Source organism: Ostrea edulis, chromosome 1, assembly GCF_947568905.1.
Source record: "Ostrea edulis chromosome 1, xbOstEdul1.1, whole genome shotgun sequence".
NCBI lineage: Eukaryota > Metazoa > Mollusca > Bivalvia > Ostreida > Ostreidae > Ostrea > Ostrea edulis.
Window position 1 is genome coordinate 8,762,459 of NC_079164.1, and position 72,089 is coordinate 8,834,547.

General features: G+C 33.9%; 3 protein-coding genes across 7 annotated transcripts; 2 read left to right on the forward strand and 1 right to left on the reverse strand.

Annotated features, from left to right (window-relative positions):
* Positions 1-2,426: 2,426 nt before the first annotated feature.
* Positions 2,427-44,695, forward strand: LOC125664223 (CKLF-like MARVEL transmembrane domain-containing protein 7). Of its 5 annotated transcripts, none has more exons than XM_048896909.2 (5): positions 2,427-2,540; positions 38,472-38,606; positions 39,006-39,200; positions 39,703-39,801; positions 43,513-44,695. In XM_048896909.2, the coding sequence occupies exons 1-5, from the start codon at positions 2,448-2,450 to the stop codon at positions 43,699-43,701; spliced, it is 711 nt and encodes a 236-aa protein (XP_048752866.2). In that variant the 5' UTR covers positions 2,427-2,447; the 3' UTR covers positions 43,702-44,695. The 5 variants fall into 5 exon arrangements, with proteins under 5 accessions (XP_048752866.2, XP_056008570.1, XP_048752865.2 ...); XM_056152595.1 differs by lacking the exon at positions 2,427-2,540 and adding an exon at positions 20,997-21,046; XM_048896908.2 differs by lacking the exon at positions 2,427-2,540 and adding an exon at positions 37,615-37,876.
* On the reverse strand, positions 11,966-17,441 carry LOC125664221 (uncharacterized). Its single transcript, XM_056152593.1, has 4 exons — positions 17,331-17,441; positions 16,762-17,161; positions 15,874-16,617; positions 11,966-14,539 (listed from the first exon to the last, which is right to left on the reverse strand). The coding sequence occupies exons 2-4, from the start codon at positions 17,156-17,158 to the stop codon at positions 14,484-14,486; spliced, it is 1,197 nt and encodes a 398-aa protein (XP_056008568.1). The 5' UTR covers positions 17,159-17,161; positions 17,331-17,441; the 3' UTR covers positions 11,966-14,483.
* Positions 44,696-47,019: 2,324 nt separating the features above from the next.
* On the forward strand, positions 47,020-51,724 carry LOC125664218 (T-box transcription factor TBX20-like). Its single transcript, XM_048896897.2, has 7 exons — positions 47,020-47,633; positions 47,848-48,073; positions 49,850-50,123; positions 50,223-50,384; positions 50,479-50,555; positions 51,039-51,142; positions 51,285-51,724. Exons 1-7 carry the CDS (start codon positions 47,435-47,437, stop codon positions 51,509-51,511), a joined length of 1,269 nt encoding a protein of 422 aa, XP_048752854.2. The 5' UTR covers positions 47,020-47,434; the 3' UTR covers positions 51,512-51,724.
* Positions 51,725-72,089: the final 20,365 nt, after the last annotated feature.

Here is a 72,089-nt window from a genome sequence, read left to right on the forward strand (position 1 = left end):
AACAGTGCTAAAAGCCGGTCCCGGTCTCGACATTTTTCCTCAATAGCCGCTTTAATCTACCTTTTCATAAAAAATATAAGGACGTGATACTCAATGGCATCCCTTTGTATACATATATTTCTGATTTATTGTGTGTATAGGTTTTTTATTCCAATATTCTTTATACATGTATTTATGTCAGAATCGAACTCAACTACATGTACATGTACGTGACATTTTGTCCCAAATGATCGCGTTACACTACCTTTTCATTAGAAGATAAGGATGTAGAAGGAAAATAATATATATGTACTTATCCTGGTGTATTTGTTTGTAATTTACAGTTAGTTTATTTGTTCATTTATTTTATTTCTTCTATTCCTGTCAAAATCAGTTTTCAAAGATTCATGTTTGGTATTCCGAACCCGATCTCTTTATATGGGTATAGTTGTATATAACCAATAAATAATAACTATAAAATATTTCTTCCTTTCTTATTTCATACTTAGTTTTCTTTTCTTTTTTTTTCAGTTGTGGTTCTTTTAGATACAATGCTTTAAAAAAGGTCCACCTAATATATTTATAGTATCTATAAAAGTGTGTCATACATAGAGCACATGCTCACCAAAAATTATCAGATTCTGTATACTTATACAGAAGATACCCTCTGACTTTAGATGATCTTCAAATAATCTATGGTATGTTTTATTGTAATATTATGTGGTAACTTTATTTATTGTGACTAGCTATATACGTATATGCACAAATATATATGTATTTTTAAAATTATGCTGCACAAAAACTGTTGGTTTCCTATTTTCAAAATATCTGATAAATTTACAAACAATGAAATCTACATTTATAAATATGCAAGACATACATGTAAATTTATTTTAAGAAATAAATTTCAGTTTTGAAAATACAAATAGGCCTACGGTACTGTTAGCGCTTCATGAAAAGTATGCCTGCGTGAAGCATTTTATACCCTCGTGTATTTTTACTAACCATTCAAGAGTTATGGCTAAAGTTAAAGATTTTCAAAAGTAGGTCAAATTTGAAAGGTGAAGAATTGCATGTAAAGAAAGGTCTTGTCACAAGGAGTACACATGTGAAATATGAAAACCCTATCAACATGCATTCAAAAGTTATGCCGAAGGTTCAAGTTTTTGCTGACAAACAGACGGATGGACCAAAAACTGTATAAATGCGCCCCGAATATCCGATTACAGGGGTATAACATTTGCTTTTCAAAAGCATCATTCTTGTATTCAGAATCTTTCTGGAAAGGGGCGGGGGAGGGGTTGTTGACTAGAGTGCGCATTAATTTTGTTTCGCTATCAACAACAATTATTCATCATGTTTCAATAATCATAATAAAATTTAAGGACAATATTTTGTTTTGTTTTTTCCATTTCACTAATGAACATAATTTTTTTAAGTACTTCATACATCGTACATTCTGGACTCATATCTTGCACGTATTATTCTAATATTTACATAGAGGCTTTTCTTCCCTGATTAAAACAACTAATATAACATCATAATTTAACAAATTAATGCGATTCTCACGATACACTCGTAAATGAGAGAGAGAGAGAGAGAGAGAGAGAGAGAGAGAGAGTGAGAGTGAGAGAGAGTGAGAGAGAGAGAGAGAGAGAGAGAGAGAGAACAGTAACCCGCGTATACATGTACATATACAGACACCCGGTTCGGAATACACCAACATTGAATTTGAAAATTTTATCAATCGTGTGGTCAGGTGTTTGACCTAAATGAAATATAAAAAAGACTTAATTTTGTAAATACTACATCCAACAGTAAATTACAAACAAATACACCAGGATAAGTACATATAGATCATTTCGCTTCTACATCCTTATCTTTTTATGAAAATGTATTGTAACGTGTTCATTTGGGAGAAAAAAAATCACGTAGTTGAGTTCGATTTTGACATTAAAAAGGAAAATTGGAATAAAACACAAACATACAATAAATCAGAAACATACATGTGCATACAAAGGAATGTCATTGAATATAACACTCTTATCTTTTTCTCATAAAAAAAGTAGATTAAAGCGGCTATTGAGGAAAAATGTCGAGACCGGGACCGGCTTTTAGCACTGTTTTTATTTCTCGGTCCCACCGGTCCCGGAGTTTTCACATATTATTTTACAAAAGAAGAAAATAATATGATCAATTTACTATCAGAATGCAGGCATGAGATATCATACCTAAGTTATTGATAAATGGGGCTCAAATATCCTGATATATTCTATTTTTATTGAATAAAAGTGTATGGGACCGGGACCGAAGACCGGGTTTTAGTCACGGGACCGAGACCGAAGACCGGGACCGAGACCGGGTTTTAGTCAGTACCGTCTACATGTATAAAGCGCTTGCGTACCAATGGATGGTGATATGATTTACAGTTTCTTAGATAAAATGATTTTTTTATTTCCGTGATCCGGATGACGAGATTCTCACATTTTGCATGTGTAGCTGGAGATTGTCACGAATTTCCGATTCAACTGAAAACAACACACCGACGCCTCTTACCTCACGTAAGACAAAACTTTATTAATTGCATGTTCTTGGTGACAAATTTAACGTTTTATGAAAGATTGACTCGGACACGGATACAGAGAGAGAGAGAGAGAGAGGGGGGGGGGGGGGGGGGGGGGGTACTGCACGCCCTGAGATTGGTTCAAAATGCATACATGTACAGTGTAGGCCAACTTTTTAGGCATTTTTGTGTAGTTTTAGAATACTTGAGTGTTACTTCCTAGCAATGACAATGGCAATATCTTTATTCTCTTAAACTGATTTACAGTGTAGCAAAAGTTGGACCTCCTGGAATAAATTACCATGGGAAAACTTTCTGGTTCCGCGTATGTAGGTAATATGTAATTTATCATATAGATACGACAAAGATCGATATAGGTACGACAAAGATCGATATAGGTATGACAAAGATCGATATAGGTATGACAAAGATCGATTGATTTTGTACTTTCTGTCGTTTTGTAACAGCATTATATTGCAAACACTTTTTTCATACTTTGAGTCTACAGTAATTTTATAGCAGAACCAGAGGAACAGAGGGTATCTCAATGGTACCATCAAATTTTCAAAAAGGCTTGTGAAATATTCCAAATTTAACCCATTTCCTCACCCAGTTCATCGTCGTCAGGAATAACGTACATGGCGTTTCAATTCACCCCAAACAATGGTTAAAAGCTTATAAGGACAAGAATTATTTTTCCATCTCCTCGATATGAAAAAAACAGCAGACCAAGGCATGTCGTTGCATACGGAAGTAAATAAAAAATCCACACCAAAAAAAAAAAACAAAACAAAAAAAAAACAAACAAACAAACAAAAAAACAAAAAAAAAACAAGCAGGCCAAGGCATTACATCCATGTTGTTGCATACGAAAGTAAAAAAATAAATAAATAAAAATAATGAAATAAGGAGTCTTACTATGTCCTATTGCAATGCATGTTGTTCGTTGTCCGCGATTTTAGATGAAGGACAAGTCATGTTGTTAACTGATATCGTCCCTGTACCGAGTTTGTAAAATATTTCCTCCAACAAGCACCTGTTGCCTCCCAATATCAAGTCGTACATTATACAACACAACTATGAAGCGTTCTCCGAATCTGCGGTACCCCTGCTCGCTCGTTTCTGTTGTGTAGATGTGTTTATGAAACGAAATTCATAAAATTTGCTACTAATCTTGTATTCTAAAGCGCAATTGTCTCAGGCGTGTCATTTTCAGCCTGGCCACACGATGTTCTGCAGTAGTACGGAGTGGATCCCTGCGTGTCGCGGGTGGATGCAATGTACCCACAACTGTTACAAAAGATTTTTTTTATTATCGTTTAGATCTAGATTCGGTTTAGTATTATAACTCGCAAACTGAAATCGATTGAATGAACAGGGGGAAAAAACGTTTGTAATACCGGTATGACGTGACACACGGGCGTCCAGAACACGTGACACACGGGCGTCCAGAACACGTGCCACACGGGCGTCCAGAACATGGACAATCTTGCGTGTTTCTGGATTGACGGTAGAGCCCCCAGTGTGATCTAATGCTGTTCTGATACACTAATTCTGTCATCCTGATCTGGATCATTCCAGCTTCCAGCATGCTGATAGCCTGAGGCCGAGCAGGTACAGCAGAGTTCCGAAACGCTACCGGTAAATAAAGATTTTGTTTCAATGGTTTATATAGCAATTAAGCTTAATAGGATGCTCTAAGTCACTTAAGATTGTGGCAAAAAACACAATGTGTTTACTGAAGTGTCAAAGTTTTCATTATAAACCCCAATATAGTAACTATTTCCAAATAGCAAGGCTTCATTTGCAAGGGTGCCCATTTTATCTAAAATACTGTAGTTCACAGTTACTTTTCTGAAGAGTAAAAAAAAAAGTCACGATTGCTTCAGAATCTTGTCTGTGTGTTCAACAGTTGTGGTTTGGTTTTGAAAATAATTTACTGATAAACGATTAAAAGAACCAGAACAATGTTCTGCCAACTTGTTACTATCTCCCCTTTGAAAAACAGACTGCCATAGAAATTATAGCAGGGTGTAAAATTACATACGTATTGTTCAAATGTTCTACAAAATTCATCTATAAGGTGTACGGCAGCAAAAATATGTTCCTATCTAAAAGACAAAAATTTTATATTTACATTTCCCAATGTTTTTACCTTCAGTATTTTCACCTATTGAAAAGAATGTCATTTCTTTCTAAGTGTGAAGAAACGTGCATATGAATCTTGATAAATATAGAATAGCATTAACAGCTGGGAATTATTGGTTAAATAGTTAGAAATACAATGGTACGGTTACCCAACCATGAAGCTTGGACTTGGGCTGTACCAAGTTACATGTATTTGGTACACTCAAAAATTATTTGTTCGAGGTGTGAAACGTGTACTAAACGAGCTATAACTGTGTTGGGATGCCAACACAAATGTCTCCGAAAACCTCCCCATATCAGAAATGCTTTTTGATGCCAGATATGCACTCAGGATTCTCATAAAAACCTAAAAACTGAATTTGGTTGAAATCCGACGGACTTAATTTTTTGGCCGCCATTTTCTTCAATGGCGGCCATTTTGAAACATTTGAAAATTGATTGGAAGGAAATACTGATGCTAGAAATGAATTGTGGACCCTCAATTTACCTCAGAACCCAAATGTTGTACAGATTTTAACACTTTGAAATATTTCGGTATATGGCGGCCATTTTGAAAATGACGGCTCAAAAAAAAATTTTGATGGTGGAAATGGACTTGGGGTCACTAAATTACCCTAGAAATAGAATTTGGTTGAAATCCGACAACCTTGAGTTTTTGACATTTTTTGGCCGCCATCTTGAAACGGCGGCCATTTTGAAAATTTGAAAAGTTGAATGCACCCCTCCTAGTGACCCCCTATCAGCTCACAAAGTTTGAAGTGGATCTGTCAAAGCACTTTCACAAAATCGGTCGGACAAATTTCTCACTAAAGAAGAGGAATAATAAGAATAAGAAGAAGAAAATAATAATAATAACGAGCTATAACTGTGTTGGGATGCCAACACAAATGTCTCCGAACACCTCCCCATGTCAGAAATGGTTTTTGATACCGGATATGCATTTAGGATCCTCTAAAAACCCTAGAAACTAAATTTGGTTAAAATCCGACGCACTTGTAATTTGGCTGCCATTTTCTTCAATGGCGGCCATTTTGAAACATTTGAAAATAGATTGGAAGGAAATACAGATGCTAGTAATGAATTGTGGACCCTCAATTTAACCCAGAACCCAAATGTTGTAAAGATTTCAACTTTTTGAAATATTTCGGTATATGGCGGCCATTTTGAAAATGGCGGCTCAAAAAAAAATTTTGATGGTGGAAATGGACTTGGGGTCACTAAAGTACCCTAGAAATAGAATTTGGTTGAAATCCGACAACCTTGAGTTTTTGACGTTTTTTGGCCGCCATCTTGAAACGGCGGCCATTTTGAAAGGTTGAATGCACCCCTCCTAGTGACCCCCTATCAGCTCACAAAGTTTAAAGTGGATCTGTCAAAGCACTTTCACAAAATCGGTCGGACAAATTTCTCACTAAAGAAGAGGAATAATAAGAATAAGAAGAAGAAAATAATAACGAGCTATAACTGTGTTGGGATGCCAACACAAATGTCTCCGAACACCTCCCCATGTTAGAAATGGTTTTTGATACCGGATATGCACTTAGGATCCTCCAAAAACCCTAGAAACTAAATTTGGTTGAAATCCGACGCACTTGTAATTTGGTCGCCATTTTCTTCAATGGCGGCCATTTTGAAACATTTGAAAATAGATTGGAAGGAAATACTGATGCTAGAAATAAATTGTGGACCCTCAATTTACCCCAGAACCCAAATGTTGTAAAGATTTCAACACTTTGAAATATTTCGGTATATGGCGGCCATTTTGAAAATGGCGGCTCAAAAAAAAAATTTGATGGTGGAAATGGACTCGGGGTCACTAAATTACCCTAGAAATTGAATTTGGTTGAAATCCGACAACCTTGAGTTTTTGACGTTTTTTGGCCGCCATCTTGAAACGGCGGCCATTTTGAAAATTTGAAAAGTTGAATGCACCCCTCCTAGTGACCCCCTATCAGCTCACAAAGTTTGAAGTGGATCTGTCGAAGCACTTTCACAAAATCGGTCGGACAAATTTCTCACTAAAGAAGAGGAATAATAAGAATAAGAAGAAAATAATAATAATAAGAAACGGAGCAAAAACAATATGTCTCCGACACTTTGTGTTCGGAGACATAAATAATAATAAGAAACGGAGCAAAAACAATATGTCTCCGACACTTTGTGTTCGGAGACATAATAATAATATAACAAAAGTTGTTACATAATTAATACATGCCGGGTAGTAATCTATTTGAGAGAGTGAACGAATGATTATTGCTTTTTCGGGTAAACATTCTCGGACACCTGAGAAGAATTCTGATGAGAATTTCACAACTTTTAATTTGTCGTATCGGGAGAGATGCAACTTGTGTTTGATCCCAAATGTTCAATCCTCAATGTGTTCCTATCAACACGTGCAACGGATGTCATAATGAACAACATATAATTCAGATACTTATATACAGTTCGGGCACCTGTCACATTTTTCCTGATGTTAATGACATGGTCATACCATACTCCTTCACTCCAGTACAGTTTGCCCGAGCTACGATGTATAAATATAGACTTTACTGATATTGTAATAGTTTACATCAAAAACAATTATTCAGAATTTGAAACATGTAATCAGTTGGGGTATCCTCCAATCTAATTATAATTACATCCTTTCATCTGCTCACCTATACGTGAGCGGATCAAGGGATCTAATTTTAATTAGATTGGATATCATCCGAGAGTATTTAAGACATGTGATGCCTTAGAAGATTTGATGTTTTAGCTGTTATTGAAGTCCCCGAGTATAAGGCAATTCTTATTATAACTGTTTCTTTTGCCTAATATATGATACATATTATAATTATGTTACCGATACGTTTGTGTTGGTGGTATATTCGAATAGTTTTTTGTTGTGTGAGATAATAGCCAATGATGAAAATAGGAACTAAAGTACATAATTTAAAACATTAGACCTTAAATCTTACAGTAGATGTACAATGTATGAGTTAAAAACTTACAAAACCATTCTCTGAAGAATTTCCTACCAGCTGATGCGACGAATACTTAACATCTTCCGACGTGCATACAATTTGTTGTAGGAAGATAAAAAAAATTAATTTTAGTTGAAATGGTACCAATAACATAATTACTCATCAGTAAAGTTAGATGATTCCAATTGTAGTTTTTTTCTTTTTGTAAAAATTTAGTTGTCGAATCTATACATGTTATAAGAACTTCTGATTTTGGACTCTTACTTAGTGAGAATGACCTCAGTATATATGGGAAAGCGAAGATAACGAAAAGTGATGAATCTCATAACTCCTATAAAGAATACAAAATTAAAAGCACGGCAAATACGGACTCCTGGACATATCAGAGGTCGGATCAGGTGCCTAGGAGGAATAAACATCCCCCTGTCGACCGATCACACCCGCCGCGATCCCTATATCTCAATAAAGATATTCGTGGTTTCTAAGAAGTTTTTGAAATCACAGGCACTCGACGTTTTAAATATCTATAATAAAAAAAATTGTCTTCCTCTAAACATAATATTGACAAGGTATACCACGCCGCCATCTTGGTTTTCGTTTTTACCAGCTGCATCGCTTGAAAATTTCGGCGAAAAGTTCGATATAATACAATAATTAGAACCCTACCGTTTAGAAGCAACTCTGTCAAGGTCTTACCTCTCGCATCGTCATGGTAAACTGGAAATAAAGTCCATTTATCGGCTATAATCAACCGTCAAACATCGTCTACTGCTTCTCAAATGCGAGAAATCGCTGAAAGGTGGACGTACGTTGACATAATTTTGGGATAGCCCTTTTTTCATTGGTCGATAAAATTAAAAATAGTAAATATTATAATTAGCAGTAAATATGTTCTAGTGAGCGAGGTAATACTCCTTTCTCGAAGAATATTCATAAGCCGCGCGCTGAAATCGAAAACGAGGCTAAGGTCGGTAAACAAAATGTCAGCGTCAGCACGGGGAGGACAGGGCCACGACAAACACTGTTGTGTACCATTATGCACTGGAAATGGGAGATTAAATCCAGAGTTATCATTTCACAAAATACCAAAAGCATCAGAAATGAGGCGAGCATGGATCCAAGCCATCAGAAGAGATCCCGGTCCTCTTTTTACCGTGAGTGATATTGAAGAGGTCTAGACTAAAGTCTAGTCTACTGTCTAGACTGTCTGATCTGCGTTATGCGTATGATATTATCGTTGTGAATGTGTATTACATGATTACTATTTATTCTTGAATTTCAATCATCCATTAAAATGACTTTCACCATACCAAGTGAGTGTTTATGACCGATGAAAAACTGTAGGTAAAACAATGGACTAGGTCGATCAGCTGACAGCTTGTCCTAGTTACAGTGTACTTCAAAACAAGACGAATTATCAACGATACATATTATTATATGGTCATATGCTAAGAAAAAAATAATAATCATTATTGTCATGATCGAAGATATAAAATTATAAATTAGATGATATGATTTATTTATTTTTTTTAATTAAATTGCAAACTTTGAAATGAGCAAAAATGATCTAGGGCCTATAATGCAAAAGTTAAACACATGATCAAAAATATTCTTTTGGTCAAGTAATCATACAATCATTTCATAATATTTATAGATAAGTGAACAAACCGTAGTTTGCTCTCGCCACTTCAAACCTAGTGATATTAAATGGACACCAGTAAGAACCACATTGAAACCGGGATCTGTACCTTCGATTTTCCATTGGAAGGCAGATTCCAACACTCGACGTCCAATTGTAAAACATCCCATTCCAGAAAAAAGACCAAAGCAGGAGTTTGATGATGAAAGAGAGAGACCCGATGAAACAGATTCTATATCAATGTCAAATGAGGATGGGTAATTTTGATTCATGTGAATTGTCCAACAAAACACTTCTCTGAAAATAATTTACTAATTCAGTCAATCAAATAATATTATTATAATATGTACACAAGTAAATATTGTAATATGTTTGATATATTTATCAATAATGGAGTGTGTTATATCTGGCAGGTAGAATCAGTTTTGACATTTATTTCCCCGAATTTTCATAAGCAAATAAATTTATATTGTGTGTCTACCCCCCCCCCCCCCCTTTTTTGTGGTATCAGTATCAGAATGTTGGCTTGAATTTATTTATAATGGATTACAATTTTGAGATAGTGATACCTGCCTGTATAGTACAAAGTGCAATAGGCTATCATATCACAAACAAGTAATTTTCACTTTCATATTTACCTCGATATCATGAGGCGATTCATTCTTGCGCTGGGATCTATGGCATTTCCCCTTCACTACACATCCATTCACAGCATTGTGAGCTAAATTGTTTGAAAATACAAATTTGATGAGTTATTTGATTGATGGTGATTATTCATTAAACATCAGATTTAATGTAAGAATCTGTTTCTTTACGTTCGTCGTGTATTTTTAAAACCAGCTGATTATCAATTCATAGGAAAAGGCAAACGAAGGGTTTCCACTTACTTGTAATGTTAGTCACATATCTCTCGCAGAAATATTTATATCCTTTGGATATGTCCTTTTCTCCAAGGCTTTGGCTATCTCTTTTGACAAATTTCTCAACGAAACCGAACGTGAGGTCTGGAACGATACTTAAATCGCGCGTAGCAGACGCTTTTTTCGCCTCCATTTTCTATTTTTGTTTTCACTCGATACGACCTTAGCCTCGTTTTGAGTTTGATATACATATTCATTAGATTTCATTAAGAAAGGAGTATAGATCTTGAACATTATTCTATTAATATATACTTTATTTATTTTTTTAAACGTTAAACATGATAACTTCACTTATTCATGCATTCGTTTCTGTTGAAAGTAAATTTCATAACGTAATAAGAAAAATTCACACACACATGCACGCGCGCCTACACGTGGGTATACTCTCAAACGTACACAGTAACATTTATACATCCATGCAAATGTCCAGTCCTGTTTATCTGTAAATTTTCAGTGTTGTCACAATGGGTGACAAAACGTGGGTTTCAGTCGAAGCGGGGGGGGGGGGGGGTCATGAACATTTCCAATGTTATTTGGTAATGTGATAGATTTACTAAATTTCCCGTGCCAGCCTGTCCCGAAACCACAAAATTGTGCCGAGTTTTATTGTTTGCAGGACTGCAACTACCCTGCATTCAGTGCCCCCCCCCCCCCCCCGGCACAAGCGTCAGTGGGTACATTGGCAAGGGAATTCTCATTTGCATAATGATGTCAACTTCCGTCCCTAGATCAGGATTTATCGCATTTTGAGGAGCAGTAGACGATAGTTGATGCTTGATTATATCTGATCAATGGACATTATTTCGAGTTTTCCATAACGATGCGACAGATAAGATATTGAGAGAGTTGTTGCTAGACGGTAGGGTTCTAATTATTGTATTATATCGAAATTTTCAAGCGATGCAGCTGGTAAAAACGAAAACCAAGATGGCGGCGTGGTATACCTTGTCAATATTATGTTTAGAGGAAGACAATTTTTTTTTTATAGATATTTAAAACGTCGAGTGCCTGTGTTTGAAATGTCGGTAGAGAAAGGGGATGTAAAGAAACGGACGCGACAGTTCCTGTATGAAGTAAAAAATCTCAGTAACAAAGAAACGGACGCAACAGTTCCTGTGTAAAGTAAAAAATCTCATGAACAAAGAAACTGACTCGACAGTTCTTGTGTAATGTAAAAAATCTCAGTAACAAAGAAACGGATACAACAGTTCCTGTGTAAAGTAAAAAAAAAAATCTCAGTAATAAAGAAACGGATGCAACAGTTCCTGTATATAGTAAAAAATCTCAGTAACAAAGAAACGAATGCAACAGTTCCTGTGTAAAGTAAAAAATCTCAGTAACAAAGAAACGGACGCGACAGTTCCTGTGTAAAGTAAAACAAAATCTCAGTAACAAAGAAACGGACGCGACAGTTCCTGTATAAAGTAAAAAATCTCAGTAACAAAGAAACGAATGCAACAGTTCCTGTGTAAAGTAAAAAATCTCAGTAACAAAGAAACGGACGCGACAGTTCCTGTGTAAAGTAAAACAAAATCTCAGTAACAAAGAAACGGACGCGACAGTTCCTGTATAAAACGGACGCGACAGTTCCTGTGTAAAGTAAAAAATCTCAGTAACAAAGAAACGGACGCGACAGTTCCTGTGTAAAGTAAAAAATCTCAGTAACAAAGAAACGGACGCGACAGTTCCTGTATAAAGTAAAAAAATATCAGTAACTACTACTCCTGAAAACAAACTGAAAGAAAATCTCATATGATTTTAGACAAGTTATTTATTTATTTACAAGTTACAGTTTTGTAGAACAGCATACAGGCATGTATTCATAAATATTATGTTGTGGAGTTGACAGATGAAATAATATCTTCCGATATCAAGCTTCTAATATGAAGAATTTAAAGATATGGCATACAATGCACATGAAATACCACGTCTTTCTGAACATAAAAATTTCTACAATACATTCATATAAACAATATAAATACATGTTTGATGTAAACAAATGGGAGAATAGATCCTCTAGATCTGCTATCAGCTAACATGGAGTAGCTCTGTATGTTGACTATCCCCCGCTAAAGTGATTACAGTTTCCATGCCGGTAAGTAACTCTGCGTGGGTGGGTGATTACCGTTTCCATGCCGGTAAGTAACTCTGCGTGGGTGGGTGATTACCGTTTCCATGCCCGGTAAGTAACTCTGCGTGGGTGGGTGATTACCGTTTCCATGCCCGGTAAGTAACTCTGCGTGGGTGGGTGATTACCGTTTCCATGCCCGGTAAGTAACTCTGCGTGGGTGGGTGATTACCGTTTCCATGCCCGGTAAGTAACTCTGCGTGGGTGGGTGATTATCGTTTCCATGCCGGTAAGTAACTCTGCGTGGGTGGGTGATTATCGTTTCCATGCCCGGTAAGTAACTCTGCGTGGGTGGGTGATTACCGTTTCCATGCCTGGTAAGTAACTCTGCGTGGGTGGGTGATTACCGTTTCCATGCCGGTAAGTAACTCTGCGTGGGTGGGTGATTACCGTTTCCATGCCCGGTAAGTAACTCTGCGTGGGTGGGTGATTACCGTTTCCATGCCCGGTAAGTAACTCTGCGTGGGTGGGTGATTACCGTTTCCATGCCCGGTAAGTAACTCTGCGTGGGTGGGTGATTACCGTTTCCATGCCCGGTAAGTAACTCTGCGTGGGTGGGTGATTACCGTTTCCATGCCCGGTAAGTAACTCTGCGTGGGTGGGTGATTACCGTTTCCATGCCCGGTAAGTAACTCTGCGTGGGTGGGTGATTACCGTTTCCATGCCCGGTAAGTAACTCTGCGTGGGTGGGTGATTACCGTTTCCATGCCCGGTAAGTAACTCTGCGTGGGTGGGTGATTATCGTTTCCATGCCGGTAAGTAACTCTGCGTGGGTGGGTGATTATCGTTTCCATGCCCGGTAAGTAACTCTGCGTGGGTGGGTGATTACCGTTTCCATGCCCGGTCAGTAACTCTGCGTGGGTGGGTGATTACCGTTTCCATGCCCGGTAAGTAACTCTGCGTGGGTGGGTGATTACCGTTTCCATGCCCGGTAAGTAACTCTGCGTGGGTGGGTGATTACCGTTTCCATGCCCGGTAAGTAACTAAGTAATTATGTTTGTGTCTCTCTTCCATGTATCTCTTTTCCCATTGGAATGTTGTTTTTTTTTTATTTCCGTGAGACATATGGCTCATTGGATTCACATACACATATTATATATACACAGGCAGTACAGTAGATATAAAGATATAATACATACAGGAACAGTATATGGAGAGTGCATAAACTTACATAACGTTATACAGTAATGTCATCGCATAAGTTATATATATACACAGTATATACATATATATATAGATAGATAGATAGATAGATAGATATATATATATATATATATATATATATATATATATATATATATATATATATATATTACAGGTATTCATAACCAATGACACTAATTCATAACATGTACTGTATCTGGTATATGAAGGGGGGGGGGGGTATGCTCTATGAAGTGCATGTAATTAATAACCGTGTCATTACGTAGTTTCGCGGCGCATTTAAGATATTTACCTAAATTACTCAGTCACATGTACTTGACCTCATGTACCACGTATTGTTGGTTTGAGTGAATAAAGAAACTTGAAACTCTGCGTGGGTGGGTAATTACCGTCCCCATGTTCGGTAAGTAAGTCTGCGTGGGTGAGTGGACACAATTAAGAATATACTGCGTTTCCATTTCATTTAAGCTTTCACGAGAGATAGACACAAGGCACTTGTTGACTTGAGGTAGCTCCATCCTCATGTGACTTATCAATATTAATGGTTAAAAGTGGAAAAACTTGATCAATTTCCACTGAATATAGTTAAATTTAATTGATAACCAAAGAAAATATGTATGTTGACACCTTTTTTAAAGATGGCAGACATACTAAAACTGAAGTATAGGTCAACATTATAAAATAACATATTTTCACAAAACAGATTAATACTTGTTCAAATAACAAATTTTCAATGTCAACAGTTTAGAAAAACTGCTAATTTATAAATACGTATAAGTTATTTGTGGATACTAAAAAATCATTGTGTAATAGACATACGGTAGAGGAAATACCAACATAGGAGTTAGTGCCCTTTACAACATTTTTTAAGCTTATAAATAATTGATTATGGATGGGGGGGGGGGGGGGGGGGGAATTTAAACTTTTTCACAATCAAAAGTAATATATAGTCTGTGTGAGATCCTGGTCCTGTCGCGCTCTATTCCGTGTAGGGTGGTGGTGGGTCCGTATATCCCGGGGGGCCGTGCAATCCACCTTAAAATATAAACGTGTTACATAATGATATTTTTACTATTTCTTACTCAGTTGTATTGGTAAAATGCTAATACATATATATATATATATGAATGAATTAAGTAAATCTTTTATGGTCCATGTTCATCTATTATTTTTTGTACAAAATTACTTTAAAGCAGATTAATTAGTTTTTAAAGTTATCAACTTTCCCTTTATTACATGTCTGAAAACATTTTAAAGATAACCTTTAAAAGGTAAATATACGTGTACGCATAAATATACATTTGCCACTAGGCGTCTATAAATAGCCTTACGCGCATCAACTTTTAAGACGCAATTGTCTAAATCTAGGTCTGGAAGAGCATTAAACAACGACATACTAAGAGGTATATAATATTTTTTATCTATCGAAATCCGGACCATACAGCTTTAAAGATTACTGATCTTTTCACAGATAAGATAATATATATATTATATACCTCTTAGTATTTCGCTGTTTTGCGCTCTTATGGACCTAGATTTAGACCAACGATGATCAAGTGTGAACCGGACACGTGACTGTCACTTACATTGGTGCATCAAAATTGGCCGAATGGCCACAGGCTTCGCTTGGGGTCGAATTTACTATTAAAGAGTACTCTTTAATAATAAATTCGACCCCAAGTGATGTAATCGCCTGTGGAATGACAGATGTTTGTAAACAATTTAAAATTAAACTAGGAAGAATTCTTATAGAACACTAAAACTGATGTCTCCCCTTCCATTTTCAATAGTTTAAATAAACGTTTTTAGGGATCATCTCTAAATTCGAAAATTAAGACTTACGGTACATAAAATTCGCCTATATGTATATGAGCTTCAACCAAGGAACAGTGTTAAGAACATATGATAGTAAATCAAACTAACCGACATACAAATATCAAAGACCCATCTCAAAAGACAAAAGAAAAGTTATTATCCGGACCAAAAAAAAAAAATCTCAAAAATTCTATTATTTGACCTTTACAAAAAAGGGACAAGGTCAAAGGTCATCAAAAAGGAGAATAATTCACACTATAGCATTATGTCTCCCTCTGGGAAGAGGAGAGATACTATCTGAGATGTTTTAACAGCGTTTTTAAGAAATGGGGGTTTTTTTTTCTTCGAAATTCGGACCATAAAGATTTAAAGTTTAGCTAATTACTACGTATGTAGAGCAAAACCTTAACCGGGATGCGAGATGTCAATTACCAATTTGTATAGAATGAAGAATTCGTCAACATGATAGAAACTCAAAAAATCTTATCCTTATCATTCTAGGTTTTACTTTTTGGATAATTAGGATTATAAATTTGGGAAAGTGATTCCTTTACCTGTGTAGTCATTGGTCCTCGTTTCGATTGGAGGAGGGGCTGATGGGTAAAGTCTGTTATTTCCTGTTTCATACCCTGTATGTTGATCGGAGATCACGTGACGCCCACCAGAGATGTGAGAGTTTACAACATGGGGAGTATGATCTCTTGGCTCATGAATTAGGAAAGGCAACATCATCAATTTTTCGTTGCAATCTTTGACCAGACTTGGTATTCGACACATGTCCATCAGCCACCCCATCCCAAATAATCCAAAAGTCGTGAAGTACAAGACCCCCCACACATAACGTCTTAAATAGAAATGATGATATCCTGCGATTCCAAATGGAAACCAGAGAACATAAGCATCGTCTAGGTAGACTTTCTCTGGAGTGGGAACTGAATCCTTATTTTGAATTTTCTCATTGGCACGATTTACGAGAATAGGAAGTCGGAACAGATCCACTAGCCAACCAAAGCCCAGAAGGCCGAAGCTGAGGAAGTACGCAATCCCGAAGAAATATCGACCCAAATAAAAATGATGGGCTCCCAGAATTCCAGGAAGCGGAAGGAGGTTGAAAAGGTATGCAATAAGTAGAGAGCATTTTTCGCATTTGTCCATTCCACTCCTGTGTTTTTCATTTGTTTTGCGAACAACTGAGTAAAGGCGGCCAATGTCTATTAACCAACCTATTCCAAGGAGACCACCGGTAAAGAAATAGAGGAATCCCAAACTTTTGTTCCGCAGATAAAAATGATGAAAGCCTGTAAATATAAAGTAATGCAAATCAACAGATTGTGTTGCTATCATAAATTAAGCGTGGTTTCTTTCATGAACTACCTTACATTACATCAGGTGTAGCAAACTTATGCAACTCGTTGCAAAAAAGCTATAGAAGAAACTCTTACCAAACAGACCGAAAACAAACCACAGAAGATAAGCGTCATCCAATCGTTTGTCGTCATTTCCGGGTAAATCTGGATTCTGCAAGCGTCTATTCGCATCGTTTACCAGGCAGGGCAACCGGAACCAGTCTACCAGAACACCTACTCCCAGGAGACCGAACGTGAAGAAGTACAGAATTCCAAATCCCGGACGACGCAGGTAAAAGTGATGGAATCCCAGAAGACCAAAAGGAACAGCTAACATGTACGCTTCTAAGACGGACTTCGGAGAAACACGAGGACTCCGAGGTGAATAAGACAAGGGTGGATGTGACGTCATAACATTTTGCTGCGGTCCTCTCTCCTCAGCTCGGTAATGGTCCCCTATATGTCGGTATTCCCCCGTCTGTTTTGACATCATTTTCTGTGGACAATTAAAACTGATATTTACAACTGACTGAACTGTAGATAATATACAGACATAAGTGATGGACACATGGAGAGAGAAGGGGGAAGAGAGAGGGGGGAGGGAGACAGACAGACAGACAGAGACATACAGGGAGACAGATACACAGAGAAAGAGAGGTTCTTACTGTTATCAGTCAAAATATCTTCACCTTCTTAAAGGATGACATTTCCCTAACTGTAGATTGTTAACATCACATGGTATTATATATAAATATCTACTTATCACAACACTTAAATATGAACCCAATCGCGTGTATATGCTTAGCATTGTTTATGACTCAGTTGATAAAAAGTTTACATGAAGAGTTATTAAACAAAATTGATATAAAAAGTGGCGAGATGTATGTGATTTTTCCGGTATTGCTTCCCTATACTGTTTCATAATATACTTAGTTACCATGGTATTACATAATGAGAGAGAATTTTCATACTGTAGGTAAGGCATGTTGACATGCATACTTATCGCAGTGCTACTTCAGAATTCACGTGGTAGGGTTGAGATCAGATTTATTTTAAGATTCGGGAAATTTTATGTAGAAATACTTTTTAACAGGTCAAAGTTATTTAAAAAAGCAGGTCTGATTCATGTAAAGGCCTGCAAATGCATATTGATAGAATGTATTTTGTATAATTAATTATCTCTTTATCTTATATCTTAGATATTTTATCATTATACTACATGCATAGGTTAAGGCATTTGCTTTGCTTCGGGAGGCCAGGTGTTGTAGCATAGAACCCCCCCCCCCCCCCAAACCCCCCGGCATATACATTCCCCCGGAAAGATGGGCCTGACATAGAATTTCCCCCTAGAAAGAATTAATCCGGGCCCAATTTTCCCCTAGGTAAAACCGTCCCAGTATAGAATTTCCCCCTAAAAACAGTACCTCCCCCCTTCTTACATTTTAGTTCTGTATCCGTTTCCAATTCTATTACTAAAATTCTCTTGCTTATCTAGACCCAGAAATTCTTCTCATTTTATTTTTTTATTTTTTTTATTTTGAGCAGGGTCTTGTGTATCACAATCATCATCTTATGTTGGGTTTTTTTAAGGAAATTATTCAAGTGTGTAATGATATATCAAAATTCATCCAGACATCTCAAGTCTTTGCTGTTATTTACCAGTATCTAGAACATCTGAAATAGTGAAGTTGGGAAGAAGTTCATGTTTTTTTAATATAGAATTTCGAATTTGAATAAACGGGAAAATTAAATTACTTATATTTATACAGTGCATCTATTTTACTTTTCAGATATTTTAATTGTATATCTTTTAGTCGAATTTTTTACGAAAACCCCTAATGATATTGACCATCGTTAAAGTCTTTTGGGAAGCATGTTGTATTTACTATATGCAATTCAAAGTTTTCAGCGTGTAAACCCAACTTCATCACCTAAAAAAAAAAATCCTTTATTTTATGAATATCGTAATATTAATGAGCGCATATCTATTTCATTAAACTATAACAATCTAACAGCTCATATACATCTGTATATACTCGTACATACAGTATTTGTTTCTTTTTTGTAACTTTTTTAAATAACATGTACCTCTTTATAGCAATAATAACAAATTTAATTGATTATTATCTACAACTGCATGGGTTTGCTTCATTCTATATTTATTCAAAAGCTTCTACATGAGAAGAAAAAAGATTCCGGTCGATGAAACCCAGAAACAGGAGGGGGAAATTCTATACCAGGGCGATTTTACTGCGCAGGAGGAAACTCTATACTTACTTTGTACATAGGGGGAAATTATATGCTGGGGCGCTTAAATTTCCCCCTGCGGGAAAAAATCTATCCCGGACCCTTTATTCCAGGGGGGTCTATGCAAGGGGGGGGGGGGGAATCTATGCTACAACACCGGGTGTAGTCCGGGCACCGTGTTTTAAAAAACCTCTGACGCTTAAGTTAGGTACAGTATGTACGCCATGTGACCGGGCTAAAAGTTAGAGTCACGGGTCCTTAAGGTAGATTGATCCTCATTTGATGCCATGGGTTTTTGTAAAAAAAAATTTAGAATTAAACTTTGCACGTGATAGAAATGTATCTTTCATAGGAATTTTATTCACTGGATAAAATAAAAAGAAAAATTCAGGAAACTATTGAAAGTGAAAAAGTTTATATTTTCAATAGATCTATTCAATTATCTATAATAAAAATGTTGTCAAGGGCAATAACTCCTATTTCTTCTACTGTATGTCTACTATACAATGATTTCCCTAATATCCACAACGATTTTTGCATAGTTATAAATTACTAGTTTTTTCTAAACTGTTGGCATTAAAAATTTGTCATTTCAACAAGTTTTTATCAATTTATAATCTGGTTTTATTAAAAAGTGTTATTTTATTTATAATATGTTGACCCATACTTCTGTTTTTGTATGTCTGACATCTGAAAAAAGCGGGCAACAAACACATTTTCTTTGGTTATTATAATAAATTGAATGAAAATTGATTTCTTTCCACTTTTAACAATTAATATTGATAAGTCACACGAGGGTGGGACTACCTTAAAAACACAGGTCGCGACAGACGTGGACACGTTAAAGACCCCTTACTGCTAAGTATAGGTCTAAATGTGTGGTACTTCACCTACAGCTGGTGACGTTTCTACATGAAAAACTAATGGAATAGAATACAAAGCAAGCAAGTACATGCATACATGTACAATAGATTGATTTATTGAGATTAATTGCTAATTAGGTATTAGTTAACATTTTTGTTTAAGTATCTGTATCGATATCCTTTACTTTGTATTGCGCTGATTGATGACATAGTACGTTTTATAAGTTTTTTGAGTATCTGTGAATTATTAGCTCATTTCCGATACACGTATTTTATAGACTGTCAATGATCATGTGTCATTCAACATTTACAAATCAAACTTCAGTGACTATAAATAAATCTATCAAGGTAAGACTTTTACTGATAGGTGAAAGCAAGTTTAGTTCCGAGTATGGAGTTTAATTCATTACAATATGTACCTACCGATACTATATAGATAATTTACCAGTGGCGGATCCAGCAGCGGGCATGCCACCCCCCCCCCCTCCCTCGCCATTCTTTAAAATATGTCCAAACACTGCATAACATATATGACTTATTTGTCAGAACTCAGTAGTTTCACGTGCTTTTCCCCTGGCTCCCACCAGATCTTCACCCTGTACCCGCTGGGAACCTCTAGACAGCCACATATCCATTTCCTGTGCCCTCGCCGTTCAGAATTTGCTGGATCCGCCACAATTTATACCAATAAAGTATTTCATATTATGATATAAAATGGCAACACAACTGCAGACATGCACTATTTAAAGTCCATCAACATATGTTTGCAAATACTCTTTATAATCCATAAAAATCAAGAGACCCAGTGATAGGTTTTATCCATAATCATTTCTTTGTGATCATAAGTTTGGCATTTAACCGTATTACTGTTCAGCATAGCAATGGTACCGATTGAAACTGAAGAATTTCTTAATTACTATTTCTTTTAGTATCTTATGTTGTTCCATTACCCAATTTCATGTTAAAAGCAATAGTAAATATGATTTCACCCCCACCCCCCAAATACCGCATGGTGTAAATCATATACATGTAATATCAAAGTTAAGTTTAAAGTTCCATTTCATCCCATTTCCTAGAGATGGTTTCCTGAAAGTAAAAAATAATCGAAAGTACTATAATGCTATAAACGTTATACGACAGGACTTTCGGGAAGGAAATTTCAAATAAACTCAAGAGGATTAACATCGTATCCAATATCTACACCTATTTTAAAAAGGGGAAAATTTTCTGGGATCCTTCCGAAACTATTAGCCATGTGTGTGTGGTTTTGGGTGAGTGAACTGTCTATTTCTTTTTTAATTAATCAATAAAATGTTTTATTTGTTGTTCCGTCGAGTGATGAAGGTAGCTAGCATTGCAGGAAAAAATCATAAGCCGCATTAGCTGCAATAATGTAGCCCTATCCATTTTTTTTTTATTCTGACGTTTTCGGGATAGGGCTACAATTCCATAGGATCTCCGTAATGGTGCAAAATAATTTTATGAATAACCGATAATAAACTCTGTGTATTAGTCCCAAATGTTGTTTACACCAAAAGGAGTACCAACTTTGTGCTCGGGCATGTCTAATAAAGGTGTTTTTCATTAAATATAATGTACAGCATGCAAAATTCTTCGTCTGCTCCGCCATGCTTGTTATCGCGAGATCTCGTAGGTGGATCTAATGAAAAACCTAAACATTGACAATCAGCGCGAAAATGTAGTTACTCGAGCCACTTCGACAAAGAAAGGAAAATCATATTGTTGCAGAAAGAATTTACACTCTGCTTTTCGGTTTTTAACTTGATATTAAATTCAAACCTTTTCAATACCGACGAAATAGCTTTCGCCTCCATACTTGTCCATTGATGTCTTATATGGCATATGCAAATGACTTGACAATCGGAAGTTGAAACTTCAGCACATCAAACATGGCGCACAAATATGAATCGAGAAATTGGAATTTATCGAAATTGTTGAAAACGGTAGAATAGAGCCTCACAAATCTAAAGTTGCAGGTTGTAAATTTATATATTGACTAAGGAACATAGAATATCATTTTATTTACGTAAAGAAAGTCAGGAAATGTTTAGAATGAGCGCAAATGTTGCGGGAGTGAATCACTCCCGCATTTGCACCATTACGGAGATCCTAAGGAGTTGTAGCCCTCTCTCTCTCTCCCCTCCCCCAAAAAAAAATCAGAGAGGGCTACATTATTGCAGCTAAAGCCGCATAAGGGGGTTATGTATTTTTTTTTCTGCAATGATTGCTACCTTCATCACCCGATGAAACAACAAAGATAGACATTTTATTGTTTATATTTATATTTTAATGCATTGTTTTAAAATAAGTACTAAAATATCATATGGTTGACCCATTCGTTACGCTAAACGAAACAGCCTTGATGACGCTCCATATTTGGTAATGATTACACAGACAGGTGGTAATAAAAAACCAGATCGAACTAGTTTGCAACAACCACTCATACGGAAGCGTATTAGTGCCATGTTTTTACTTTTTATTTTTTATATTTTACACTGTAAAATTTGCACTTTAATCTGTAAAATTTACACTTTAATCTGTAAAATTTGCACTTTAATATGTAAAATTTACACTTTAATCTGTAAAACTTATACGATAATCATACCGTATTTTACATCATGGTCATTCCTTGTGTACTGTTAGGTAATGGACCAGGATAATTTAATTGGGGAGTATTTTAATCAGGGCATACATCTTATATAAGAAAAAAAGTTCCTTATCTATTGATCATATATCACACAAACAAGTGATAGGCAAATGACCTGTCAGACGAAGGTCATTCCTCAGGGTCATTTTGTTAAGATTAAGGTCACTCAGCACATACTTAATATATTAAAACCCTTCATTCTAACAGTTGTTGATCATTGTGCAAGTCATCCGCCATATGAAGTATTGGGGAGCATCCATTAGTTTTACTGATATTCCTTTTTTTTTTTTTTTATGAAACCGATATACCTTACTTTCCTCGCCACACCAACAGATTTATAGTATATTGCCCTCATGCACAAAAATTAATATTAAAAATCGCTTTTGTACGTAATCTGAACAAGTTAGTTGAGTCAAGCGATGAGAGAATGAGAGAGAGAGAGAGAGAGAGAGAGAGAGAGAGAGAGAGAGAGAGAGAGAGAGAGAGAGAGAGCCCATATTGTGGATATTTTTCTTGGGAAGGGGCAATCAAGTGATATTATACAGAAAAACATAATGATGAAATTATGCATATTTTACAGATTAAAGTTTAAATTTTACTGATTAAAGTTTAAATTTTACTGATTAAAGTGTAAATTTCACTTATTAAAGTGTAAATTTCACTGATTAAAGTGTAAATTTTACTGATTAAAGTGTAAATCTTACTGATTAAAGTATAAATTTTACAGATTAAAGTGTAAATTTTACAGATTAAAGTGTAAATTTCACTGATTAAAGTGTAAATTTTACTGATTAAAGTGTAAATTTTAAAGATTAAAGTGTAAATTTTACTGATTAAAGTGTAAATTTTACAGATTAAAGTGTAAATTTTATAGATTAAAGTGTAAATTTTACTGATTAAAGTGTAAATTTTAAAGATTAAAGTGTAAAATATAAAAAAATAAAATAAAAAGTAAAAACGTGGCACTAATACGCTTCCGTACAGATGAAAGCAATGCCAATTTCAATAGAAACTCATTGAATGTATATATTGGAGTTTTAAAAAGGGCGTTTGGTTATATTTTTGTGACATGTTTCAATACTTGTATGTACACTGTGAATACTTGTATGTACATTGTGAATACTTGTATGTACATTGTGAATACTTATATATACATTGTGAATACTTCTATGTACATTGTGAATACTTGTATGTACATTGTGAATATTTGTATGTACATTGTGAATACTTGCATGTACATTGTGAATACTTGTATGTACATTGTACACTGTGAATACTTGTATGTACACTGTGAATACTTGTATGTACACTATGAATACTTGTATGTACATTGTGAATACTTGTATGTACATTGTGAATATTTGTATGTACATTGTACACTGTAAATATTTGTTTGTACATTGTGAATATTTGTATGTACATTGTACACTGTGAATATTTGTGTGTACGTTGTACACTGTGAATACTTGTATGTACATTGTGAATACTTGTATGTACATTGTGAATAGTTGTATGTACATTGTGAATAGTTGTATGTACATTGTGAATACTTGTATGTACATTGTGAATACTTGTATGTACATTGTGAATAGTTGTATGTACATTGTGAATACTTGTATGTACACTGTGAATATTTGTATGTACATTGTGAATACTTGTATGTACATTGTGAATACTTGTATGTACATTGTGAATACTTGTATGTACATTGTGAATACTTGTATGTACATTGTGAATATTTGTATGTACACTGTGAATACTTGTATGTACATTGTGAATACTTGTATGTACACTGTGAATATTTATATGTACATTGTGAATACTTGTATGTACACTGTACATTGTGAATATTTGTATGTACTTTGTGAATACTTGTATATACATTGTGAATATTTGTATGTACATTGTACACTGTGAATATTTGTATGTACACTGTGAATACTTGTATGTACATTGTGAATACTTGTATGTACATTGTGAATACTTGTATGTACATTGTGAATATTTGTATGTACACTGTGAATACTTGTATGTACATTGTGAATACTTGTATGTACACTGTGAATATTTATATGTACATTGTGAATACTTGTATGTACACTGTGAATACTTGTATGTACACTGTGAATATTTGTATGTACATTGTGAATACTTGTATGTACATTGTGAATACTTGTATGTACATTGTGAATACTTGTATGTACATTGTGAATACTTGTATGTACATTGTGAATATTTGTATGTACATTGTGAATATTTGTATGTACACTGTGAATATTTGTATGTACACTGTGAATACTTGTATGTACACTGTGAATACTTGTATGTACACTGTGAATACTTGTATGTACATTGTGAATACTTGTATGTACATTATACATTGTGAATACTTGTATGTACATTGTGAATACTTGTATGTACATTGTGAATATTTGTATGTACATTGTGAATATTTGTATGTACATTGTGAATACTTGTATGTACACTGTGAATATTTGTATGTACATTGTACATTTTGAATACTTGTATGTACATTGTGAATACTTGTATGTACATTGTGAATACTTGTATGTACATTGTGAATACTTGTATGTACATTGTGAATATTTGTATGTACATTGTACATTGTGAATACTTGTATGTACACTGTGAATACTTGTATGTACATTGTGAATACTTGTATGTACATTGTGAATACTTGTATGTACATTGTGAATACTTGTATGTACATTGTGAATACTTGTATGTACATTGTGAATACTTGTATGTACATTGTGAATACTTGTATGTACACTGTGAATATTTGTATGTACATTGTACATTGTGAATACTTGTATGTACACTGTGAATACTTGTATGTACATTGTGAATACTTGTATGTACATTATACATTGTGAATACTTGTATGTACATTGTGAATACTTGTATGTACATTGTGAATATTTGTATGTACATTGTGAATATTTGTATGTACACTGTGAATACTTGTATGTACACTGTGAATATTTGTATGTACATTGTACATTGTGAATACTTGTATGTACATTGTGAATACTTGTATGTACATTGTGAATACTTGTATGTACATTGTGAATATTTGTATGTACATTGTGAATATTTGTATGTACACTGTGAATACTTGTATGTACATTGTGAATACTTGTATGTACACTGTGAATACTTGTATGTACACTGTGAATATTTGTATGTACATTGTGAATACTTGTATGTACATTGTGAATATTTGTATGTACATTGTGAATATTTGTATGTACACTGTGAATACTTGTATGTACATTGTGAATACTTGTATGTACACTGTGAATACTTGTATGTACATTGTGAATACTTGTATGTACACTGTGAATATTTGTATGTACATTGTACATTGTGAATACTTCTATATACACTGTGAATATTTGTATGTACACTGTGAATACTTGTACTTACATTGTGAAAACTTGTATGTAGATTGTACACTGTGAATACTTGTATGTACATTGTGAATAGTTGTATGTACATTGTGAATACTTGTATGTACATTGTGAATACTTGTATGTACACTGTGAATACTTGTATGTACACTGTGAATACTTGTATGTACACTGTGAATACTTGTATGTACATTGTGAATACTTGTATGTACACTGTGAATACTTGTATGTACATTGTGAATATTTGTTTGTACATTGTGAATATTTGTATGTACTTTGTGAATACTTGTATGTACATTGTGAATATTTGTATGTACATTGTGAATACTTGTATGTACATTGTGAATATTTGTATGTACATTGTGAATATTTGTTTGTACATTGTGAATATTTGTATGTACATTGTGAATACTTGTATGTACACTGTGAATACTTGTATGTACATTGTGAATACTTGTATGTACACTGTACACTGTGAATATTTGTATGTACACTTTGAATACTTGTATGTACATTGTGAATATTTGTATGTACATTGTGAATACTTGTATGTACACTGTGAATACTTGTATGTACAATGTACACTGTGAATATTTGTATGTACATTGTGAATATTTGTATGTACATTGTACACTGTGAATATTTGTATGTACACTGTGAATACTTGTATGTACATTGTGAATACTTGTATGTACATTGTGAATACTTGTATGTACATTATACACTGTGAATACTTGTATGTACATTGTGAATACTTGTATGTACATTATACACTGTGAATATTTGTATGTACACTGTGAATACTTGTATGTACATTGTGAATACTTGTATGTACACTGTACACTGTGAATATTTGTATGTACACTGTGAATACTTGTATGTACATTGTGAATACTTGTATGTACATTGTGAATACTTGTATGTACATTATACACTGTGAATACTTGTATGTACATTGTGAATACTTGTATGTACATTATACATTGTGAATACTTGTATGTACACTGTGAATATTTGTATGTATATTGTGAATACTTTAATGTACAGTGTGAGAGAATGAGAGAGAGAGAGAGAGAGAGAGAGAGAGAGAGAGAGAGAGAGAGAGAGAGAGAGAGAGAGAGCCCATATTGTGGATATTTTTCTTGGGAAGGGGCAATCAAGTGATATTATACAGAAAAACATAATGATGAAATTATGCATATTTTACAGATTAAAGTTTAAATTTTACTGATTAAAGTTTAAATTTTACTGATTAAAGTGTAAATTTCACTTATTAAAGTGTAAATTTCACTGATTAAAGTGTAAATTTTACTGATTAAAGTGTAAATCTTACTGATTAAAGTATAAATTTTACAGATTAAAGTGTAAATTTTACAGATTAAAGTGTAAATTTCACTGATTAAAGTGTAAATTTTACTGATTGAAGTGTAAATTTTAAAGATTAAAGTGTAAATTTTACTGATTAAAGTGTAAATTTTACAGATTAAAGTGTAAATTTTATAGATTAAAGTGTAAATTTTACTGATTAAAGTGTAAATTTTAAAGATTAAAGTGTAAAATATAAAAAAATAAAATAAAAAGTAAAAACGTGGCACTAATACGCTTCCGTACAGATGAAAGCAATGCCAATTTCAATAGAAACTCATTGAATGTATATATTGGAGTTTTAAAAAGGGCGTTTGGTTATATTTTTGTGACATGTTTCAATACTTGTATGTACACTGTGAATACTTGTATGTACATTGTGAATACTTGTATGTACATTGTGAATACTTATATATACATTGTGAATACTTCTATGTACATTGTGAATACTTGTATGTACATTGTGAATATTTGTATGTACATTGTGAATACTTGCATGTACATTGTGAATACTTGTATGTACATTGTACACTGTGAATACTTGTATGTACACTGTGAATACTTGTATGTACACTATGAATACTTGTATGTACATTGTGAATACTTGTATGTACATTGTGAATATTTGTATGTACATTGTACACTGTAAATATTTGTTTGTACATTGTGAATATTTGTATGTACATTGTACACTGTGAATATTTGTGTGTACGTTGTACACTGTGAATACTTGTATGTACATTGTGAATACTTGTATGTACATTGTGAATAGTTGTATGTACATTGTGAATAGTTGTATGTACATTGTGAATACTTGTATGTACATTGTGAATACTTGTATGTACATTGTGAATAGTTGTATGTACATTGTGAATACTTGTATGTACACTGTGAATATTTGTATGTACATTGTGAATACTTGTATGTACATTGTGAATACTTGTATGTACATTGTGAATACTTGTATGTACACTGTACACTGTGAATATTTGTATGTACACTTTGAATACTTGTATGTACATTGTGAATATTTGTATGTACATTGTGAATACTTGTATGTACACTGTGAATACTTGTATGTACAATGTACACTGTGAATATTTGTATGTACATTGTGAATATTTGTATGTACATTGTACACTGTGAATATTTGTATGTACACTGTGAATACTTGTATGTACATTGTGAATACTTGTATGTACATTGTGAATACTTGTATGTACATTATACACTGTGAATACTTGTATGTACATTGTGAATACTTGTATGTACATTATACACTGTGAATATTTGTATGTACACTGTGAATACTTGTATGTACATTGTGAATACTTGTATGTACACTGTACACTGTGAATATTTGTATGTACACTGTGAATACTTGTATGTACATTGTGAATACTTGTATGTACATTGTGAATACTTGTATGTACATTATACACTGTGAATACTTGTATGTACATTGTGAATACTTGTATGTACATTATACATTGTGAATACTTGTATGTACACTGTGAATATTTGTATGTATATTGTGAATACTTTAATGTACAGTGTGAGAGAATGAGAGAGAGAGAGAGAGAGAGAGAGAGAGAGAGAGAGAGAGAGAGAGAGAGAGAGAGAGAGAGAGCCCATATTGTGGATATTTTTCTTGGGAAGGGGCAATCAAGTGATATTATACAGAAAAACATAATGATGAAATTATGCATATTTTACAGATTAAAGTTTAAATTTTACTGATTAAAGTTTAAATTTTACTGATTAAAGTGTAAATTTCACTTATTAAAGTGTAAATTTCACTGATTAAAGTGTAAATTTTACTGATTAAAGTGTAAATCTTACTGATTAAAGTATAAATTTTACAGATTAAAGTGTAAATTTTACAGATTAAAGTGTAAATTTCACTGATTAAAGTGTAAATTTTACTGATTGAAGTGTAAATTTTAAAGATTAAAGTGTAAATTTTACTGATTAAAGTGTAAATTTTACAGATTAAAGTGTAAATTTTATAGATTAAAGTGTAAATTTTACTGATTAAAGTGTAAATTTTAAAGATTAAAGTGTAAAATATAAAAAAATAAAATAAAAAGTAAAAACGTGGCACTAATACGCTTCCGTACAGATGAAAGCAATGCCAATTTCAATAGAAACTCATTGAATGTATATATTGGAGTTTTAAAAAGGGCGTTTGGTTATATTTTTGTGACATGTTTCAATACTTGTATGTACACTGTGAATACTTGTATGTACATTGTGAATACTTGTATGTACATTGTGAATACTTATATATACATTGTGAATACTTCTATGTACATTGTGAATACTTGTATGTACATTGTGAATATTTGTATGTACATTGTGAATACTTGCATGTACATTGTGAATACTTGTATGTACATTGTACACTGTGAATACTTGTATGTACACTGTGAATACTTGTATGTACACTATGAATACTTGTATGTACATTGTGAATACTTGTATGTACATTGTGAATATTTGTATGTACATTGTACACTGTAAATATTTGTTTGTACATTGTGAATATTTGTATGTACATTGTACACTGTGAATATTTGTGTGTACGTTGTACACTGTGAATACTTGTATGTACATTGTGAATACTTGTATGTACATTGTGAATAGTTGTATGTACATTGTGAATAGTTGTATGTACATTGTGAATACTTGTATGTACATTGTGAATACTTGTATGTACATTGTGAATAGTTGTATGTACATTGTGAATACTTGTATGTACACTGTGAATATTTGTATGTACATTGTGAATACTTGTATGTACATTGTGAATACTTGTATGTACATTGTGAATACTTGTATGTACATTGTGAATACTTGTATGTACATTGTGAATATTTGTATGTACACTGTGAATACTTGTATGTACATTGTGAATACTTGTATGTACACTGTGAATATTTATATGTACATTGTGAATACTTGTATGTACACTGTACATTGTGAATATTTGTATGTACTTTGTGAATACTTGTATATACATTGTGAATATTTGTATGTACATTGTACACTGTGAATATTTGTATGTACACTGTGAATACTTGTATGTACATTGTGAATACTTGTATGTACATTGTGAATACTTGTATGTACATTGTGAATATTTGTATGTACACTGTGAATACTTGTATGTACATTGTGAATACTTGTATGTACACTGTGAATATTTATATGTACATTGTGAATACTTGTATGTACACTGTGAATACTTGTATGTACACTGTGAATATTTGTATGTACATTGTACATTGTGAATACTTGTATGTACATTGTGAATACTTGTATGTACATTGTGAATACTTGTATGTACATTGTGAATATTTGTATGTACATTGTGAATATTTGTATGTACACTGTGAATATTTGTATGTACACTGTGAATACTTGTATGTACATTGTGAATACTTGTATGTACACTGTGAATACTTGTATGTACATTGTGAATACTTGTATGTACATTATACATTGTGAATACTTGTATGTACATTGTGAATACTTGTATGTACATTATACATTGTGAATACTTGTATGTACATTGTGAATACTTGTATGTACATTGTGAATATTTGTATGTACATTGTGAATATTTGTATGTACATTGTGAATACTTGTATGTACACTGTGAATATTTGTATGTACATTGTACATTGTGAATACTTGTATGTACATTGTGAATACTTGTATGTACATTGTGAATACTTGTATGTACATTGTGAATACTTGTATGTACATTGTGAATATTTGTATGTACATTGTACATTGTGAATACTTGTATGTACACTGTGAATACTTGTATGTACATTGTGAATACTTGTATGTACATTGTGAATACTTGTATGTACATTGTGAATACTTGTATGTACATTGTGAATACTTGTATGTACATTGTGAATACTTGTATGTACACTGTGAATATTTGTATGTACATTGTACATTGTGAATACTTGTATGTACACTGTGAATACTTGTATGTACATTGTGAATACTTGTATGTACATTATACATTGTGAATACTTGTATGTACATTGTGAATACTTGTATGTACATTGTGAATATTTGTATGTACATTGTGAATATTTGTATGTACACTGTGAATACTTGTATGTACACTGTGAATATTTGTATGTACATTGTACATTGTGAATACTTGTATGTACATTGTGAATACTTGTATGTACATTGTGAATACTTGTATGTACATTGTGAATACTTGTATGTACATTGTGAATATTTGTATGTACATTGTGAATATTTGTATGTACACTGTGAATACTTGTATGTACATTGTGAATACTTGTATGTACACTGTGAATACTTGTATGTACACTGTGAATATTTGTATGTACATTGTGAATACTTGTATGTACATTGTGAATATTTGTATGTACATTGTGAATATTTGTATGTACACTGTGAATACTTGTATGTACATTGTGAATACTTGTATGTACACTGTGAATACTTGTATGTACATTGTGAATACTTGTATGTACACTGTGAATATTTGTATGTACATTGTACATTGTGAATACTTCTATATACACTGTGAATATTTGTATGTACACTGTGAATACTTGTACTTACATTGTGAATACTTGTATGTAGATTGTACACTGTGAATACTTGTATGTACATTGTGAATAGTTGTATGTACATTGTGAATAGTTGTATGTACATTGTGAATACTTGTATGTACACTGTGAATATTTGTATGTACATTGTGAATACTTGTATGTACACTGTGAATATTTGTATGTACACTGTGAATACTTGTATGTACATTGTGAATAGTTGTATGTACATTGTGAATACTTGTATGTACATTGTGAATACTTGTATGTACACTGTGAATACTTGTATGTACATTGTGAATATTTGTTTGTACATTGTGAATATTTGTATGTACATTGTGAATATTTGTATGTACACTGTACACTGTGAATATTTGTATGTACATTGTGAATACTTGTATGTACATTGTGAATATTTGTTTGTACATTGTGAATATTTGTATGTACTTTGTGAATACTTGTATGTACATTGTGAATATTTGTATGTACATTGTGAATACTTGTATGTACATTGTGAATATTTGTATGTACATTGTGAATATTTGTTTGTACATTGTGAATATTTGTATGTACATTGTGAATACTTGTATGTACACTGTGAATACTTGTATGTACATTGTGAATACTTGTATGTACACTGTACACTGTGAATATTTGTATGTACACTGTGAATACTTGTATGTACATTGTGAATATTTGTATGTACATTGTGAATACTTGTATGTACACTGTGAATACTTGTATGTACAATGTACACTGGGAATATTTGTATGTACATTGTGAATACTTGTATGTACATTGTGAATATTTGTATGTACATTGTACATTGTGAATACTTGTATGTACACTGTGAATACTTGTATGTACAATGTACACTGGGAATATTTGTATGTACATTGTGAATACTTGTATGTACATTGTGAATATTTGTATGTACATTGTACATTGTGAATACTTGTATGTACACTGTGAATACTTGTATGTACATTGTGAATACTTGTATGTACATTGTGAATACTTGTATGTACATTGTGAATACTTGTATGTACATTGTGAATACTTGTATGTACATTGTGAATACTTGTATGTACATTGTGAATACTTGTATGTACACTGTGAATATTTGTATGTACATTGTACATTGTGAATACTTGTATGTACACTGTGAATACTTGTATGTACATTGTGAATACTTGTATGTACATTATACATTGTGAATACTTGTATGTACATTGTGAATACTTGTATGTACATTGTGAATATTTGTATGTACATTGTGAATATTTGTATGTACACTGTGAATACTTGTATGTACACTGTGAATATTTGTATGTACATTGTACATTGTGAATACTTGTATGTACATTGTGAATACTTGTATGTACATTGTGAATACTTGTATGTACATTGTGAATACTTGTATGTACATTGTGAATATTTGTATGTACATTGTGAATATTTGTATGTACACTGTGAATACTTGTATGTACATTGTGAATACTTGTATGTACACTGTGAATACTTGTATGTACACTGTGAATATTTGTATGTACATTGTGAATACTTGTATGTACATTGTGAATATTTGTATGTACATTGTGAATATTTGTATGTACACTGTGAATACTTGTATGTACATTGTGAATACTTGTATGTACACTGTGAATACTTGTATGTACATTGTGAATACTTGTATGTACACTGTGAATATTTGTATGTACATTGTACATTGTGAATACTTCTATATACACTGTGAATATTTGTATGTACACTGTGAATACTTCTACTTACATTGTGAATACTTGTATGTAGATTGTACACTGTGAATACTTGTATGTACCTTGTGAATAGTTGTATGTACATTGTGAATAGTTGTATGTACATTGTGAATACTTGTATGTACACTGTGAATATTTGTATGTACATTGTGAATACTTGTATGTACACTGTGAATATTTGTATGTACACTGTGAATACTTGTATGTACATTGTGAATAGTTGTATGTACATTGTGAATACTTGTATGTACATTGTGAATACTTGTATGTACACTGTGAATACTTGTATGTACACTGTGAATATTTGTATGTACACTGTGAATACTTGTATGTACATTGTGAATACTTGTATGTACATTGTGAATACTTGTATGTACATTATACACTGTGAATACTTGTATGTACATTGTGAATACTTGTATGTACATTATACATTGTGAATACTTGTATGTACATTGTGAATACTTGTATGTACACTGTGAATATTTGTATGTACACTGTGAATATTTGTATGTATATTGTGAATACTTTAATGTACATTGTGAATACTTGTATGTACATTGTGAATACTTGTATGTACACTGTGAATACTTGTATGTACACTGTGAATACTTGTATGTACACTGTGAATACTTGTATGTACACTGTGAATACTTGTATGTACACTGTGAGTACTTGTATGTACATTATACATTGTCAATACATGTATGTACATTGTGAATACTTGTATGTACATTGTGAATATTTGTATGTACACTGTGAATATTTGTATGTATATTGTGAATACTTTAATGTACATTGTGAATACTTGTATGTACACTGTGAATACTTGTATGTACATTGTGAATACTTGTATGTACACTGTGAATACTTGTATGTACACTGTGAATACTTGTATGTACATTGTGAATACTTGTATGTACATTGTGAATACTTGTATGTACATTGTACAAACTGTAAATAGTAAAAACAAATTTTGACGGAATTGATACGCTTGTTATTGTAGCATTTTGAAACAAGTCAAAAAAATACAACCCAAACGCCCTTTAAAACTCCAGTATATACAATGTACATTCAAGTATTCACAATGTATATACAAGTATTCACAATGTACATACAAGTATTCATAATGTATATACAAATATTCACAATGTACAATGTACATACAAATATTCACAGTGTACATACAAGTATTCACAGTGTACATACAAGTATTCACAATGTACATACAAGTATTCACAATGTACATACAAATATTCACAATGTACATACAAGTATTCACAATGTACATACAAGTATTCACAGTGTACATACAAGTATTCACAATGTACATACAAGTATTCACAATGTACATACAAATATTCACAATGTACATACAAGTATTCACAATGTACATACAAGTATTCACAATGTACATACAAGTATTCACAATGTACATACAAGTATTCACAATGTAGATACAAGTATTCACAATGTACATACAAGTATTCACAATGTACATACAAGTATTCACAATGTACATACAAGTATTCACAATGTACATACAAGTATTCACAGTGTACATACAAGTATTCACAATGTACATACAAGTATTCACAATGTACATACAAGTATTCACAGTGTACATACAAGTATTCACAGTGTACATACAAGTATTCACAGTGTACATACAAGTATTCACAATGTACATACAAGTATTCACAATGTAGATACAAATATTCACAATGTACAAACAAATATTCACAATGTACATACAAGTATTCACAATGTATATACAAGTATTCACAATGTACATACAAATATTCACAGTGTACATACAAATATTCACAATGTACATACAAGTATTCACAATGTACATACATGTATTCACAATGTACATACAAATATTCACAATGTACATACAAATATTCACAGTGTACATACAAGTATTCACAGTGTACATACAAGTATTCACAATGTACATACAAGTATTCACAGTGTACATACAAGTATTCACAGTGTACATACAAGTATTCACAATGTACATACAAATATTCACAATGTACATACAAGTATTCACAATGTACATACAAATATTCACAATGTACAAACAAATATTCACAGTGTACATACAAGTATTCACAGTGTACATACAAGTATTCACAATGTACATACAAGTATTCACAATGTACATACAAGTATTCACAATGTACATACAAGTATTCACAATGTACATACAAGTATTCACAATGTACATACAAGTATTCACAATGTACATACAAATATTCACAATGTACATACAAATATTCACAATGTACATACAAGTATTCACAATGTACATACAAATATTCACAATGTACATACAAGTATTCACAATGTACATACAAGTATTCACAATGTACATACAAATATTCACAATGTACATACAAGTATTCACAATGTACATACAAATATTCACAGTGTACATACAAATATTCACAATGTACATACAAATATTCACAATGTACATACAAGTATTCACAATGTACATACATGTATTCACAATGTACATACAAATATTCACAATGTACATACAAGTATTCACAGTGTACATACAAGTATTCACAATGTACATACAAATATTCACAGTGTACATACAAATATTCACAATGTACATACAAATATTCACAATGTACATACAAGTATTCACAATGTACATACATGTATTCACAATGTACATACAAATATTCACAATGTACATACAAGTATTCACAGTGTACATACAAGTATTCACAATGTACATACAAGTATTCACAATGTACATACAAGTATTCACAGTGTACATACAAGTATTCACAATGTACATACAAATATTCACAATGTACATACAAGTATTCACAATGTACATACAAATATTCACAGTGTACAAACAAATATTCACAGTGTACATACAAGTATTCACAGTGTACATACAAGTATTCACAGTGTACATACAAGTATTCACAATGTACATACAAGTATTCACAATGTACATACAAGTATTCACAATGTACATACAAGTATTCACAATGTACATACAAATATTCACAATGTACAAACAAATATTCACAGTGTACATACAAGTATTCACAGTGTACATACAAGTATTCACAATGTACATACAAGTATTCACAATGTACATACAAGTATTCACAGTGTACATACAAGTATTCACAATGTATATACAAATATTCACAATGTACAAACAAATATTCACAATGTACATACAAATATTCACAATGTACATACAAGTATTCACAATGTACATACAAATATTCACAATGTACAAACAAATATTCACAATGTACATACAAGTATTCACAATGTACATACAAGTATTCACAGTGTACATACAAGTATTCACAATGTACATACAAGTATTCACAGTGTACATACAAATATTCACAATGTACATACAAGTATTCACAATGTACATACAAGTATTCACAGAGTACAATGTACATACAAGTATTCACAGTGTACATACAAGTATTCACAGTGTACATACAAGTATTCACAATGTACATACAAATATTCACAATGTACAAACAAATATTCACAATGTACATACAAGTATTCACAGTGTACATACAAGTATTCACAGTGTACAATCTACATACAAGTATTCGCAGTGTACATACAAGTATTCACAATGTACAATGTACATACAAATATTCACAATGTACATACAAGTATTCACAGTGTACATACAAGTATTCACAGTGTACAATGTACATACAAGTATTCACAATGTACATACAAGTATTCACAGTGTACATACAAGTATTCACAGTGTACAATCTACATACAAGTATGGGCAAATCCTTTACGTTGTGAAGGTGACGTCTTTCATCAATATATATATATATTGTGTACAGGTGTATACATGGACGTCGGTATATATTGTGTACAGGTGTATACATGGACGTCGGTATATATTGTGTACAGGGGTATACATGGACGTCGGTAAAAGTAATCACTTACTTTACAGGTTAGACACGGTCAGTTACCCACGTGGTGGAGTTTCTTAATTCTATTTTATCAAACAAGTACCTTGCCCTGTTCCAGCTACATAACCGTGCATTATTGCCTGGATGCTTTTATGAATGAGTCTCCATTAAACAGTTATCTATGCACCCTAGTAATCTTGTTATCAGTCGCACGCCCCCTTACGCCGGCTCGAAACAGTTTTGATGAACTCGATGTAGGATTAACTGAAGAAACAGGGAATTGTTATATTACTAGACAGGTCAGTGAAATCACAATACACGAGTCGACCGTGTTAGTCAAATGTATGCGGGTTTGTTTATTGTGTTCAATTTTTGTGAAAACTTTTACACGGAAGAGTATATATATATATTTAGTGAGGGAAACGAGTCAGTGCCCGATATTTACTGAATAGTCACCCAATAGATATACATTCTTCTATATTTGAAATTATAGTCATACATGTTGAGGTATTACTTGGATTTATATTTGGTTATCATTTTAACAACAAATGTTATTTTAATAGGATTCTAATCGTTGTCTTCACGTACGAGTTATCTCTCCTTTTACGGTATACACGTGGATAGAATTACGGTTGGCAGAAACGTAGAGGGAGGGGGCAGTCGTCAAAGTTATCTTCATATTTGCCCAAAATTCTTGACAAGCAAACAATGTAGAGAACAAAACTTCTGTTGCTTAAACCACATGGGATGTATATATATGTATGTGTATTCCTTTGCGTGTGACAATAACTGACTTTGCGTGTAAAAATGGGAAGGGACAAGCCTGCTGTTTTCATCATTAAAAAAGTTTATAACAGCCAATATTTCATTATCTAATATATTTTGCTTTTATAGATGTCTTCTACAGAAGAAAATGCTCCTAATTCTCAGGAGACGGACAGACAAACCATACCCATTGGTTCCACTAGTTTTTCCATCAATGTCACCTTCGCCAGAAGCTTTCTAGGAATCTTCGAGGCTGTCATCATAGTAAGTCTGGGTGTAAACATTTTCATTACCTTTTCAAAGATGTGTCCAGGCGTCAGGTGCCCGAGGGATGAAAAAGGGTTTAACAGAAAAGGTATACATTATATATTGGTTTGAAATATGACATTAAAAATTAATGAACTTTTACATTAAAATCTCGCGTAGGTGGAAACCTAGACATTAACGATTATCACTGAATACATGTGTAAAGAATTATAAATCTAATGACCTATACTATTTCGCAATAAAGACATTTTAGAGAGGGTGGGGTGTACGTGTTTTTGTTTTTTGTTTTTTTTTTTGTTTTTTTTTTTTTTAATTCTTTTCGATAAACATTTTCCTACCTATTGTTGGTCATGTGCTGCGGTTAATGCTAATTCTGACGTCTTTGTTCTTGTTTAGCTTTTGTCGCTTATCTCGTTGATTTGTGCCGGAGCTGGAGCGAACTTGGCCTGTGATTACAACTATGGGTCCAATTATGGGTTTTATGAATTTGTGGCAGGCTCTGTTTTCATCACATACCTCATCGACTATGTAATATTCATCATTAGTATAGACGAAAAACTCTGTCTGAAACTGGTTCCATTCTTATTCTGGGTAAGCCTTTATAGATAAAATGTTAAATACATGCTTCCTGTAATGTATATAACATTCTCTAGCCAAAGGTTTTGGGCCCAGTCCCGTGGGGATCCAGGTTAGAATAGGTCCTCAGTACCCCTTGCTTGTCGTAAGAGGCGACTAACTGGGACGGTCCTTCGGATGAGACCAGGAAAACCGAGGCCCTGTGTCACAGCAAGTGTGGCACGATAAAGATCCCTTCCTGCTCAATGGCCATTAGCACCGAGCATAAGCCTAAATTTTGCAGCCTTTCACCGGCAAGAGTGACATCTCCATAGTCATGAGTGAAATATTTACAAGCAGGACATTAAACAATATACAACCAACCAACCTAACGATCAGTCCACTCCCCATGGGACTGAAAACCCTTGGCTAGTGAAGATATGTGTGTGTTGTTATGATACCAGGTATATAAATTAAAATGAATTTTACAGCCTGCTGTATTAATATGTCCATGCTCTGTACATTTGACGTTTTTCAGCACTTTGTCGTCGGAGCTATGTTCACTTTGCTATACCTCATCGCGTCCATAGTGATGGCAGCTCACATTTGTGGACAAGGGGGGTACGCCGCCGCGACGGTAGGTACTACAGAGTGAATCAGTAAACTGACATATTCTTGTTGTTTGTGGTACGTGTGTATGTTATAAATTATCGTATAAGAAATCTATTTCACTTTTGAAATTAACTGCGACGCTTATCTGTCATGAACGCGCCTTGTACAACAGTGTTGCTGTTCATACTCTCATGAATTTTCGAATTTTAAAATTTATTTTTTATACTTACTGTAAGAGGACTGTTAAACCAGTCACAATCAACGCCGAATTCACGGAAAAAAGAGATTTCAAAATGTTTGTACGATATGTATTTCAGAAAGCAAGCTATTAAAGTACAAGTAAATGAAACATTATCATTATAAACGTGTAGGGGGGGGGGGGGGGTGATATTTACCATTTCAACCTGTGAGAATTTCCCTGTCCCTTATATAGAAACGCCTGACCCCGAATTCTAACCTGTAAGAATTGCCCTGCCCCTGATAGAAACGCCTGACCCCGAATTTTAAACTGTAAGAATTTCCCTGCCCCTTATAGAAACGCCTAACCCCGAATTTTAACCTGTAAGAATTTCCCTGCCCCTGATAGAAACGTCTGACCCCGAATTTTAATTTGTAAGATTTGCCTTACCCCTTATAGACACGTTTAACCCCGAAAAAATAATAATCAGGACTTGCAGAATACTACATGTAAATTAACCCGGTCCATGCTCCGTGCACAACTTGGACGGTTGCATACATAGGGGAATAACTTTAATAGAATACAAATAATCCTAATAGAAAGGGGGAAACACAGTTACTATAAATATGGAACTATTACGCCTTTACTTTCATTTCTATTTGAATATCCCCAGCTATTACACTAGTCGCACAATTTTTATTCATACGCACATTGTTCACATTCATGAGGAAATGGCTATCATTTCAATTGGTAAAGCTTTAAGATATCGAAGATGAATACATTGGAATTGTAAATTCTCATATTTTGGTTATGGTGTCACTACATGGTGACATACATGATATCCGTGATGTGCTATAAATAGTCTTAATGTAATATTAGATGTATAGAAAATTAAGTATGATAAAGTTCTATGGTATTTAAGATTGTCATTCAAGCATCATATTCCCTTGGGGACCCTGGTTAGAATAGGTCATCAGTACCCGTTGCATGTCGTGTAAGAGGCAACTAAGCTAAATGGGCGGTCCTTCGGATGAGACCGCAAACACCTAGGTCCCTTGTCTATGGTGTCCGGATAGGGCCTTTGCAAAACCGTGACAGGTCGCTAGTCTCAACACGCCGTCATGCCAATAAGCAAATCGCATTCGCACCGACAAGCAACGCGCAGTCACCCTAACACAACTTTACACAACTCGAGGTTGTCTGCGCGAAGACGAGTTGTGTTAGCGTGACTGTGCGTTGCTTGTCGGCGCGAATGCGAGTTGTGTAAAGTTGTGTTAGCGTGACTGCGCGTTGCTTGTTGGTGCGAAGGCGCATTGCTTGTTGGCGTGACTGCGTGTTGTGACTAAGTTCACTAACTTTTGCAAATGGCCCTATCCGGACACCATACTTGTCACAGTTCTAAGGTGTGGCACGATAAAGATCCCTCCCTGCTCAAAGGCTGTAAGAGCCGAGCATAGGCCTAAATTTTGCAGCCCTTCACCGGCAATGCTGATGTCTACATATGAACAGGGCCGTAAATTAACCTTCAATTTGGAGGAGGCAGGAAATTAGGCGGGCGGCCTCCAGACGCTGAGCACATTTTGTGCACACTGAACACGTTTCGTGCAAAATCCTTGATTCTAGGGCCTTCTAAGATGTTACTTGACTAACTCATTCTAAAAGAAAGATTTGGAATGCTTTTTAAGGGAGGTATCATGTTCTTAGTTATTGGAAACAACATAAATTCTAATGAACTTTAAATTTTAATTTTTTTTGGCTCAAAAGTTGGAGGAGGCAGCTGCCTCCTCCGCCTCCATGTAATTTACGGCCCTGATGAATGTAAAATTCTCTCGAGAAAAACGTTAAACTATGTACAACCAAACAACAAACATCATATTTTCATATTTATATACATACATTTATATACATACATTTATATACATACATTTATACACAAACATTTATATACATACATTTATACATTTATATACATACATTTATATACGTACATTTATATACATACATTTATATACATACATTTATACATTTATATACATACATTTATATACATACATTTATACATTTATATGCATACATTCATATACATACATTTATACATTTATATACATACATTTATATTTATACATTTATATACATACATTTATATACATACATTTATACATTTATATACATACATTTATATACATACATTTATATACATACATTTATACATTTATATACATATATTTGTATTTATACATTTATATACATACATTTATATACATATATTTATACATTTATATACATATATTTATATGCATACATCTATATACATACATTTATACATTTATATACATACATTTATACATTTATATACATACATTTATATACATACATTTATATGCATACATTTATATACATACATTTATACATTTATATACATACATTTATATACATATATTTATACATTTATATACATACATTTATATACATACATTTATATACATACATTTATATACATACATTTATGCATTTATATACATACATTTATACATATATATACATACATTTATACATTTATATACATACATTTATATATTTATATACATACATTTATACATTTATATACATACATTTATATACATACATTTATAAATTTATATACATACATTTATATACATACATTTATACATTTGAATACATACATTTATATACATACATTTATACATTTATATACATACATGGACATAATGTTGTAAAGCCTTGAATGACGACACAGATATTTCACGTGTTAGGCAGGCTTTTCATGCTACAATTTTCATGCATGGATCCAGATTTTTTTTTACTGGTGGGGGTACCTGAAATAAATCATATAGTACAAAATCCAAATAAATCACAAAATAGGGTTCAACTGAATTTAACATAGCTTGCTTTCAGTATATATTAAAATATTAATATATAATGCACGATGTAACTGTAACAGAATCTAATTGTAAATAGAGGATATTCAATGCATGGAATTTATTTCACGAGTAAGACAGGATTTTTTTTTTTTTTTTCATTTTTTTTTTTTTTTTTATATACATATTTTCACGAGTGCTTTTGATTTTTTAAAAAAAATATTTTCACGAGTACTTCGCACTCGTGAAAGTATATCTCTAAAAGTCCCTTCTTACTCGTGAAATAAATCACACTTGTAAAAATGAATAAATGAATTTTTAAAATCCCGTCGTACTCGTGACATAAATTCCATCCCAACTTTTCTGTTTATTACAGTACATTTTCTTAGGTTTTAGAACATGTCTATATCAAATCATAAAAGATGTATATACAAGTACAGTTCTAATACACAACATGACGTCACAATCAGTTGTTATTTTCACACTGTGAAAATACCATTTTTATTCAATGGATAAATTATAGTATTTCACTGTTGAAAATGTAATAAATTACACTTAATTACTAAATCTAGCACACAAACCCCAAATCTACGGAGCACGTAAACTAGGATTCTAGGGGCCATCTTACTTTGGGTTTGAATTTCATCAAGAAAGAGTGATATATTTTTTATGTTTCCAGGTTTTCGGTTTTATCTCCACGGTGGTGATGGGGATCCATACCTATTTTTGTCTGCTTTCTCTCCGTCACGACCACGCACCCACAGACAACAAAGTCCTTAATATGCTGGGAGTCCCCCAAGAAAACAGCGCGTCATCACAAAGCCCACAGTACGACCCGGAGAATTTAGGAGAATCCTCCAAGTATTGAAATGTAATCGATATGATACATGAATAAAAAAAAAAAAAAAGAGCTATTGCTAAATAACTGATTTTTCCTTTCTCCTGGCGAAAATAACGTAATACTATTGTGTATTGGATATATCCGACAGCTGACTGTGTGTTATGTGAAGAAATTGTCAATTTACATGTAAATATCAATATTTATGTTGTGTATTGGATATATCCGACAGCTGACTGTGTGTTATGTGAAGAAATTGTCAATTTACATGTAAATATCAATATTTATGTTGTGTATTGGATATATCCGACAGCTGACTGTGTGTTATGTGAAGAAATTGTCAATTTACATGTAAATATCAATATTTATGTTGTGTATTGGATATATCCGACAGCTGACTGTGTGTTATGTGAAGAAATTGTCAATTTACATGTAAATATCAATATTTAGGTTCGGATGTCGACGTATTGCTATCACATTTATTTGTTTTTAAAAATTTCGAATCAATATTTTCTTTTCTGCTTGTACTCTTACGCCCTAGAACCTGTTTCGACGCCTAAGCATGTGCTTTGTTGACATTATATATATCTTTGACATGATCAATGTTAGTTGATTGTGCGGTAGGACCGCCAAGAAGGAATAGGAATTTTCATGAATTTTATCTTCTGTCTTATTGGGGTTTTTTTTTTCTGTAATGGTATTAACGATATTTACCATGTACGTACATGTATATACAGTGTACCATGTACAAATGTACAAGAAACACAAAGATAAAAGGTTTGTATGAAAATTAAAGCTAGAGTGAATGAGTGAATTAGTTGCTATAATAGTATACCTCTTATCTATTTGTGATGTAGATTTCATATGCGGAGATATCATTTTCAACCTGAATTTCTTGTCTATATATTTTTTCTTTTTAGTAGAGTGAATGCAAAATTATATGTTTCGCACAAAAAAATACAAGGAAATATCGAATTTCATGTGTATTTCTGAGAGAATTGTATCAATAAATACGCCTACACATGCTATGAGTTGATGTTGGTTTGTTCATGTGTTTCCTGAGTATATACCAATGTGGTACATGAATTTGATATATATTTCAGATACTGTTAATAAGATATGTCTATCGAAATTAAGAAACTGCCAAAATTCCTACCATGAATAGCTATACTAGTTATATAGAATATTAATAGATATACACCATTAACTGATTAATCGATAACTGATAATTATGTTGCATCATTGGTTCATCAATTGTAAATGGATTATACCCCGACCTACAATCAGATTTGCTGGAAGTCAGTAAAATTAAGTGAAAATGTGAAGATATGGACGGATTGTATTACATCACAGTTCATTAAAGTAATGGCAGGAAGCTAAGGCGACAAATAGGACTCCCTGTATCAGCTCACTGGTTTTATCTTAATAAACTCCTCAACTTTATTTCTCTTTTAAATTGGATTTCTGATTAAATGACAGAGAGGTTGTTTTGAAGCGCCCGGGGACGTGATTTGTCGCGCCTTTTCTGTACTACATCGACACCTTCGTTATCTGTTATCGCCATCCATCTACAGGTAGGTAGGTAAGTTGGACCACGCCCCCTGTCCTGGGACGATAGCGCGGAAACCGGTATTGTCATGTTACAAACACAAAATGTCAAGTGTCTCTCGTGCATTTTCAGCAGAATCATATCATTTTGTTTTCTTCAAAATTGTGCACTCTGTACTATCTGAAAACAGGTTTTACTATTAAACCATAAGGCATAAAACTGGATAAGCACATACCCGAAAAACCCAAAATTCAGAACGAAATTAGATAAATAAAGATATTTACATGTGTTAATAAATGATTGATAGGTAGGTAAATAAACAAAATTGAATAAGTGAATGAATGAATAAATAAATAAATGAATGAATAAAGAAAATAGATGTAATTTCCATATTACACCAATCCCACTGTTATAAATGAAGTTCTATAAGAGTATCCTAATCGATGTAAATGAATCACCACGTCACTTTCATTAAGATTTCGATATAATTGGAGGATTTTACAGACAGACTGACAAACAAATTAATTTTTATATTTTGTTATGTTTTCATGTACTACATGTATATTAATTTTATTGTCATAATTGACCTTTGACCTATGGAAAGGGCTTATATAGGCATTGTATCTGCTGCCTAATCATATTTATGTATGTATTTTCTATCTATACATGAATAAAATACTGTTGAAATCAAACAAATTAACAGGGGCAAACGATTGATATTCGTATATCTCAGTTTGTACGGCAGTAGAACGGTGTTTTATCACTCTAAAAAATGCACATATAAAGTAATAAATGATGATTGAAATAAATAAGTAAATAAACGAAATGACAGATGAAAATGAATGAATAAAGAAAATAAATATATATTATTGCGTATTACACAAACCTCACCGTTAAAAGAAAATGATTTTCCATGTATGTACCCGAATCGGTTAATTGATTAAAATGTATATCACAAGTGATAAATGATGATTCTTAAATTTGTGCAATAATTGATAGCTATGGTGTGTTTAAGGTGGTACAATATATACACGAGAAAACCTATGTAACATAATATGTAACGATCAAACAACAATTGATACGAACTAATCTTTTTTAAAATGGCACCAGTCAGATTTTAGGTAGGGGTGAGCAGGCCATTCTTATATCTTGTCCCCATACAAACCGATTGGTTGATGATGAGTTATGTAACAGATTCAAGGGGGGAACATAGGTCCCGAACTGCAAATATAATTATGGTACAATATTACTGAAAGTGTATGTTTATGTGAGAGTTAAACGCTTTGTTGAGTGTTTGTCTGTTTATGAAAAGGGACCAGTGCTGGTTCACTTTTTTTTAAATGAATATGTTTCATGATGTTGAACATTAAAAATATAACTCATTTAGAATTTACAATCAAAATTTGGACCTTCCTAATGCAAAAATAAGAGCAATATTTTAGCCTTAACTGTGTTGTTTTAACAAGACCGAACCTTGCTAGTGATATGTTAATTTCGTAATTCAAAGCATACTAATTTTGCACAAAAACGATTTTTTTAAATGGCGCATTTTACCAAAAGAATACTTGAAATGCGATACAGTATATATCATAAACTTAAATCGATAATCATACATTTTCAAAACTTTATAAACAATAACATACCTCGATCTTTGTGTACACAACAAACAATAAACTCTCCATTATCACGTATAACCTTAAGTTTTGTGTGAAACCTTTTAAACACATTAGACAGTAGAATTTGATCATTAAAAGTGAAAATCAAAATTCGGGGAAGATCGTGAATCAGTCCCTTTAAACATTAATTTCTAGAAATAATATATTTTCTATACTTCAGGTTTTAAACTTAATTTTAACATGCAATGAAGAATTTAGTTGATTCTTTTTTTCTTTTCTTTTTTATTACTCTATTTCTAAGCTTAACAATACAGAGTTAATTTAGCTAGTTCATTTTCACTCTATTTTAAAGATTTAATCGAATGTTAAAAAAAATTTCACGGTGAATGACTCTTTTTTCTGCGGAGACCAAAGCACCGCCTACCGGGCAGGTTATATCGAGGCACAGCCAATGAAAACGAACACCTCCAAATCACCCAGTAAAAAGTGCGCAATCTCCAAAATATTTTAACTAGTTTGCAGTGTGTTTTTGGAATTTTATGTAAGAGACTGTTGATTTGATCGGAAGTGAAAAAAGGCACCTTATTCCGCAAGCAAAATGGATTTAACGTATCGGACGGAGAGAAAAGTGGAGTCGCTGGTTTCTAAACTTTCGCAGAAAGCCAATGCATTTTCCATAGACTCTTTGTTGGCACAAAAAGACCCGAAAGAAATGGATGTTAAAGTGTGCGAAGGACTCATTTCAGCATCAGAACAACCCGGAACATCTAACCCAAAACATGCCGATTTACCACCAGGTAATTAACAAATTTAATGTAATCAATTAGTCTAATTGTCATTTCTAATTCTTTTCCTGTGTAATTAGAAATGTCGCCTAATGCTTGTTTCATCACCATCATATGCATCAAATTAGTTATTAGTTTTGGTAACACATCGATAACAATAATCAAAATCAGTGCTTGGGAATTTCGGGAACTCACGATAGTTTGTTTGTTTTTTTACTTTATTTAGATGATATGAATGATAGTGATCTACACTGTACATCATTTGAAGCCAAGCACCCCAGTCCGCCCGCGTCCCCCCGGAGTTCGGACAGTGGGTCTCCGATCACGGCCATTGACCACTACACAGGAGATAGTTCCGAACTAGCAGATGTTAGATGTCGTTTGGAATCTAGAGACCTGTGGAAAAGGTTCCATGAACTGGGCACAGAAATGATCATCACCAAATCCGGAAGGTTTGTAGGATAATATCGTATATAATACACGTAAATCATTAATCGTAGACAAAAAATAGGTTCTAAACCAAAATAAAGAAAATTATGCTCGGAATAATAAGACCATATTCAATCCGAAAATTGAATAATGAAGACTTAAATTACCAGTACATTATCGTAAGTGTTTATGAAAAATATCGGTGTTGCCATTGATTTTGAATTAATTTTTTTTTAAAGTAAACATGATAAAATATTGTACAAAAGGCGATTTTAAACCTGGGATATTTTATAAGATTGTTGAATTTTATTTCTAAAAATGTACACAATTTTCTGAAGTTTGTTAGATATTAATTAAACATTTTTACGACCACAAGAACAAATTCATGCACCGTTCAATATACACCTGTGATAATTTACCAATGAGCGTAAAAATGTTACGGACACTTTTCATGGAATGTTAGTTTGGGGGCCTCTGGCCAAAATATCGTGTTTATGTTGGGTGACATTGACAACAAATGCACAAGATGCTGCGATGATATCTAAAAATTATCGGCACCGGTGTCAAATTCTACAGTACAATCCATGTATTATCTTTTATGACTTCAAATTTGTTTTGACAAAGTACAGCATGGCTTACACCAAACGGCAGCACCAACGGGTGTTAGAGACGAAAATCGCGATACGTTCCTCTTATCATGTGTATTTTGCCAAAATTACACGGACTTAAAAAACATTCTGTTCCACACAGGGAAACAGATATCGTTTAATACGATTGTTATTTGCAGAAACAATAAAGAGATATTAAATGTGATAATTAACACGTCAGCGGATCCAAAAACAATAAAGAGATATTAAATGTGATAATTAACACGTCAGCGGATCCAAGTGTTAACTTGGTCTTATCACACTGGGACAAAAGCCGTATTCATTAAGTCTATTAAAGCAGTCATTTGTTGATAGGCAGTATAAAAACAGATATCATCAGCTATTCAACTACCAAGAATCATTTTGATCGATTGCAGGATTCCAAAAAGACGGAATTGGTCTCATTGTTGTCGGGGCAGGTAGAATCTGTGCCTTGTCAACGCCAGAGTCCAGGCTCAGAGTGCGCACACAGAATACACTGCTCATTACGAAACAAGCACCTGCTTTATCTTCCTTTTCAACATAAAACGCTTTCAGTTTGTTACAAAATTGCGGTGCTCAGTAGAAGGTTAGAGATGTCAACACAAGTATAACAAAGATATAATCCAAAGCATAATCATTACATACAACACGATAGCACTCATCCAAACAAAGCATTTACTTGCACTGGCAACCAGAATTGAGTTTGACTACCTAGCATGTAATGACTCGGGTCTATTTTGGTCTTAAACATAACACTGAGGTTAAATCTACGCACCCCCAATCCAAAGATTGCTGTATCGTGCACAGAACTGTCATTTACAAATTAGATCGAACCAAAACGAGTTCCATCACGCAAAGCTAACACCCGATCCTCGCTGGCCCCCCAGCACTTTCAGTGGAAGATGGTATTTAGTGTGACCGCTAAACGGATAGAATTTTGTTTTATGGGTAGAGGCGGAACTTCGGAGCATTTGTCTTCTGTTTTTGTAACGAGCTGACATTTTAAGTAGCGAAACTTGTGATATAAGACACGGTTGCCAAGACGAAATTTACATCTCTAATTAGGGTTGGAGAATTGTAAGGAGGGAAAATAACAGAGTATATGCTTGTGTGAATTGCTTACTGTAATTATGTAAAAAGTCTGTCACGGATATACATCCTTTTTTCCAGACGTATGTTCCCCACCCTGCGCGTGTCCTTCAGCGGGCTGGAGAGTGACCAAGAGTATATTGTAGCGATGGACATCGTCCCTGTGGACAACAAGCGCTACAGGTACGCTTACCACAGGTCAGCGTGGCTCGTGGCGGGAAAAGCTGATCCTCCCCTCCCCTCCCATGTCTACGTCCACCCAGACTCCATTTTCACTGGGTCACAACTCCAGAAGCAGACGATATCTTTTGAGAAATTGAAACTGACCAATAACGGAGTAGACAAAGTCGGACATGTAAGCAAATATAAATAATTAATTTTAAAAAAAACCTTTCGTTTTCTTTCTTTTTTATATTGTTTTAGAAAAAGTAAGACTTTAAACATTGTATTGTAGATTATTCTGAATTCCATGCACAAATATCAACCTCGAATTCACATCGTCAGGAAAACATCGCTGACACCCAATCCTTTAACATCGTTGAAAATGACGGATCACAAAACATTTGTCTTCCCTGAGACTGGTTTCATTGCTGTCACCGCCTACCAAAACCAACTGGTACGTCACCGACATGAAATGGTTTTAACGGTTAAACACTAGGTATCAAATTTTCTATATGGTTTTCTTGCTACATATAACTTTCTCGTTTCAGATTACGAAATTGAAAATAGACAGTAATCCTTTTGCTAAAGGTTTTCGAGATTCCAGCCGCTTGACGGACATTGAAAGGTAATTATCCTGCATTTATGTGATACTGTATGCTATTCATGTAACGTTGTATAACAATTGATGTGTTACACTGTATAATATTTATGTAATACTATTGATATTTATGTAACTCTATGTAATATTCATTTTGTTGTATTGCGAACCTTAAATATATAGCGTAACTAAATCACTTGAATTTATTTCATTAATTCAAGAGTTCATTGCGATCTTTGTGCTTTATAAAATATTTCAAATACAGTGTGTATCATGTATGATCCTCTTAAATGTACGTTAAATAACTGAATCCCATTTCCATTCTCTATGACGTGTAGCGTGTGACAGCGTGGCGAGAATTCCATCGTTATCGAAAAGGTGGTCGAGCCGTCTATGCGCGCTGGTCACATGCTGCTAAGCGGTCTTGAGTTCAAACCCGGGTAGGGGCAGAAGTGGGTATCCATATAAAGTGAATAAAATATTAATGCTGTATTAATTTCATTGCTACAGGGAAACGATGGAAAGTCTTCTTAAAGGCCAATCTAACGCTACCTTGGGGACATTCAATGAACAGCTGAACGAACAAAGGCAAACGATATTTCAAAGTCTAGGAGGTAAGCCACTGCATACCTTATACAGGGTACAAATATCAAAGAAATTAACATTTTGCTCTTCCATAGTAATTAGAAAGTTGTTTTTTTTTCAAATGTATGATTAAGGGCATACATTAATGTTCGCCTTATTCTTCATTTACAGATTCTGAACTTGCTCTTTCACTGTTGCATGGAGCCAATTTGGTGGCAGGATCCGCTCCCACGAGTCAGTCCCTAGGGAACATGACCAACAGGAGATTATCACTTCCACTTTCACCTCTCTATTACGGAGCATTACCTAATCAGGAAGTCTTACGTCATCAACTGTTCACCCCTCCGACGTCATCCCCTCTTCTATCGGCACACAGATACCATCCCTATCTGAAATAATAGAGTCATTACATTTGGTGTAAAAGTCTATGTGTTGTGTGAAGTTCGGACGGCTAGATGGGAATGCAAATGACACTTATATCAGACTGTGGTGCTGGACATTTCCACGTAACATGATTATTATGTAAATACATGTACAAAGTTCATTGGTTGATATTCTAGTCACATGGTTCTCTTTGAAAGCTATGAAAATAAAATAACAAGTTGCATGAATCAGGTTTTTTTTGTTGTTGTTTATTCTGTTGTCTCTGAGAGATCAGTCTGGAAATAAACATGTATTTTGCTATCAAGCATACTCCACCTTTAATCCTTACTCTGAGGGAAGTACTTCGTTTATGATAAACTTTAGAATACTGTGTTTGTTGAGTAATATAAATTTCAAACTTTAGAATACTGTGTTTGTTGAGTAATATAAACACAGTAACTCTAGTTTAGAACCATAAGTGTTTCTAGTGAAATGCTAGTATTGCACAACAAGATAACATCTGAGGTGTCACTCCGCAAAATGAGTTAGATTGAAATACTGTTAAGCGTATCGCAGGTGTCTATCAAATCTTTAAGTATCATTAGTATCACAGGTAATTAGCAGATTTCTCAATATTCCAGGTATATTATACCAAAATAGAAATTGTTTTATGAAGAAAAAAAATGGCTCCCCAGCTTCCCAAATTGAAAGTGTTCCAAACGAAATCCCCTCCCCTTATACACTGCATGGTAGGGAGGAGCAAGCATGAGCAGGGACATAGACATAATGAACTCCCATAAGCCACATAGGAGAAGAGTTCACAAACTATTTTACACCCTCCACCCCTCAGATCCACTATAACTTTAAGGAAGACAATCGGATCCTCCTGTCCCTACAATATGCACATCTGCAAATGGCATTGAAGTATTGTACAAAATTTCAAGTCTATCGGATAAGCCACATAGGAGAAGTGATCGCAAGCTATTTCACATCCTCCACCCCTCTTAGATCCACTATAATGTTTAGGAAAATAATTGGATCCTCCTGTCCCACCTACATCTACAACTGGCAATGAAGCATTGTACAAAGTTTCAAGTTTACCCGATGAGCAATATAGGAGGAGAAGCGTTCACACGATTTTGTGACAGACGGACGGACAGACGGACAAAAAGTACAAAAACAATACATCTCCCCCTGAAAGAGGGGAGACATAATTACTAGGTAACACAAACATATTCCAAATTTCTAAGCAGATATATACTATATTACTCAATATCACAGGCACAGACAAAGTTATGAAGTACATATTAAGTAACTCGGCATCTGATCCTACCTTTCCTGTTCCCAGGGTTCTAAGTTTGCCCTGTTCTCGATTTTGTATTCTTTATAGGATTTAAGACATTGTTAACAGTTCGTTATCTTCACTTTTATATACCAAATTACTAAGTATCACAGATATCTACCAACTTACTAAGTGCCACAGGTATCTACCAAATTACTAAGTACCACATTTTCCTAACAAAGTAATAAGTACCACAAGTATCTACCAAATTATTAAGTACCACAGGTATCTACCAAAGTACTAAGTATGACAGGTATCTACCAAATTACTAAGTATCACAGGTATATACCAAATTACTAAGTATCACAGGTATCTACCAAAGTACTAAATACCACAGGTCTCTACCAAATTACTAAGTACCACAGGTCTCTGCCAAATCACTAAGTACCAAAGGTATCTACCAAATTACTAAGTACCACAGGTATCTACCAAATTACTAAGTATCACAGGTATCTACAAAATTACTAAGTACAACATGTACCTACCAAATTACTAAGTATTATAGGTATCTACCAAATTACTAAGTATCACAGGTATATACCAAATTACTAAGTACCACAGGTATCTACCAAAGTACTAACTATCACAGGTATCTACCAAATTATTAAGTACCACAGGTATCTCCCAAATTACTAAGCACCACGGGTAACTACCAAATTACTAAGTACCACATGTACCTACCAAAATACTAAGTACCACATGTACCTACCAAATTACTAAGTACCACAGGTATCTACCAAATTACTAAGTATCACAGGTATCTACCAAATTACTAAGTATCACAGGTATATACCAAATTACTAAGTACCACAGGTATCTACCAAAGTACTAAGTATCGCATGTACCTACCAAATTTCTAAGTACCACATATACCTACCAAATTACTAAGTACCACATGTACCTACCAAATTACTAAGTACCACATATACCTACCAAAATACTAAGTACCACATATACCTACCAAATTACTAAGTACCACAGGTACCTACCAAATTACTAAGTATCACAGGTATCTACCAAATTACTAAGTATCACAGGTATATACCATATTACTAAGTACCACAGGTATCTACCAAAGTACTAAGTATCACATGTACCTACTAAATTACTAAGTACCACATATACCTACCAAAATACTATGTACCACATGTACCTACCAAATCACTAAGTACCACAGGTATCTACCAAATTACTAAGTACCACGGGTATATACCAAATTACTAAGTACCACAGGTATCTACCAAAGTACTAAATACCACATGTACCTACCAAAGTAATAAGTACCACAGGTATCTATCAAATCATTAAGTACCACATGCATCTACCAAATTACTAAGTACCACAGGTATCTACCAAATTACTAAGTATCACAGGTATCTACTAAATTACTAAGTACCACATTTACCTACCAGATTACTAAGTACCACATGTTCCCTTCAAATTACTAAGTACTACAGGTATATACCAAATCACTAAGTACCACAGGTATATACCAAATCACTAAGTACCACAGGTATCTACCAAAGTACTAAATACCATAGGTATCTACCAAATTACTAAGTACCAGAGGTATCTACTAAATTACTTAATACCTCAGGTTAATACCAAATTAATTAGTACCACAGGTATCTACCAAATTACTTAGTACTACCGGTATCAACCAAATTACTTAATACCTCAGGTAAATACCAAATTGATTAGTACCACAGGTATCTACCAAAATTACTAAGTACCACTGGTAAATACTAAATTAATTAGTACCACTGGTATTAATCAACTGTCATGCTTTTACACTTTAATTGTACTGGATAGTAGTAACAGCAAAATTAGCACTAATTAGCACTAATTAAACTACATACTTGTGTATTATCTCTCTCTCTCTACCCGGAAATATACATGTATACCAAAAAAAATTTATAATGTTACGAGGAAACACATTGGTTTGTCCAAGATCATGCTTAGAAGTCGTACCATAAACTAATATCCTACGCCATTTCTACTTCAATTACAGCATAACTTTCATTATAAGATTCAACAAGTTTATCCAATAGTTAGTCAAAGGAATTAGAAATGAATTATGTTGACAAGAAAATTACCTTTAATTTAAAGTCCTATTAACACGTGGTTTTAAAAGAAGGAAAGGAAAAAACACTTAAAGAATATGCAAGAAAAACTATCCCCTTTCATTGTTTTATTTTACGAAGTTTCTCGCATGCAACCCACGTGTATGGTCATTAACTAAACCATCGACACCTGCTTCCTACCTGTCAGGTAACTCTAGAGAGGTAAGAAACCCCAAGTTGTCAATGAATCTTTAATGACAGATGCACATGATGATATCTATTTTTGTAAGGTAGAGAACCGTGATGTTGAATGGGCGCCGGACAATAGAAGCCCATGACTCGAGTCAGATGTTTCCTCAAGACTAAAACAATGCACCTCTTATTTTGAACGTGATAGGAGATTATAATCAATTAAACGATTGGCACTTTATAAAACGCATCGATTTGTATCCGATTAAACGATTTTCTGTGGATAAATTTTTTTAATGACTAAGTTCTAAAGTATTTTGTACAGGTCTACAAGTAACCACTTAGATGATGCGTCATAGCTTCATTCATGTCTTTTAATGTCTTGTACGAGAGTAAAACAAACACAATGGAGCTTACCTTAGCTAGCTACCTTTAAATTAACCATACCCGACCTTTATTGATAATTTCACATGCATTCCCGCAATTTTAGATTTTAATGATTTCTGATTATCAGCCAGATAAAATTTTTCATCATGTGACTTTCAACATGTTCGATATCGACATGTACATTTATTTCATAAACAGGAAATACCATACATTGCCAGTTCTGTTATTTCGAATGAAAAATAATATCATTGAGTAATTTCGCCTTTCTTCTAACCGGAAAAACAGCGAAATTTTTGACGGTTTTCATCTTTTAAAAGTTGACTCCCAAAAGAATAATAGTTGCAAGATCATATTATACGAACCAAACTCAAAACCTCTATATACATGTATCACGAGTTTTTAAAAAAAAAAAAAAACCGTCCTAAATCACAACCCTACTAAATAATATAATTTAGTCCATCTGTAGACCGCCAACCTTTTAATTTTTATGTTTCAATGTTTTATCGTCTTGGAATTTAAAAAAAAATTAATTAAGAAACGGTGTCATTTAATGCAGTTCTTTTGCTGTAGACAAACGACAACAGAAACGAAATTCAAATGAATTTGCAGAGATACTATGATATATTTTTTTTCATTTTTATCATTTGGCAATTTTCAATATTTTGTTTTTTATATATTGGGAAAAAACCTCAGACAACTCCATTGCATGCAGTTCCTCTGTTTTCGACCAATGACCAAAAGAATAATAATAAAATCCTAATGAAAACGAGCATCACCTGAGTGAAAAGATATGAGGGTTTTTTTCTGTGTACATCATAAAGAGATAACCCGCCAGGTCTTAGCTTCTCGTGGAGAAGGGGGATTGTTTGTTTACCGTGGAATGGTAACAAACGCCGTCTGCTTCAGCTCTCTATAGTGTTTCGGAGACGATAAGTGTTTTGGCACTGACAAGCAGACGTGGAAATTTTGTCGTACTGGAGATAAGTTTAAGTCCTCTGAGGGACGGTTAGGAGTATCTGGAGCTTCCCCAACAGGAGAGGTCGGGAACTTTTATTAATAGAGGCGCCAAAGTGCTCGTTCTTTTATTCGGTTTAATGGCAGTTTTGTGGTATCAAAATGCCGATTTTGACGTAACAACTTTACTCTTTATTAATAAGATGCAATATTGTTGATAACTAAGACAACGCGGCAGTAAATCGTCGTTAACGACATGTGTTTTATGTGATAAAAATGCTATCTAAAAGATATATTGGAACCTGCAGCGTATTGATCACCTTTACTGAAGTGATAGTTTACTGTTGCTTATACATGTGTAAATCTGGTGTATCCCTACCGGAGGCTGCTGGGATATAAAAATATGTAGATTCTGTGATCTCAGTGAGATAGATAAAGAAATTTACCTGTCTGTTCTTATTACGTCACACTAAGAAAGCAATATATCGAGTATCACTACATGCTGTTTGAAAAACCAAGTATATTCAACGCTTCTTGCTACTAATAAAACTTCTTTTTTTCAAAAATAATGAAAATGAAATAAAATTTATGTTTTTAAAAGTAACATAAATACAATTTACCGTGTCAAATATATTTTTCATTTGAGTCAAAATCAGTGGGGAAAATTTATATAGAGTTATAGGGGGGGGGGTGTAACTATATGCAACCTTTGAATCTTAGAGAAAATTTACACCTCCCCTTTTCTTAAAAGGATTTTTTTTATTTATGCGTATTACATGTACAACTAAAGTAACATCAACATTTTTGTTTGCATCAACAATCCTTAAACTTATTCAACTATTTAGTGTGGATGCCTACACATTGTAAAATAAATGTATAATTAAGGAAAATTTTAGAAATTGGCTCATAGTGAAAAACTGCAAGAAATCTGTAAGAAAAATCATTTGGTTAATAAGCCAATCTTTCAATTCGTATCTATCAGTCACTACATATGTGCGTGTTGGCATTTTCTCTCACAATACATGTGTATATTGAAACGCTTAGATACAGGTTAATGATCTTAAAGACGTTCGCACCAGATATCCGGAGTAATGTCAATATTTTGGGAAGTGTATTTTTGATTTCTACATTGAAGAAGAATTGAGAAATTAAAAAGAAAAACTGGGGTCGCAACGCTTGTTATTGAGCTCTACTGTTCTAAACATGACCATTTTGCACTTAACATTTTTTTCAATTAAACTTGATTTTTCTGTTGGCGTCAACACAACATAAGCAACACAAATCAATCATTACATAAAATAGATACATAACCATGTCTTCTAACACTACAGATAAAAAAAAATAATACTAGTAATGGAAATAAATAATGACCTTTTTGCACTTGATATACGAAAAATTTTATAATTAAAAGGACATATTAGGAGTAATGTCAATTTCTAAAATTTCACATATTTTTCAAGGTCTGGTCTTACAATTTAAAATGCAACAAAAAAGTGGGGGTTGGGGATTAAATTTTTGAATTATTGGCAAAAATACTGAATTTTTATACAAAATCTCGAGTAAATTAATTAAAACTTTTTTAAGAATTGGTGTTCTGTTTGGAAAAATATATCAACTGAGTTAATAAATTACTATATTTGAACTAGTTCCAAATCTCAGCTACCTGTATCATGAATTATAAAACTGAAATACACGTATAGTAGTATAAAAAGAGACGATACATTGAATGAAACAGAAATCAAATGTGAAAATAGATTTTATTTTATGCTGATGACACTGTTTAAAATGGCCGGGTATTCCGATAGTTTGCAAAATGCTCTGAATGCTTTTCATATTTAATGTTAACAGTGGAAACTTAATGTAAATGTGGATAAATCAAAAATATTGATTTTTTTCCCCGAAGGTCCATTGCTAAAGAATGAGTTTTAATTTAGCAATAATAGTATAGAAAATGTAAAAGAATTTAAATATTTAGGGATTACACTAACAAGGAACGGAACATTTTGTAAAGCTAAAAAGCACTTATGTGAACAAGTGCAAAAAGCTATGTGTGGTGTGATACAAAAATTTAGACAATTAGACAGGGGGAATAAGAATTCTCTGTTGACTGGTCAAACCGCCGTGATCAGGTAAACGGAGTAATCCGTAGTCAAAATCAGTGTGTAAAAAACAGTTTAACAGTTGATACGAAACACGTCAGGTGACCTAACGACAGGTTGTATTTACAATAAGTTCATAATAACGACCTGTAATTCCCAGTCATCTTATCAATCTAAGTATGTTCTATCCAGCACATTTACAAATAATCATTTCAATATGCATGTGTGACTGGCGAGATTAGTTTCATTCATATTCAGGAGCACAGTCTATATATAGTAACACACCATAACTTCTTTCAGTATTAATGGTGTATAACAAAAGTAAACTAAATCCAAAGGAAACTCTTACACCTTACACATTCATGCAAAAAGTAAACACTAACAAGTTAATTGAGCGTCAAAAATCAACAAGAATCGGGATAGATTAGCGTGCAAGACGATTTCCACATCCAACACCTGCAGGCAGTGGTTTGCAGGAAGCTCTGGGTGTAGAGAGAGACATATGGTCGCAACAGCTACCTTGTGTTCGCAGTGAATACCGTATGTGTTAGAATTCATCACACCTGTGCGCCTATCGTGGGGGGACTGATATCATCATCGAAATCCCCCACTCTGATGGTCCCGATAAGTAACGACTGGGAACCACAATCACTCATTTTGGCCGATTTTCTGCTCGGAATCCGCGGTGGCGGGGTAATCAGCTTTTGTTTGAAGTATAATTTAAATGTTCACACCTTACTCGGATTACGAGGTGAAATTAACTTTACCCTAGTATTACAGTGAAGTCAATTCAATTCTCTGTTTATTCCCACGTGTAGAAATCATTTTGGCAGGTTTCTTAATTATGGGGGACACGGGATTAAAACTACCGACATGGTGGTCTACGATCCAACCTCTACCCCATATCGCACTTTCATTTCAATCAAACATGCGAAATGTTTAGCAACACTCGCGACGCTTACAAATACCTAAATATAGAATTCCATATGACTAAAAGATTTAAATATCGCATTCAAACTGATGAATGAAAAAGAAGCCGATTCACCTCAAATTATTTGATTGTTAATTACTGTTACAGTCTACCATACACTATAGATACCGACATTAGCAGTCCAATATATGTACTAAACGTCTTACCAAAGATACCTATTGGAATTTAATTAATGGTGATAAATTTTGTTTATCCAAATGCACACGTATGAGATCTCTCTCTCTCTCTCTCTCTCTCTCTCTCTCTCTCTCTCTCTCTCTCTCTCTCTCTCTCTCTCTCTCTCTCTCTCACCATATTTTTTTTGTTGCAAATTTTACTCTGACAAAGGAAAAACTTTTGACCAAATAAAATGATTTGAGTTACTTGTAGAGGTTGAGTACAAGGTCCTGGAATGAGAATGACTAAATCAACTCCGAAGATTTAAATTTTGTACTTAATCTTTTTTTCTTCCTTGGCTCAAAAGTCGTGCAATGTATAGATAGATGGACAGATTTCAAATCAATAATACTTCCTAATATAATATGTACGTAGCACTTTGATGTAATATTATACCCATTCAAAATAAAATGAAAGTTTAATTTGCTATTCACAATATACCTAAAGATATTTGAAATTAAGTATAAATACCTTAGCACGTGGGGAAAAAATATCAAAACATTTAATTTGTAGTCTTTGAATCAGTGTGGGGAAAAATATCAAAACATTTATAAAATTTGTAGACTGTTTCTTACACAAGACAACCAATATGTTGTTTTTAGTGTTATTGTTTACAAACTAATACATTTGTTTCACAGATGTGCTTACAGGTAGAACGGTGAAATACGTTCGATTTATTTGCAGTGATGTAAATTTAAATTTTATTTAGAAATTTATAGCAATCAAAAAGTAAAGTTGATACTTATCAGAATAGTCTATAATTACAAAAATGTTGGTTACATATAAAATGTTGGTTACATATAAAATGTTGGTTACATATAAACTATTTCGGTTCCCGGGTGCTCAAGTTCACTTTGGAGTATACAGGAAAGCACTTCAGATTGGCACTGGCCTTTGTTTTCTATTACATAAAGGGCAGATGACGATGTTAACTTATAAAATACATAGTAAAAACTTTAATGCATTGGACATGTAAAAATAGTATGATTTTATTATATACGCTCTTGGTACTGCAGAATACTAATATAAAATATTTGCAGTTTTTTGTTGTTGATAAATCATTTATTTTCTATGATGCATGGGCGGTTTCTTAAGTAATTGTACTTTTTTTTAACAAACATATTCAAAGATTTCAAAATGTGTATGTGTTGTTTATAGAGAATGCATGTCGTTTGTTTTATGGATGTTCTTTATATGGACAAAATATTATACACTGAAAAATGTGAGTACAATAATGTAAGTTTATAGCTTTGGCAATGTATTATGACACCCCCCCCCTTTCTCCCCTCCGCTATTTTCTAAACAATTACCACGGACAAAATTTGGATTAACCGCGTATATGACTGGGAAAAGTAAAAAGCATTTTTGGCATTGATTAATATTGAATAATATAAAGATGATAATCAGTATCACGACAGAATTTAGCAGTAGCCATACCCCCCCCCCTCCCCCCCCCCCCCCCCCCCCAACATAAAGAAACAATCAAAGTACTGAAGGTGAGGATAGGAGGGTATATGCGAGGTTGACAAACAGCATGAAGAAACTGTGCACTAAATATGGGTGTAATATGCTTAGGTTTGGTATTACGTAATGCGTTAAATCGTCTACAAACGATAGCACCCGTCCTCAAAAAGACAGAAATTTTGTGAGTCACTTCAGTTCTGGATAGAAATTCCATATAAATATGTCATAAATCAAGTAATCGATCAAGAATTCAAATACATGCATTCCTATGGTTGCGTTAATTAAAAAAACGTTTTAATCAATATCTGATTATTGTATGGGATGGCATAAGACAAGTTTCTTATTCATGCTTCGTAATTGTGACCTCCTTTTGAAGACAAATTTGGCTTCATCTTTGCTAATTGAAAATCCCACTTTTGATTGACTCGCGCTATTTTACCTTTCTGTATGGTAACTCTCTTGGACCTACAGTAAAAAATGCACACATATCTCAATGAGAAGGATGCAATACAGAAAATATGTAACTCATTCTCAGAAAAACTCTTATTGAAAACGTACTCGTATTTTTCACATTTCATAGTGATCTACTGTGGGATACAATGGCTATTGCCATACTGAAGAGCCACTCGTATTGGCGAGGGAAAGTCCGGTATGCCCATTGGTCGTTAAGTTCGCGGTTGAATTGCTTTTAAAACTCTTTATGGTAGTGTGGTAAATTTTCTCCTCTTCATGGAGTCTTTGGATCCATGGTTGGTGATTTTACGATAACTCCTGATGCACTCCGAAACAGTTAAAATACGTGTACACGGAAGACCAGTGACTACTCTCATAAATATTATAAAGAATACAAAATTGAGAGTAGGGCGAACACGGACCACTGGACACGCCTTGAACCCTATATCGTTTAGAATAAAATTTACAAAATGAAAATGAATCTTATGGGTAGTAAACAAAACTAAGAAATTCATGTGGGAAACCTCTTTGGAGAAAAATACAATTTTGTACAGGAGAAATAACATTCCTATAGGATTTTAAAAAATTTTAATAGAATTTTGCTTCTTATGGGAAATAAAAAAAAAAAATCCAAGGAAATTAAAATATGTTATAGGATTTTTAAAATTGATAGGAATTTACTGAGTATCAGAAATTATATTTAAAAAATTAAAAAATAAATAAATAAATAAATAAATAAGAGAATTAGGAAATAGGATTTCGTCAAAATACGATATAGACTATTTTGAGTTAGATAAATATTTTAAAGATATTCTATTCTTAAAAGAAATTGAGACCTCGTTCTTGTTACGTTTTTATTCCTCCGTATAGACTCGTTTATATCAGAATAGTCTGTGTCAAAAATCTATCTCAAGACTATAAACTGAGAATAGGCTTCAGTCGGGATTGTGATTCCTCATACACGTACCTTAATATTTATCTAGCACAGATTCTTAAAACAAACACTGCTGGTTTATAAAACAAAATCAAATACAAACGTATATACTGAAATTTTATTTCTCTATAAAAATTAATTCAAAAGTTAGTTGGATTGAAGTCTATTCTTAGTTTATGGTCATGTGTACAATTTCAATTAAAACGAACATCATGCATATATCACCTAAGTGAACAGCATAGGTATATATATATATATATATATATATATATACAACGATTTACTTTTGTATCTGATGATTTGAAACATGCAATCCTGTGTCCTCCGTGATGTATGTGTAAAGTCTTACGTACATCTGCGTTCCCCCCCTCTCTCCCTCTCTCTCTCCTCTCTCTCTCTCTCTCTCTCTGATAAGGACCTAATTGCATTATAAACTTTGTACGACTGGGTTGATAATATTTCCAGGGTATACCCTCTATTACCACCGTTATGCATCAATCAGTTTCTGGTATGTGTAACAGGAAAGGAGAAAATGCAACGGATCAGACCGGGATTCGAACCCGAGCCCCTTGAATCTCTCGTCAGGTGCTCTATCAACTGAGCTGTCTGACCACCGACGATCGGACCCGGCTGACCGCTACATGTGTAACTTTGCACGGAAGTCCTCGTAACCACCAGACTGAGAACTAAACAAGAGTTATGTTTCTTTGAATGCATCGATCACGAAGCCAGCCAGCACTGGTGTACCTTACATCGATCAATGTTTCTTGCTTTTTAAAAGTTTTATGAAATGTATAAAGATTTGTGTCGCTGTTGTTTCTAATCTTTATGTAAGATGAATGGTATGTGGTACATTAAAATAAATCTCCAAGCTATGTAATAGAAAACAGTAGCCATTTCTGGTGAGTTCTCTCTGAATTTCAATTATTATACAATGTATTTACACATACTCAAATATGATGTAACAAAGTGGATGACACCCCCCCCACCCCCCACCCCCCCCCCCCCCCACCACCACCACCAGATTTTCTTGAAAAATGACAACATTTTAGTCAGTTATCCGAATAGAAACCAAAACTCCACAAAAATCAATCAAAGCTAGATTTGTGTACATGTATTTGAAATATTAGGTATAAAGAATATGATGTGTTAATTTTATCGAGATCGAAGCATGTGATCCATATTTTCTTTCTTTAGCCGTTCAGGTGTCCGGAACTCGAGATTTTTTGTCATTTCCCAGAGATACCGTGTTGAAATCATGATTAGAATATTCGTGATCCCACTCCTTCACCATATCCTACGAAAGGAATGAGTTACACTGATAGGCTTACCAGGCTTGCGCCCATCCTGATCATTTTCATTTCGAAAAGACGTTCATGACACAACATTTTGACTCAAACTTTACTTCTGTTTTATGTCGCTTATCCACAGGGGGTTTCATCGAAGTAACGACTTTCTCTTTGCAATATTTTTGTTCTCTTCTAAACTTTATGTACTATCTGTATTATATGGTATAGAAATAAGGTACGTTTTTAGGTTGACTGGTATACATTTTTGTTTGATTTCTACGATTTCCTCTATCTGCATGGCCAGAAACCGTCCCTCTATGGACTGGGAACAGTCCAGACTTCTACTCTAAAGAACCAGTGGGGAAAGGAAGTGTTTAAAACAAGGATATTTTAGAAAGTGTTTGAAATAAGGTCTGTAGAATGAGCAAGGAAGTGTAAAAAATAAGGATAATCTTCACAATGATGAGGATCCTAGAATGAGGAGGATCTTTAGAATGAAAAAAAGAGAAGTATCTGAAATGAGGAGGATGAAAAGATGAAAATAACGAACAGTGATCAATCTCATATTTCCAATTCAGAACAAAAATAGAGTAGAGTAAACACGGACCTCTGGACACACCAGAGTTGAGATCAGGTGCCTAGAAGGAGTAAGTATCCCCTGTTGACCGGTCACATCCGCCGTGGGCTCTCTATCTCGATCAAGTAAACGCAGTAATCCATAGTTAAAATTAGTATCAATTAGTATATAACACGTTATAAACTGTACAACATTTGACATAGTGACAGGTTGTATTTGCAAATAAGATCATTATAAACGACCATAGAGTTTGCGAAATGCTGACTTAAACCACTGCAACTTTAAGTTATTTGCCATTAGCTTGCCTCGATTTAAAAGTTAATCATACTCAGAATTCTCCCGCATATCGAATCAGTTGAAAGACATAAACACCATAATTATGCAGGTGATTATGGACTATTGCTACATTGATATGGAAAGTTGACGATGAAGAAGCTGTTTGTCATAAAGTAAAGTATTTAGTTTGTCGTTAACATCTATGTTCAATAAAATATCCAAATATGAAACAGATTTGGAAGACTCTTTGTTGTCCTTTATTTCAAGTTCACTGGGAAATATGGAATCAAAGTATGAATGAAATTGGTTATTGTTAATAGATAAAACATTGTCGATATATTCAATTTTGAATTAAAGCAAGTCGACTGGGAATGCTTACTCCTCCTATGCACCTGATCCCATCTCTGGTATACCCAGGGGTTTGTGTTTGCCCGACTCTCTATTTTGTATTGCTTATACGAGTTATGAGATTGATCACTGTTCGTTATCTTCACCTTTCATGTACAAGAAGCTTTTGAATGAAGTCTGTCTCACAAGAAAAAAATGTGCCCATGGGAATTCCATCAGACTGTTGGAAGACGTGAACACCAAAAGACCACGTAGCTATTGTCATCTTGTTAATATCAACTTCAGAGGACTGGTGCGTAGATTAAGAATGGTATTTCATGAAGCAATGTTTTTGAATGACCTATCACAAGATAGGAATATTTTCGTGTTTCATTTTTATGGAAAAAGCAGCTGTCCGTCCTGTCAAAAAACTTAGGATTTAATTCATCATGAGGAATGGTTGCGTAAAGTGCTGAAAAGTCATACGTTTTGGTGCTTTTGATTTGAAAAAATGTTGTAGTTTCGAATTTTCAGAAATTTTTGTTTTGAATTTTTGCTTAGGATCCACATTTGATTTACACCACGTCTCACCCGTGCTGTGGTAAAATACGTCTGAGGTTCCTCCTACACATTTCTGTGAGCAGCAAAGACAGAGGCTTGGTATAATATCTAACGAATGCAGTAATGTATTTGTGTTTGTAAGAGGTTTTGTGAAGTTTTGGAATCCTGTGTAGGTATGCGGTACACTGTAGTTCATGTTTATTCGTCATATTTTGGGATAGTAAAAAGGAAGCGTGAATTTGGAGAATTTCGTCTTTTGAAAGGGAACTTGTTGGATCACTAAATGTGAAATTAAAGCATAGTTTGTTTAAAATATGTTTGTTCTGCGTATGGTAAGTTTTTAAATCGAGGCAAACTACTGACAAACAAGTTGATGGTACAGGGGTTTCAACAGTCTCGATTTAAGTCAGCATTTCGCAAATTCTATGGTCGTTATAACGATCTAGTTCGTTGGTACAACCTATCATTGGGTCGAATGCTGTCTGACGTGTTTCATACCGATTGTTAGGTCGTTCTTGGCACACTGATTTTGACTACGGATAATTCTGTTTACCTGATCAGGATAAAGGGCTCACGGCAGGTGTGACCGGTCGACAGGGGATGATTACACCTCCTAGGCACCTGATCTCACCTCTGGTGTGTCCAGGGGTCCGTGTTTGCCCAACTATCTATTTTGTATTGCTTATGTAAAACTTATACGGTACCAATTTTGATGCACCAGATGTGCATTTTGACAAATAATGTCTCTTCAGTGATGCTCAAGTCGAAATTTTGGAAATTCGAAATTACAATAAACTTGTAAGAGCTAAAAGGAAAACTAGAGTGCCAAAAAAAACCCAAATTCGTCCAAGGATAAGAGCTATGCATGAGGGAGATAATCCTTAATTTTGAAATGAATTTCTAAATTTTATCCCAGCAATTAAATAAACATCCGTATTTTCAAGCTAGTAACGAATTACTTAGCTACTGGGCTGTAGCGACCCTCGGGGACTAACAAGACCTCGACCCAGGGGTTGTAATGTAAAACTTATTCGGTACAAATTTTGATGCACCAGATGCACATTTCAACAAATAATGTCTCTTCAGTGATGCTCAAGCCGAAATGTTGGAGTTATGAGATTGATCACTGTTCATTATCTCCACCTTTCCACGTCAGTTCTGAGTTCACCCTTCCCAACTATATCGATATCACCTGTAATTGCATGTCCAGCTATATCGATATCACCTGTAATGACATATCCAGCTATATCGATATCACCTGTAATGACATATCCAGCTATATCGATATCACCTGTAATGACATGTCCAGCTATATCGATATCACCTGTAATGACATGTCCAGCTATATCGATATCACCTGTAATGACATCTCCAGTTGGACTAAAGTTGAAAGAATATGTAGGAGGGTTTTGCATAAGATGGATTGTATCAAGGCACTGCAAAGTTTGTTTGTAATTAAAAGATTTGGATGCAACAGTTGAAGTATATTTGTAGGATCTTTCGAATGAGAATGGCAGTGTCTGAGGAGGATCTTTAGCATGGCGAAGAAATAGCAAAGCTAAAGTACAATCATTTACACCTACTATCTATTGATTATGCGTTGTCCTGGTCGCACCGTAGCAAAAACAGAACCATTAGAGCCTTTTGTTGATCACGTGTGGTCCTGATTACGTCACAGTTATAACAGAAGATAACGAATAGTGATCAATCTTATATACCCCATGAAGAATACATTAGCAAGAGTAAGACAAGACACGGACCACTGGACACACTAGAGGTGGGATCAGACAAACACGGACCACTGGACACACTAGAGGTGGGATCAGACAAAACACGGACCACTGGACACACTAGAGATGGGATCAGACAAACACGGACCACTGGACACACTAGAGGTGGGATCAGACAAACACGGACCCCTTGACACACTAGAGGTGGGATCAGGTGTCTAGGAGTAAGCATTCACTGCTGTCCGATCACACCAGCCTTAAGCTCTCTATCTTGGTAAAGTAAACAGAGCAATCCGTAGTCAAAATCAGTATGTAAAGAACAGTTTTACAATCGGTATGAAACACATCACATATCATTCGATCTAATCAATGGCCGGCTGTATTTGTAATTATGATCATTATAATGACCATAGAATTTGCGAAATGCTGACTTCAAACGAGACTGTTGAAACCCTTGTGACATTGACTTATTTGTTTCTCAATTGGCAATGCAAGATGTTTGCATTCCGTTTACCATGATTAAACAGCTTATTTGGTTTTTTGTTGTTCATATTTTTATAGCAGTTTTAAATTATGTAAGAAGAGGAAGATTTTGACTTACGTAGATAATGCTACTTGTGATATGTGTGGTCACCCTACTGAAAATGCTTATCATTTTTCCTTAAATGTGCTCAGTTCCCAGTACAAAGGGTCAATAAATGCAATGTAACTGCTAGTTCCCATATCATTAAAGTTATTGCTGAGTGGTGATGACATTCTTGAGTTCAACGATAACAAAAATATTTTTGAATATGTTCAGAAATACATTATTGCTCCGTGTTTGCCCAACTATATATTTTGTATTGCTTGTAGAAGTTATGAGATTGATCACTGTTCGTTATCTTCACCTTTCATTATGGATAGCAAACGATTTTGAAAATGTATTTAATTCATGCGAGTTTGTTATCATCAACTTCCCATATTTATTTAGCAATATTCCATTATCACCTGCATATGATGTTTATATCTCTCAATTGATTCGATACGCAAGCGTTTGTTCTGTGTATGGTCAGTTTTTAAATCGAGACAGGCTACTGTCAAACAAGTTAATGATACTGGGGTTTCAACAGTCTCGATTGAAGTCAGTATTTCACAAAATATATGGTCGTTATAATGATCTAGTTCGTCAATACAACCTATTATTGGATCATATCGATTGTTAGGCCGTTCTTGGCACACTGATTTTGACTACGGATAACTCCGATTACCTTATTAAGATATAGGGCTCACGGCGGATGTGACTGGTCGACAGGGGATGCTTACTCCTCCTGGGCACTTGGTCCCACCTCTGGTGTCCAGGGGTCCGTATTTGCCCTACTATCTATTTTGTATTGCTTATAGGAGTTATGAGATTGATCACTGTTCGTTATCTTCGCCTTTCATGTATGTCTGTTTTTATCCTGTTGAGTCGGTACTCCCAATTTTTTCTCTCTCTTGCTCTGTTTTACTTATTTGTTTTTCTTTCACTATTTTTATTTGATGTAATTTTTTTCTCTTTTATATGTCCCTTAGTTCCTATTAACCACCCCCACGTTTCTCTTTTGTTAACTTATCATTCATATCAATAAATCATACTCCTTATATCATCATTATAGTTTGAATAATATATTATCCTTTTACTTCATATCATTATTGTAATTTCTTATGTACTATGTACTTCATTATGTGGACTTTATCTTGTACCTTAAAGGAGAAGGCTTATATAGGCGTTGCCTGCTGTTTAATCCTTATTATGTTATTCATAATAAAATACTGTTTAAATTAAATCGACTTATTTGTCAGTAACATGCCTCGATTAAAAAAAAATTCATATGCAGTACATGCTCTCGCATATCAAATCATACCGTATGCAGGTGATAATGGATTATTCCTACATAGATATAGGAAGTTGAGGATGAAGTCATCAGGTTTGTCATAAAGTGGAGTTGTTAGTTTGCCGTTAACATATTTGTTCAATATGAAACGAACAGTGAAACAGGGAATAGAAAATAGATGGTTGGGCAAACATGGACCCCTGGACACACCAGAGATGCGATCAGGTGTCTAGGATGAGCAAGCATCCCCTGTCGATCGGTCACACCCGCCATGAGCCCTATATCTTATTCAGGTAAATGGAATAATCCTTAGTCAAAAAAGTGTGTAAAGAACGGCCTAACAATCGGTATGAAACGTCAGACAGCATTTGACCCAATGATACGTTGAATAATATCCAAATATGAAGCAGATATGGAAGACTCTGTTGTGTCTTTTATTTCAAGTTCACTGGGATATATCGAACCGACATATGAATAAAAATTATTGTTAACAGATGAAGCATCGTCAATATATCTAAATGTTGAGGTGAAGGCCAGAGCAAGAATTTTTTTTCTCATGTAGAATTTTTTAAATGATTTCGAAGAGACTGTCGGAAGACCTGATCACCAAAGACCACGTAGATGTTTTGATACTGTTCATTTGGGTAATATTATGTGATTTCAAATTTACTAAAAGTTCTTTGGATGTTTTATTTTAGAATGTACACCACTTCTCACCTTTGTTGTGTTACAGTACTTCTGAAGTTTCCTTTGTTGATCACGTGTCGTTATAGACATACCGGTAACAGAACCATTAGAGTCATTGCATCCTATTTAATGATATTTTCCCTCTACAATCCGGGATATAGTTATATATATATTGTATCTTCATTACAGATTTTGTTTTATTTTTTCATAAAAGTGGGATCAACGTATCATCTAAACAATTTCATGCATGTTACACAATGGATATCGTTTGATGTATTAATTTGTATTCACATGTATTGTGCTACATTTGAAGCCCAATGTTTCAGAATGCTCGCATTTGTGTTTTTATCTATACTAGAGTTTGTATTTTACATGTTCAATACTAGCGATTTTAAAATATCTACAATAGTATGCACAGGAAGTGATTTACAACACTCGAATCTCGATCCCGACGCCTTGACGTTTAAGATTGATAGCGACTGTTCCTTTACTAAGGGGCCAGCATTAGAAATGACAGTCACGGGTCTTTCAGATATGGCCCTGAAAACAAAGATCCCGTGCCACGTTATCCGTTGTCACGATAACGAGTCCCCAATGCTGCATCAAAGGGGTATGGACAAGATTTGAAATCTTTTAAAATTTCATTTCTTCCTTTTTAATGTTTACAATGCTAATGGTTACTAAGGTATTTCTAATGGTCAGCAAATATTTTAATGTCAGTTGTTGAATTGCAAAGAAAATACAGCACTCGCAATCCTTTGTTATGTAAACAAGGCTCGTGCCATATATTTGTTTACATAAGTTAAATATACTAGTAAAAGTTTCGTTTAAAGCAGATATAATTTTCAACTTACAAGTTAATTCTGAACACAATTAAATCGTTTCTAGTGTTTGTTCACCTCATGATATTTTCTATTAATTAAGAAATCTAGATGTAAACAAAAACATGACACGAGCCTTGTTTACAAACAAAGAATTATAAGTGCTTTATCTCACTTGTACATAACTCTACAACTGACATTGAAATAGAAATACCTTAGTTAAGCATTGTAAACCTTGAAAATGGGGAAAAGAAATTTGAAAATTCGTGGCACTTTCACAAAATCTGCCGACGTCTCTAGATGAGTGGATCGGTTTCGAATGGGACGTAAAGCAATATACATGTACAAACAAACAACACATTAAGAATGCACCTTATTGTAATTTAAGGTACTGTACATGGCAAACCACCTCAATTCTGAAATACTGTCAATTTGTTCAAATTCGTAGAAGATGAAAGAACCCCGTCGTAAAATTTACAATTCAAGAAATATGCAGCGGAATTTTACAGGCGGTGTATTATGTCTTAATAAAACGTTAAAATCCATCTGTTATCGCCAAAGGAGACATTTGACGCGAGTAGGGTAATATAGAAGAGTTGGTAGCTGGTTATTACCGACACGTGCTCCAAGCTTTACGGCTTTATAATATGTAACACAGTCAATCTCCGGGGTATTAATTTGTTAATCGCTCTAGCATTTCCAATGTCGATTGCGATGCATTTTCAAGTCGTCATAGCAAAACCCCAGACGTAAATAGCGTGATATTGCCAAGACCTTCAACAAGGGAAAGTGGAGCCTGCCATACATTTTCACTTCGGACCATAAATTGAAACAGCATCGTTTTATGACGTACGTGTAAGCATTCATCAAGTTGTTCTTTAACACGTGATTAGCATGTGTGGGGGTTAATTCTATAATTCGTCTTATTTCAGTTTCAACATGTGGTGGGGTTGTTGGGCTTGTTCATCATCCGGAATCATTATAGTTTTATTATGTACCTCCCAGTGTCTAACGAAACCTCAACATCTCAAGTTGAAATTTTGCAATCAAGAGGCTTGGTCGTGAATGAAATTTACAATTTTGTGTGTACAATTTTTTTCCCTTTTCATTTGATGAAGAGGCTGCCCATCCAAAATTAGGCAGACACCATAACAAATGCATGTGGGTTTTACCTGCTTTGCACGGGACGCATTGAGCATGTTTGAAGTCCGTGTTTGGAATGGTACGTAAAATAAATGAATCTTACTCTTATCGTTACTCTATATTAACTCTAACACTATTTGAGTATGTATTGAGCATGTTGAGGTCCGTGTTTGGCCTCCTATTGATTTTGAATTCTTTATAGGAGTTATGAGATTGATCACTGTTTGTTATCTCCGCCTTTTCATTTCTAACATTATTATGGGTGTGTATTTCTAACGCTTTATGAGTAAGTATTTTTAACGCTTTATGGGTACATG

What these genes read in the sequence shown, in the direction of transcription:
- LOC125664221 (XM_056152593.1), bottom strand. Translation starts at nt 17,158, where the DNA reads ATGATGTCAAAACAGACGGGGGAATACCGACATATAGGGGACCATTAC. An exon ending in GTTTGTTTTCGGTCTGTTTG is followed by an intron (nt 16,618 to 16,761) that starts GTAAGAGTTTCT and finishes TTATATTTACAG; the next exon opens with GCTTTCATCATTTTTATCTG. An exon ending in GAGGACCAATGACTACACAG is followed by an intron (nt 14,540 to 15,873) that starts GTAAAGGAATCA and finishes TTATATTTTAAG; the next exon opens with GTGGATTGCACGGCCCCCCG.
- LOC125664223 (XM_048896908.2), top strand. Translation starts at nt 37,730, where the DNA reads ATGAATGAGTCTCCATTAAACAGTTATCTATGCACCCTAGTAATCTTG. An exon ending in TCTTCGAGGCTGTCATCATA is followed by an intron (nt 38,607 to 39,005) that starts GTAAGTCTGGGT and finishes GTTCTTGTTTAG; the next exon opens with CTTTTGTCGCTTATCTCGTT. An exon ending in GGGGGTACGCCGCCGCGACG is followed by an intron (nt 39,802 to 43,512) that starts GTAGGTACTACA and finishes TTATGTTTCCAG; the next exon opens with GTTTTCGGTTTTATCTCCAC.
- LOC125664218 (XM_048896897.2), top strand. Translation starts at nt 47,435, where the DNA reads ATGGATTTAACGTATCGGACGGAGAGAAAAGTGGAGTCGCTGGTTTCT. An exon ending in GAGTAGACAAAGTCGGACAT is followed by an intron (nt 50,124 to 50,222) that starts GTAAGCAAATAT and finishes ATTGTATTGTAG; the next exon opens with ATTATTCTGAATTCCATGCA. An exon ending in CGCTTGACGGACATTGAAAG is followed by an intron (nt 50,556 to 51,038) that starts GTAATTATCCTG and finishes TCATTGCTACAG; the next exon opens with GGAAACGATGGAAAGTCTTC.